This window comes from Oncorhynchus mykiss, chromosome 12 (genome assembly GCF_013265735.2).
Source record: "Oncorhynchus mykiss isolate Arlee chromosome 12, USDA_OmykA_1.1, whole genome shotgun sequence".
Taxonomy (NCBI): Eukaryota; Metazoa; Chordata; class Actinopteri; order Salmoniformes; family Salmonidae; genus Oncorhynchus; species Oncorhynchus mykiss.
In genome coordinates, this window is record NC_048576.1 from 29,384,834 (window position 1) to 29,456,922 (window position 72,089).

A 72,089-nucleotide genomic window follows, 5' to 3' on the forward strand; every position below is an offset into this window, starting at 1 on the left:
ACCCCTCCAAAGTCAATACTTTGTAGAGCCACCTTTTGCAGCAATTACAGCTGCAAGTCTCTTAGGGTATGTCTCTATAAGCTTGGCACATCTAGCCACTGGGATTTTTGCCCATTCTTCAAGGCAAAACTGCTCCAGCTCCTTCAAGTTGGATGGGTACCGCTGGTGTAGAGCAATCTTTAAGTCATACCACAGATTCTCAATTGGATTGAAGTCTGGGCTTTGACTAGGCCATTCCAAGATATTTAAATGTTTCCCCTTAAACCACTCAAGTGTTGCTCTAGCAGTATGCTTAGGGTCATTGTCCTGCTGGAAGGTGAACCTCTGTCCCAGTCTCAAATCTCTGGAGGACTGAAACAGTTTTCCCTCAAGAATTTCCCTGTATTTAGCACCATTCATCATTCCTTCAATTGTGACCTGTTTTCCAGTCCCTGCCGATGGAAAAACATACCCACAACATGATTCTGCCACCACCATGCTTCACTGTGGGGATGGTGTTCTCATGGTGATGAGGTGTTGGGTTTGTGCCAGATATAGCATTTTCCTTGATGACCAAAAAGCTCAATTTTAGTCTCATCTAACCAGAGTACCTTCTTCCATATGTTTGGGGAGTCTTCCACATGCCTTTTGGCGAACACCAAACGTGTTTGCTTATTTTTTTCTTTAAGCAATGGCTTTTTTTTTCTGGCCACTCTTCCATGAAGCTCAACTCTGTGGAGTGTATGGATTAAAGTGGTCCTATGGACAGATACTCCAATCTCTGCTGTGGAGTTTTGCAGCTCCTTCAGGGTTAACTTTGGTCTCTTTGTTGCCTCTCTGATTAATGCCCTCCTTGCCTGGTCTGTGAGTTTTGGTGGGCGGCCGGCTCTTGGCAGGTTTGTTGTGGTGGCACATTCTTTCCATTTTTTATTATTGGATTTAATGGTGCTCCGTGGGATGTTCAAAGTTTCTATATTTTTTTATAACCCAACCTTGATTTGTACTTCTTCACAACTTTGTCCCTGACCTGTTTGGAGAGCGCCTTGGTCTTCATGGTACCGCTTGCTTTGTGGTGCCCCTTGCTTAGTGGTGTTGCAGACTCTGGGGCCTTTCAGAACAGGTGTATATATATACTGAGATCATGTGACACTTAGATTGCAAACAGGTGGACTTTATTTAAGTAATTATGTAACTTCTGAAGGTAATTGGTTGCACCAGATCTTATTTAGGGGCTTCATAGCAAAGAGGATGAATACAAATGCACGCACCACTTTTCCGTTAAATGTTTTTTGAAACAAGTAATTATTTTCATTTCACTTCACCAATTTGGACTATTTTGTATGTCCATTACATGAAATCCAAATAAAATAAATTTAAATGACAAAATAGTAAAATGCCAAGGGGGGTGAATACTTTTGCAAGGCACTGTACCTCATAGGTCAATCAGTATGTGTGGTTGTTACCGTACACCCAGTAGTCATACACTTACATTGTTGAATTAGACATTAACAACAGACATAGTGTTTTCCCAAAACAAGGGATCAGATTCAACCGAGACAGAGGCCCCATTAGAACAGCTTAAAATATTTCACCAATGGAAGACTGCTCTTATATACAGTCATTTATTTGTTGTGACCAGCACCAAGACATGACGTCATTACTGGTAATTGTCAGTGCACCTAAAGAGCCACTTCGGTTTCTACCAAGTGCTATAATTACCTAATAAATTATCTTAATCAGAGAGAAAAACATAGCTTCCAGTTGCCATAGACACATAGAAACTACAGTATTCACCACAATCCTTCCTATTGCTCCAAGAGATCACTGAATGTATGGGCCATTCATCCAGTCACAGGCAGATGAACAGTAGCTGGCTATGCGATTCTCAGGAGTCAGGCACTACAGAGCTCTTCCCTGCTGGATAGTGTTCGGCACCGCTCCAAGACGTCCATCTACATTAGATGCCTTGGATTGGCTGTTTGCCTATGAGACAAATACCCAAGCAAACAGACAAACTGTTCCATAAAACCACACCCAAACCCCTGCATGTTGTGATAAGATAAGAATATGTACAAAATGTATTTCATGCTTAAAATGATCTTAGATTCAACTAAATTAATGATAATATCACATGTTACGCTGCAGTTTGATGTAGCTATAAAGGCATTTGTACTTACCCAATGTGGATCTGTTTTTGGCCACCAGCCAGTAGTGGTACCCAGGAACAACAGTCACAAAGAACATCAAAGCCATCAGCATGAGGAAGAGCACATGTAATTTAGCAGGCCTGTGAGAGAATAAATTAATGAATGACTTCCTCTACAGTAGATCAACATTTGGCAGTTTGAGTATATAATGGAATTTTCAAGATCCTGAGGCCCATTGTCATGCCATTCATCCACTGCCATCACCTCATGTTTCATCATGCACGGTCCCATGCAAGTATTTGTACACAATTCCTGGAAGCTGAAAATGTCCCAGTTCTTCCATGGCCTGCATACTCACCAGACATGTCACCCACTGAGCATGTTTGGGATGTTCTGGATCGACGTGTACGACAGCGTGTTCCAGTTCCCGCCAATATTCAGCAAATTCGCTCAGCCATTGAAGAGGAGTGGGATAACATTCCACAGGCCACAATCAACAGCATGGTCATCTCTATGCAAAGGAGGTGTCGTGCTGCATGAGGCCGTCACACCAGATACTGACTGGTTTTCTGATCCACACCCTTGCCTTCTCTGTATTCCCAGTCATGGGAAATCCATAGATTTGAGCCTAATGAATAGATTTGAGCCTGATTTCCTTATATGAACGATAACTCAGTAAAATCTTTGAAATTGTTGCATTCATATTTTAATTCAGTATAATTTCTGAGAAATATACATAAAATGTATAGATTTTTTGCTCTAATATACTATACTAAATATATTTAAGTCACAGCACAGTTGAAAAATATATGGCAAATAGAAATCAAAACTGGATGGTGTTCAGATATAGATGGAAGGGGTTGAGTGGTGCTGAAGGGTGGGACTAAAAACAACAAGATAACTAATGTAAAACATACTGTGTCCGTAAAATGTATAAAGGTTCAGATCTTTTGTGTAACAGCACAGTTAAAAACATATGGCAAATAGAAATCAAAACTGGATGCTCTTCAGAGACACAGTAGATGGGAGGGGTTGAGGGTAGCTGAAGGATGGGATTAAAAACATACAAAATATAATTATTGTAAAATATACAGTCTGTAAAATGTATACAGTTTTTCAATTTATAATGTCACATGCACAAGTACATATAATATGTATAAACTGGAAGTAGAAGCCTAAGTGTTTTTGTCCATTAGTTTACTCCAATTAGGGAGGGGTGGTAGGGTTAATGGAAAATAAAGGAAAATATATTTACAAAAATAAAAATGATGCATATATACAGACACAAAACATATATAGGAGGGATTGGAAATGATGCATATATACAGACACAAAACATATATAGGAGGGATTGGAAATGATGCAGCAATATTAAGGCTGATCTAACCCCTCCCCTCAAAAATAATATACTTAAGTATAAAAGTGTCCCAATTTAGATCATTGTAAGTTTATTTAATATACTTAAATGCTATACAAATAAAATTGACATTCCGCTTGGGATTAAAAGGCAGCCAGAGGGGGCTATAAGATCCCACACCCTACACTCCCTTCCACCCCCATGATACAAATGTTGCAAGCCTGATCCCTGAGCACAGCTAGATTCCTCTGTGCTAGAGAGCGGCCATGCTATCCTGCCCTCTGATGTCACACAGCACTTCATCTTTAAATCATAGAGCCCTTAGGGCCAGGGTGGGAGGAAAGAGGGAGGCATGCTCAGATTTCTCAGTTAGGATATTCATTTGCCCAATTGAGTGTTTTGAGCGCTGAAATGAAAGAGGAAGCTGTGGACTGAAGTGGTTCAGCTACACCTGAGGGGAAGAAGTGTTGGGACACAGACTAACATTAATTACTATGGGGATTAGAGATATTATTGCCACATTGTAACGCACCCTCCACTCAAGAGGTGTCTATCCCATTAATTGCACCCGTTTACTGTAGGTGAAGTATACCTGAACCTCTAGGGAAAACATACATTGAGGAGAGTATCCATTCAGGGCTATAGTGCTAGGTTAGGAGGGATGTGAGACTCTTTCAACAGATCATGCACCTTCGAGCATGATTTTAGTCCAAGGCTTAATCTGTGTCCAGGTAACCATACTCAAATGGCTGGACTGAGGTACTCTGCTTTGTATTTCTATTGTATCATTATCAGCCTGCTTACTGTACCTCCGGACACAGAGCGGGAGAAAACGAGAAGTCTCAGATCTCCAGGAGGATCTGCTGTTAGCTCTCTAGTCTTTCCTCGAAGTGGTAATTCTTCAATATGGTAATTCAAATTGAGGACATTTTCAGCTTTCGGTGAGTGAATATATATATATATATATATATATATATATATATATATATATATATATATATACACTTTTGGTGAAAAAGCTGAAAAAGTCCTCAGTTTGAATTACCATATCATACTGGTTATTACAATTGTTAATTATTATCAATCTCGTTTGATATGTATGGCCCCAGTTCCATCTCTCTTATTCAGACAGACCGAGGTATGAGATCGAGGAGAGACTAGAGAGCCAACAGCAGATCCTCCTGGAGATCTCACAGAGACTTCTCGTTTCCTCCCTGTAATTCAAACTGAGGACTTTTTTCAGTGAATATATACACTGCTCAAAAAAATAAAGGGAACACTTAAACAACACAATGTAACTCCAAGTCAATCACACTTCTGTGAAATCAAACTGTCCACTTAGGAAGCAACACTGATTGACAATACATTTCACATGCTGTTGTGCAAATGGAATAGATAACAGGTGGAAATTATAGGCAATTAGCAAGACACCCCCAATAAAGGAGTGGTTCTGCAGGTGGGGACTACAGACCACTTCTCAGTTCCTATGCTTCCTGGCTGATGTTTTTGTCACTTTTGAATGCTGGCGGTGCTTTCACTCTAGTGGTAGCATGAGACGGAGTCTACACTGGCTCAGGTAGTGCATCCAGGATGGCACATCAATACGAGTTGTGGCAAGAAGGTTTGCTGTGTCTGTCAGCGTAGTGTCCAGATCATGGAGGCGCTACCAGGAGACAGGCCAGTACATCAGGAGACGTGGAGGAGGCCGTAGGAGGGCAACAACCCAGCAGCAGGACCGCTACCTCCGCCTTTGTGCAAGGAGGAGCAGGAGGAGCACTGCCAGAGCCCTGCAAAATTACCTCCAGCAGGCCACAAATGTGCATGTGTCTGCTCAAACGGTCCAGAGGGTCCATGAGGGTGGTATGAGGGCCCGACGTCCACAGGTGCTTACAGCCCAACACCGTGCAGGACGTTTGGCATTTGCCAGAGAACACCAAGATTGGCAAATTCACCACTGGCGCCCTGTGCTCTTCACAGATGAAAGCAGGTTCACACTGAGCACGTGACAGACGTGACAGAGTCTGGAGACGCGGTGGAGAACGTTCTGCTGCCTGCAACATCCTCCAGCATGACCGGTTTGGCGGTGGGTCAGTCATGGTGTGGGGTGGCATTTCTTTGGGGGGCCGCACAGCCCTCCATGTGCTCGCCAGAGGTAGCTTGACTGCCATTAGGTGCCGAGATGAGATCCTCAGACCCCTTGTGAGACCATATGCTGGTCTCCTCCTAATGTAAGACAATGCTAGACCTCATGTGACTGGAGTGTGTCAGCAGTTCCTGCAAGAGGAAGGTATTGATGCTATGGACTGGCCCGCTCGTTCCCCAGACCTGGATCCAATTGAGCACATCTGGGACATCATGTCTCGCTCCATCCACCAACGCCACGTTGCACCACAGACTGTCCAGGAGTTGGCGGATGCTTTAGTCCAGGTCTGGGAGGAGATCCCTCAGGAGACCATCCACCAACTCATCAGGAGCATGCCCAGGCGTTGTAGGGAGGTCATACAGGCATGTGGAGGCCACACACACTACTGAGCCTCATTTTGACTTGTTTTAAGGACATTACATCAAAGTTGGATCAGCCTGTAGTGTGGTTTTCCACTTTAATTTTGAGTGTCACTCCAAATCCAGACCTCCATGGGTTGATACATTTGATTTCCATTGATAATTTTTGTGTGATTTTGTTGTCAGCACATTCAACTATGTAAAGAAAAAAGTATTTAATAAGAATATTTCATTCATTCAGATCTAGGATGTGTTATTTTAGTGTTCCCTTAATTTTTTTGAGCAGTGTACATCATGTATGAGTCTTTCAAGAACCCACAGGGCACCAGTGTTTTTCCTTCTATAAAATGATTGATGTTGAACAAAATAAAATGGATGTAAAAAGTTTTGGGGAATTCAAGGGATTACACCACCTCAGCAGTATTTCTGAAAGGGGAACAACTATTACATCTGCGGCAGGTAGTCTAGTGGTTATAGCATTGTCTGCTCAAACGGTCCAGAGGGTCCATGAGGGTGGTATGAGGGCCCGACGTCCACAGGTGCTTACAGCCCAATACCGTGCAGGACGTTTGGCATTTGCCAGAGAACACCAAGATTGGCAAATTCACCACTGGCTGTGCTCTTCACAGATGAAAGCAGGTTCACACTGAGCACGTGACAGACGTGACAGAGTCTGGAGACGCGGTGGAGAACGTGAGCTAACAAGGTAAAAATCTGTTCTGCCCCTGAACAAGGCAGTTAACCCACTGTTCCCCGGTAGGCTGTCATTGTAAATAAGAATTTGTAATTAACTGACTTGCCTAGTTAAATAAAATGTAAAAAATGTACACCTCATCCTAGTTAGATAAAATGAATCAATTTTACATAACTTTCTTTTGAGTTTTGTAGACTCTTGTAATGGGATGTTGTGACGACTGCATATGTGGCAAAATATATTGAAAGCCCCTTTTTCTTGTCCTCTTGCCAGTTGTTTTACCTTCCTTGATATTGACAGATTTAAGCAGATATTATGACAATAACCAAAATGTTTCAAATATTGTATATTGTGCGGTGAAAAAAACAATGTAGATCCAGTAGGCTAGGCTACCAAAGTCTAAATATAATATTGAACTACTCACAACATTCACTCTCAGCCTTGACTCTTACATGAGAATTAAAGCAACATTCGGAATACTGAAAGCACATGTTAGAAGTACTTATAGCAACAAAGTTGAACCAGGTGGGCAGAATATGACCTGAACACCACAGAGGTGATGATGATGACAGGAATCCAGGAGAAGATCCTCACACACCTGAACATCCCTGATAGAGGGAAAACATGATTCTATCTGACCAGGCCATTACATTCAACCCACTGTAGTTTGCTTAGGCAAAGAATGGTTCACATTTCAGGACTATGTCAGACTGAGACAATATGACATGTATGTAGTGCCCCCTGGCAGTGTAGAAAGTTGGAATCATGACATACTCGTGGGTAGATGCAAAGTGGGATCCTTGGGACAACACTACCCTAAAACCTAACCATAACCAAAGGTTGTTTATTATATTGAGAAGATATTGGAGTGACCACTCCAACATGTCCTCAAAGATGGAAAGCAGGTGGAAGGCAAGATCAGGTGGGACCATTCTAGCCAATGAGAGGGCATACACGCGTTTGAACAGGCCATTGTGATAGAGGACGTATCTTTGCCATTTTTCAGTAGCGTCAGCAGCACCATTGAGGCTCTCCATTTTAAGGAAGTCAATTTGTGTCATTGACTGATCGCTCCTAATTTATAGGAATCCCCACCCAGTAGACTACTTTAAAATGGTGGAAATCCTCAATGGCAATGTCCATGCTAAAACGAGTTATATCCGTGAATGAGTCCTCTCTCTATGACAACATGCACAACTCTGATAGTTTTTTTTTTTTCAAAGTTGCCGAAATGCCACATGCGTCCACTTATACAGAGAACACGGAACATTAGCAACACCTTCCTAATATTGAGTTGCACATTTACCCAAAGTATTATTTCTAAGTCTTTTCTGTACTGTAAAAAAAAGTGCTACCGAGTCCCTTTTGAACTGTAAAGAATGTCCTTAATACATAAAACCAAACATTCCTATGTAGCCATTCCAAAGTCAATGTGGAGAGGAGATTTTAATACACGTTTATGGATTTGATATATTGAAAAGCTAACTAATGTTACTATAGCAAGGCTGCATTCTTTAATGCTTTAGAAAGCAAATTGAGTTACAGGTTGTAACATGATTTATAAAACATGTCAGGATGTCCATGAACTTAAGATGCGTATAGTTTGTCAAAAACATATGCAGGTGTGCCTGTTCAGAATTATGAGGTTACTTCAAGTCACCTTAAAGATGCACTCCAGGATCCTAAGCCCTACAAATTCATATCATATTGCACAAATTGGATTCATAACATGTCACACGAATTGTAAAAATTGTATGTCATTCAAATTGCAAAATTTGTAACGTCACACAAAATGGATGACGTAGTACTCAAGAAAAAAAGGTGGGGGGAGGATCCGTTTTGGCTCCTGAACACCACTTTCAAAACTAGTGGCTGAAACTATACAAATTATACACCCTGACTTTAAGAAACAAGGATTTTGTATACAGTAGCGACCAAATATATTGGCACACTTGCACTTTTCTTAAGAAATCCCAATTTCTTTTCAAAGACCTGGTTATTGGATTTGTCTATTTAAATGTTCATATTTATTTTAGAAAATAAAGATAAATGGCATGGACAAAATGATTGGCTCCCCGGAGTTGCACAGCCTTTGGCCAAGATAACTCCCGACAAATGCTTATTGTAGTCATCAATGAGCTTGCTGCTCCTTTCAACTGGCAATGAGGCCCCTTCTTCAGCAGAAAACTGCTATAATTCTTCAACGGTTGAGGGGTGACTCCACCAACTGCTGTTTTCAGCTCTTGCCAGAGGTATTGGATGTAGTTCAGATCTGGACTCCAGAATAGTCCAGTGCTTCTTCTTGAACCAGACCCTTAAAACTAGTGTCTCTATAAAACATGGTGAAACTCACAGGATTTCCCATAACAATTTATTTCAATAACAAGGATAAAAATATATTAAAAGGACTCATCTAAAGCATCCACACTAAACAAATAACTTTTTTGAATTCACAAAATTACTCTCAAAGTATTCATTTTTGTTAAAGAGAGGATGGGGGGGGGGGGGGGGGGGGGTGTATGGGGTAGAAAGTAGTATCTGGCATCTATACTCTCAAACAATGCTGGACAGTAAGTCCTTCAGTTAAGTTCAAGGCTTGTCCTTCTCGGACTCTGCATCCTCCTTCATATTTTGTTCCTGCATGCGGGTCCAAGTGGAGCCTGGAAACAAACAGAGACATTGAGTTTCATTAGTTAAGAGACTCCAGCACTTGAGGATGAAAATAAAATGCTTACTCACTCTGAAATCTCCATCAGGTTTCCTGTGATGAGAAGAGAGCAAGAAGTAGCACAAAATATTGTGGACAGATGAAACAAAAGTGGAGCACTGTGTGGTGAAAATAGGCACAGCACAGCCACATCAAAACCTCACCCCAACTGTAAAGTGTGGTGAAGGGAGCATCATGGTTTGGGGCTGCTTTGCTACCTCAGGGCCAGGACAGCTTGCTATCATCGACGGAAAACTGAATTTACAAGTTTATCAAGACAGTTTGCAGGAGAATGTACGACTATTTGTCCACCAATTGAAGCTCAACAGAAGTTGGGTGATGCAACAGGACAACGACCCAAAACAGAAGAATATCAATCAATTCTATTACACAGTGAACAGTGTGAAGTTAAATTCAATATGTGTTGTATTGAGTACAAGTGTGAATATCAGTGACAGGTGTTGTGTAGCACATGCACATAACTTTAAAAAACAAGAACAAGTGTTCTCCCTGTGGTATTGCGATACTACATAGCATCGTGACACTTGGCCTGGTATCATTAATACAATTTCGGTATCATGACAACACTAATGTGTGTTTTGATTGCATGTCTGAATTGCATTCGAGTATGTGTGTGTGTGCACAATACCTGGTCCAGGTGGCGGTCTCTCATCAGTTCATACTCATGTTGTAGTGTGTGCTGAAGCAAAGTCCACATGATTGGCTCCAGCTCAGGGTGAGAGGTCAGCAGGTATGTGTAGAGCATCTTCAGCCTCATGTAGGCCAGATGGTACACTACAGAACACAGACAACAAGTTAGAAACCCGTTACAAAGACAGACAGACAGTCATACACAAACACCTCACAGAGGACTACTGTAGACCCAACTATTATCTAGTGAAATGTTTACATTTTCTGTAGAAGAGGCTGAGAGAGTTTGACTTGGGGTGCCAAGGGGTCTGATGGTTTGCCGTGGCAGGGGGCTGAGAGGAGGGAGGGCCTGGAGATTCAGGTGCCGGCTGGGGTCGGTTTCTGGGGCGCACAGGGGAAAGATACCTGAGAGAGAAAAACTATATTAGAAAAACAATATCACAAGCATTAAGTCATAACATTGAGATGGATCAGTGATGCACATCGACTTCTTAAACCACAAGGTAAAAGGTTAAATGGTCAATATCATAGAGAACTTTAAAAGGTTTTCAACCTGACTTCTGACCAGTCTTTCTTAAAGCTCAGGGCTTTGATATGTGTTAGTCGGTCAGTGTTCATGTGGCCAGACAAGCCTATTTCCCCCCCACCCTGTTCAATTCACCCACTCACATACTTGACATTCCACAACTACTCACTTTCTGCTTTGTCAGTGCAACTTTAATAAAATGCAATGTTGTTCCTAAATGCAGTTACAAACGGACAAGGCTGAAGAATGTGTAGGGTGCCTTTTTGTGAGAATTCAAGTGCAAATCAATGCATCTTTTTAACCTCAAATTGGTGATTATCAATCAGTTGGGCAGAATTACAACACTTGCCTGCCATCCCCAGCCTGGAAGGTATGACACTTGAAAACAAACATTCACTACTCAGATCTCTGGCACCTATCCCTGCTACACAGCTTGACCCCATCTTACCCCAGCTTTGTTTACATGCTAACATTCATTGACTGCATGTAAACAAAGTTTGTGAGTGTTTGAGCCAATAGCTTATGAGCCAGCATCAATTACAACTAAAGGGCGATTCAGAGCATGTCTAAACCAGATAAGAACGCACAGGCCCAAAACTGCTAACAGAGTGAAGGGCAGCCAGTAGGAAGTATGGGTTATGAGTTTTACTAGTCTACTTAAGTTGGGTTGACATAAGATTAGGGTTGGGCGATGTCAATTTTTGTCCTATCATGATCGACTGGTAGACAATTATCGCTCCCTAGTGGCCATCCATTTAAAAAATGTAAAAAAATAAGAGTCAGCTAGCACGAGCTCGCATGCTATGAGAGGCACAAGAGGAACCATGACATTGACAAAAACTTGGGAGTATAGTGTAGCCAAATATCTTCTAGTAGCCTATTCCACTCTGGTGTAACCGTGGCACGAAAGAGATAAGTAGGCCTGAGTGCCGAAGCGCACGGATGGCGCGAGGGATATACAGTCAACGAAACTCGCTGGTGCTGCCTGTGAGTCGTGTGATGGGTTGTAAATCATGGGCTACAGTCTGCAGAGCAAGCAACTCTGCTGTCCATAGAACTGGATAATTAAACTGATTCACATCCTCCTCTCTTATTAGGTCTAGGCTACTATGCGATGGAGGTAGGTTGCACAGTACTAAAATAATATGGGGGGGGGGGGGGGCCCCAGTGTTGAGGATCAGAGTGGCAGACGTGTTGTTGCCTACCCTTACCACTTGGTGGCGGCCGATCAGGAATTCCAGGATCCAGTAGCAGAGGGAGGTGTTTAGTCCCAAGGTCCTTAGCTTAGTGGGCACTATGGTGTTGAACGCTGAGCTGTAGTCAATGGACAGCATTCTGACATAAGTGTGCCTTTTGTCCAGGTGGGAAAAGGGCAGTGTGGAGTGCGATTGCGTCATCGGTGGCTCCGTTGGTGTGGTATGCGAATTGGAGTGGGTCTAGGGTATCCGGGAGGATGCTGTTGATGTGAGCCATGACCAGCCTTTCAAAGCACTTCATGGCTACCGATGTGAGTGCTACAGGGCGGTAATCATTTAGGGAGGTTACCTTCGATTCCTTGGGCACAGGGACTATAGTGGCCTGCTTGAAACATGTAAATACAGTTGAAGTCGGAAGTTTACATACACCTTAGCCAAATACATTTAAACTCAGTTTTTCACAATTCCTGACATTTAATCCTAGTAAAGATTCCCTGTTTTAGGTCAGTTAGGATCACCACTTTATTTTAAGAATGTGAAATGTCAGAATAATAGTAGAGAATTATTTATTTCAGCTTATATTTATTTAAAATCACATTCCCAGTGGGTCGGAAGTTTACATACACTCAATTAATATTTGATAGCATTGCATCAATTAGTATTTGGTAGCATTTAAAATTGTTTAACTTGGGTCAAACATTTTGGGTAGCCTTCTACAAGCTTCCCACAATAAGTTGGGTGAATTTTGGCCCATTCCTCCTGACAGAGCTGGTGTAACTGAGTCAGGTTTGTAGGCCTCCTTGCCCGCACATGCTTTTTCAGTTCTGTCCACACATTTTCTATAGGATTTGAGGTCAGGGCTTTGTGATAGACACTCCAATACCTTGATTTTGGAAGTATGCTTGGGGTCATTGTCCATTTGTAAGACCCATTTGCGACCAAGCTTTAACTTACTGATGTCTTGAGATGTTGCTTCAATATATCCACATCATTTTCTTTCCTCGTGATTCCATCTATTTTGTGATGTGCACCAGTCCCCCCTACAGCAATGCACCCCCACAACACGATGCTGCCACCCCCGTGCGTCACGGTTGAGATGGTGTTCTTCGGCTTGCAAGCCTCCCCCTTTTTCCTCAAACATAACGATGGTCATTATGGCCAAACAGTTCTATTTTTGTTTCATTAGTCCTGAGAAAGTATGATCTTTGACCCCATTTGCAGTTGCAAACCATAGTCTGGGTTTTTTATGGCAGTTTTGGAGCAGTGGATTCTTCCTTGCTGAGCGGCCTTTCAGCTTTTGTCGATATAGGACTCGTTTTACTGTGGATATAGATACATTTGTACCTGTTTCCTCTAGCATCTTCACAAGGTCCTTTGCTGTTGTTCTGGGATTGATTTACACTTCGCACCAAAGTACATTCATCTCTAGGAGACAGACCGCGTCTCCTTACTAAGCAGTATGACGGCTGCGTGGTCCCATGGTGTTTATACTTGTGTACAGATGAACGTGGTACCTTCAGGCATTTGGGAATTGCTCCCAAGGATGAAAGAGACATGTGGAGATCCACAATGTTTTTGGCTGATTTCTTTTGATTTCCCATGATGTCAAGCAAAGAGGCACTGAGTTTGAAGGTAGGCCTTGAAATACATCCACAGGTACACCTCCAATTGACTCAAATTATGTCAATTAGCCTATCAAAAGCTTCTAAAGCCATGACATCATTTTCTGGAATTTTCCAAGCTGTTTAAAAGGCACAGCCAACTTAGTGTATGTAAACTTCTGACCCACTGGAATTGTGATACAGTGAATTATAAGTGAAGCAATCTCTGTAGACAATTGTTGGAAAAATTACTTGTGTCATGCACAAGGTAGATGTCCTAACCGACTTGCCAAAACTATAGTTTGTTAACAAGAAATTTGTGGAGTGGTCGAAAAACGAGTTTTAATGAATCCAACCTAAGTGTATGTAAACTTCCGACTTCAAGTGTATTACAGACTCGGTCAGGGAGAGGTAAAAAATGTCAGTGAAGACACTTGCCAGTTGGTCCATGTATGATTTGAGTACATGTCCTGGTAATTCGTCTGGCCCGCGGCTTTGTGAATGTTGACCTGTTTAAAGGTCTTACATCGGCTACCGAGAGCGTTATCACACAGTCATCCAGAACAGCTGGAGCTACATTGTTCTCTTGCATTCTGTAAATATAACATTTATTTGAATAGGCTATAGCAAATAGCAATATAGGCAATTTACTGTGAATGTCACCCTTGCTCTTTACTGCATGGTGCCAGTCAAGTTGAAATAGGTATCTTCTGTCGTCGCATCACAATGTCGTCACCATTGACGATGGCTGTCAATCATCCTTGATAGACTATGCCACCGTAATATCTCCCAATCCCACATAAAAAAAATAGCTAGCATAACAGACAATACTCAAACAATGTTCCCTCAAATGTTTTTTGGCACGGAGAAAATTTCAGAGTGCAAACTTGAACATTGTGAAAATTTGACTGTGAACACGGAGGCTGTACCCGCTTTACGTTACAGACGGTGGTCAAGTAGGCCACTATGGATATTTGATCATAATCTAAGCCTACCATCAGCCAATGTGTGGTGTTCAATGTAGGCCAACAATGTATGAGACTTTAAAAAAATAAAACATGCAGAGCTTGACATTAACCTGTTTATCCACTTGTCCTTCAGACAAAAGGAGGTGACTGAAAATGTTGTTTGATGCAAGAAACCACTTTACAAAATAAAAATGCATTATTATTCCCATACCATTATTACAGAGAATCAGACAAATGATGTTACCCTCTGCCTATTTGCTCATTCTCAAAATTACAACACTGCCCCTTTAAGACAAAAAAAGCTCTTTACCGACTCACTTTTCAACATGTACTAGAAATGTACAGTGCCTTGCGAAAGTATTCGGCCCCCTTGAACTTTGCGACCTTTTGCCACATTTCAGGCTTCAAACATAAAGATATAAAACTGTATTTTTTTTGTGAAGAATCAACAACAAGTGGGACACAATCATGAAGTGGAACGACATTTATTGGATATTTCAAACTTTTTTAACAAATCAAAAACTGAAAAATTGGCCGTGTAAAATTATTCAGCCCCTTTACTTTCAGTGCAGCAAACTCTCTCCAGAAGTTCAGTGAGGATCTCTGAATGATCCAATGTTGACCTAAATGACTAATGATGATAAATACAATCCACCTGTGTGTAATCAAGTCTCCGTATAAATGCACCTGCACTGTGATAGTCTCAGAGGTCCGTTAAAAGCGCAGAGAGCATCATGAAGTACAAGGAACACACCAGGCAGGTCCGAGATACCGAGATACTGAAGAAGTTTAAAGCCGGATTTGGATACAAAAATATTTCCCAAGCTTTAAACATCCCAAGGAGCACTGTGCAAGCGATAATATTGAAATGGAAGGAGTATCAGACCACTGCAAATCTACCAAGACCTGGCCGTCCCTCTAAACTTTCAGCTCAAACAAGGAGAAGACTGATCAAAGATGTAGCCAAGAGGCCCATGATCACTCTGGATGAACTGCAGAGATCTACAGCTGAGGTGGGAGACTCTGTCCATAGGACAACAATCAGTCGTATATTGCACAAATCTGGCCTTTATGGAAGAGTGGCAAGAAGAAAGCCATTTCTTAAAGATATCCATAAAAAGTGTTGTTTAAAGTATGCCACAAGCCACCTGGGAGACACACCAAACATGTGGAAGAAGGTGCTCTGGTCAGATGAAACCAAAATTGAACTTTTTGGCAACAATGCAAAACGTTATGTTTGGCGTAAAAGCAATACAGCTGAACACACCATCCCCACTGTCAAACATGGTGGTGGCAGCATCATGGTTTGGGCCTGCTTTTATTCAGCAGGGACAGGGAAGATGGTTAAAATTGATGGGAAGATGGATGGAGCCAAATACAGGACCATTCTGGAAGAAAACCTGATGGAGTCTGCAAAAGACCTGAGACTGAGACGGAGATTTGTCTTCCAACAAGACAATGATCCAAAACATAAAGCAAAATCTACAATGGAATGGTTCAAAAATAAACATATCCAGGTGTTAGAATGGCCAAGTCAAAGTCCAGACCTGAATCCAATCGAGAATCTGCGGAAAGAACTGAAAACTGCTGTTCACAAATGCTCTCCATCCAACCTCACTGAGCTCGAGCTGTTTTGCAAGGAGGAATGGGAAAAAATGTCAGTCTCTCGATGTGCAAAACTGATAGACATACCCCAAGCGACTTACAGCTGTAATCCCAGCAAAAGGTGGCGCTACAAAGTATTAACTTAAGGGGGCTGAATAATTTTGCACGCCCAATTTTTCAGTTTTTGATTTGTTACAAAAGTTTGAAATATCCAATAAATGTCGTTCCACTTCATGATTGTGTCCCACTTGTTGTTGATTCTTCACAAATAAATACAGTTTTATATCTTTATGTTTGAAGCCTAAAATGTGGCAAAAGGTCGCAAAGTTCAAGGGGGCCGAATACTTTCGCAAGGCACTGTACATGTTTTGTGCTAGTGTAGGAAGCTATCACTCCCCTATTGCTGACTACAAATAATATATAAAGAGGCCTAAATACTCAAACTAGCAAAGGATATGAACAAATGTGCACGTGGCTACATGCAGCTCTCGCTTTGATCTCAAAACAAGTGCATCTACTCACGACTGCTCATGCTATAAACACAGTCCAATTCAAAGAGAATGGCACAGATCCATATATGGCAATGGTCTATTTGCATATAGGCCTACTGCAGTTCTGATTGGTTATGCGGCACCGGTGTGTGTAGAGTACGGGCTGAGTCATGCGTGTCAATGCAACATAATCGTACTCCAATGTGCTCTGCCTACAACTGTTAGGTTTTGCATACTAAGTCTAGTTTGTTTTGTTTCGGTATGTTGCATTGAAAGTGGCTAATATTGCATTGATTCGATCCCAATTCCCACAGTAAAGAGAAATGTTGATAATGTGAACTAAAAACACCACAAATTTGAGTGAGGTTCAATCTCGTGCTTCTCTGTGTGGGATGATATTTCTTCTGTGTAGCAGTCTGCACATGGGTGCAGTTTAGGGGGGAACATTGCCCATAAAATACCAAGGAGATTTCAGAGTAGGACTGGAGGCTACTTTCCTCTCAATACTTTCCTATATGAAGTCCCAGGCCCCCTTTCCCTTCATCCTACCTACAAATAATCAGAGAAAGAGGTGGACTACAACGTTTTCTGACCAGGTAAACCTCAATGCCCTACAAATAGGTGTACCACAGTCACACCATTAGACTTGAGGAAAATCGATGGTCTTGGCATAAGACGTCTTGGCACTTCCAGTGAAAAGGTTAAGATGATTACTGTACAGTACCAGGCTTTTCTCCAACACCAGAGAATTGTGTACACAACTTTTCCAGTCTTCTCCGACCTCATCCGCCCTGTATTTTGTAAAGCTTTGCATCCCATGCTTTTCTCATACAAATAAAACCTCAAAGCCAAGATGCTCCTCGTAGAGGCAGAGTTCTAATTCACTGGCCTATTTAAAAGTTTAATTCACACAAACCAAATGACAGCGGGGAAGATGAATGGAACCATAAGTCTGGTTTAAATCACATCACTGGTTGAGGGTGGCAGGTGGCTCAGCCTGCTCCACTGGACCCTCCTCACGAGTTTGTCTCAGCAGCTCAAACAGTGGAGTCCTAGGGAGAAACACACATGGAAGAGCATTCATAAGACAGGCACTACAGCATTTCACACAGGCATGAAAGCATTACAAAAACATCAACACTATGTAATCCCAAGGTCATGGAACTTGTTCCTAAAGCACAGGGGCCATGTTAATGCAGAATTGTTATTTTTCCACCCTGGAAAAAAACCAACCAGGGAGGGTGTATGTGCCGGAAGTCTGTCAGTGGCATTGGCAACGTGTTTCCAGCACACGCTCAGCTTGCGGCCCTTGCTGTGGTCCTCCCTTTGTCCAGTGTTCCCGCTGAAAGGGGATTCAGCTGCCAGAGTGAGATGAGGAAGTAAGATGGGTTAACATGCTGACCACAATGCAAGCGTTGCAAAAGTAAATGTACACCTACATGTTATTCAATTATTTTATCCAAACTGCTCGCACGTGTCTGTGAAACAAGTTGGTTCCATTTTTTACGCTCGATGCGCTGCAAGTCCCGCCTCTCCCATCTCTTCATTGGTTTTAGGAGCATATACCCACATGGGTGATTGAAAGCTGAACTGAGGTCCACACTCCAGCCCAGTTGGTGGAGGAAATGCACCTTAAAGTTGGTTGCCAACCGCCATACTGAAGGAGGGATTACTAGAAACTAACTAGGATTAATTGTCGGAGTAGGAGGACCTTCTACATTTCAGGTAAAATAACCTAATGTTTATATCCCAGGACAAATTAGCTAGCAACAGCAAGCGAGCTAGCTGTCTAAATGGACATGAATGTTTCATGCGTTTTGACCTGTTCCCAAATTAATATAGGTGGTGGAGTTTGTTTTTATATTTCAACCTGCACGTCCTGAACGCATCTGTTGTGGATGGACAAAAATCAACACGAACGCACGCACGAACGCACGTGCGTGCTCGCTCTAGTCAGCATGTAAGTGTGCATATTTAATGTTGACAATGTTGTAGCAATTCACACTAGTTTGTTTGAACCAGAGTTAGATTATTTGTTACATTGTGGTTACAATGAAGAATGTAAAAGAATGAAATCCAACCCCTTTCGATGCGTGGAACGGATGTGGGTGGGGCTAGGTCTACATAAGGGTGCTATTTATTTAAAAAAACACACAAAAGCTCTGACGAAGGCCGTGAGGCCGATACGTAAGCTTATTAAAGATCAGTGATACAGTGAGCGGTTTCCCTTTTCCTTCATCTTGTCCAACTGTTACCATGCACCTGCAAAAAAGGTTGCTCAGATGTGCGAGTGCCTTTTGAATAATGCATATGGCGAGCTTGTAATTTTTCCAATGCACCTACAGCGTTCGTATTTCATCAACACTGTTGAGTACAAGAATGGAGGTTATTATATCATTCCGATGAATGAATGTTGACTACTTTTTTTTTTTACCGGGTAAGTTGACTGAGAACACGTTCTCATTTACAGCAACAACCTGGGGAATAGTTACAGGGGAGAGGGGATGAATGAGCCAATTGTAAGCTGGGAATGATTAGGTGACCATGACAGTATGAGGGACAGCGTGGAAATTTAGCCAGGACACCGGGATTAACACCCCTAGTCTTACAATAAGTGCCATGAGATCTTTAATGACCTCAGAGAGTCAGGCCCCCTGTTTAACGTCCAATCTGAAAGACGGCACCCTACACAGGGCAGTGTCCCCAATCACTACCCTGGGGAATTGGAATATTTTTTAGACCAGAGGAAAGAGTGCCTCCTACCGGCCCTCCAACACCACATCCAGCAGCATCTAGTCTCCCATCCAAGGCCTGACCAGGACCAACCCTGCTTAGCTTCAGAAGCAAGCCAGCAGTGGGATGCAGAGTGGTATGCTGCTGGTTTTACAATGACATTGTTTTCTTTAACCTAAGTTGTTTCCACATAGCACCCTCTTCAACTGACCCATATTTTCCTGAGTGGACCCATGTATTCATTGTCAGTGTGTTTAATTAGAACGCAGGTGAAATCTATTAACACAGATTTCCGGGAAAAAACTAACCCCTGAAGCGAAGTGACCATAATTGCATTTGGATGTGTGTGCTAATGTATGGGAGCAGGGTGAGTGACAGTTGTTTGGAATTAACCTGTGTTTTCACTGTTATGTGGTCCACAAAACAGGACTGGAAGTTAGACACGGAACCGCCTTCTTTAATGGTTATTCTACAGCCCAGCTGTGTCCTCAGAAAACACAATGACTCTGGTTTCAGCTATTCCCTCAATCTCAAGTATGCTGTCCTGGCAAAGGGTTCAACTGCAAGAGAGGAAAGAATGTGTCTGTTTTGACCTTACTATCCTGAACATTATGTGTGTTCGTATGGAAGCAGTTTATATTGCCCTACCCCATCCAGAACAAGTTGACTATTGCCAGAGCCACTGTCAACAACGTTGTTTAGCCTTCAACGGACTGTCAAGAATAGATGAATTCATCATCGACACATTTGAAAAATTGTTACCGACTGTGTTCCTTCCTATAATAACAAGAGAATTTCACACCCCTATTCAATGAGGCTAGCTTAACCCAAAGGGTTAACAACCCCTGTTCCTTGTTGCCACTGGTCATGTTGGGTTTGACCTTTGGAACACAGTTGTCAGATCTTATCAGAAACATTATTCACTTTAATTACCTTACCGGTCAAAAGTTTTAGAACACCTACTCATTCAAGGGTTTTACTATTTTCTACATTGTAGAATAATAGTGAAGACTCCAATACTATGACATCACACATGAAACCATGTAGTAACCAACAACAAAAAAAGTGTTAAACAAATCAAAATATATTTTATATTTGAGCTTCTTCTTTGCCTTGATGACAGCTTTGCACACTCGGCATTCTCTCAACCAGCTTCACCTGGAATGCTTTTCCAACAGTATTGAAGGAGTTCCCACATATGCTGAGCACTTGTTGGCTGCTTTTCCTTCACTCTGCTGTCCGACTCATCCCAAACCATCTCAATTTAGTTGAGGTCAGGTCATCTGATGCAGCACTCCATCACTCTCCTTCTGGGTAAAATTGCCCTTACACAGCCTGGAGGTATGTTGGGTCATTGCCCTGTTGAAAAACAAATGATAGTCCCACTAAGCCCAAACCAGATGGGATGGCATATCGCTGTGGTAGCCATGCTGGTTAAGTGTGCCTTGAATTCTAAATAAATCAGACAGTAACACCAGCAACGCACCCCCACAACATAACACCTCTTCCATGCTTTACGGTGGGAAATACACATGCAGAGATCATCCATTCACCCACACCGCAAATAGGGATATCTTCTGTATACCCCCCCCCTCCCTCCCTCCCTTGTCACAACATAACTGATTGGCTCAAACACATCAATGAAAGTAATTCCACAAATGACCTTAAGGCAGACCTATTCATTGAAATTCATTCCAGGTAACTACCTCATGAAGCTGGTTGAGAGAATGCCAAAAGTGTGCAAAGTTGTCATCAAGACAAAGGGTGGCTATTTAAAGAATATCAAATATAAAATATATTTTGATTTGTTTAACACTTCTTTGGTTACTACATGATTCCATATGTTATTTTATAGTGATGTCTTCACTATTATTCTACAATGTAGAAAATAGTACAAATAAAAGTAAAACCCTTGAATGAGTAGGCGTTCTAAAACTTTTGACCGGTAGTGTAGCTGTATGGAAGAGTGTGTGTTTATGAAAGTTAGATAAAAAAAAAAATACAAAAATGTAACCTTTATATAACTAGGCAAGTCAGTTAAGAACAAATTCTTATTTACAATGACAGTCTACCAAAAGGCCTCCTGTGGGGACAACACACACATCACGACGAGAGACACTACAACACTGCATAAAGGAGAGACCTAAGACAACATAGCATGGTAGCAACACAACATGGAAGCAGCACAAACATGGTACAAACATTGGGTACAGACAACAGCACAAAGGGCAAGAAGGTAGAGACAACAATACATCACGCAAAGCAACCTCAACTGTCATTAAGTGTCAATGATTGAGTCTTTGAATGAAGAGATTGAGTTAAAACGATCCAGTTTGAGTGTTTGTTGCAGCTCGTTCCAGTCGCTAGCTGCAGCAAACTGAAAAGAGGAGCGACCCAGGGATGTGTGTGCTTTGGGGACCTTTAACAGAATGTGACTGGCAGAACGGGTGTTGTATGTGTAGGACGAGGGCTGCAGTAGATATCTCAGATAGGGGGGAGTGAGGTCTAAGGTCTAAGAGGTTTTTTATAAATAAGCATCAACTAGTGGGTCTTGCGACAGGTATACCAAGATGACCAGTTTACAGAGGAGTATAGTCCTATAAAAAAGGAACATTGGTGGCAAATCTGATGACCAAATGATAAAGAACATCTAGCCGCTCGAGCACCCTTACCTGCCGATCTATAAATTACATCTCCGTAATCTAGCATGGGTAGGATGGTCATCTGACTCAGGGTTAGTTTGGCAGCTGTGGTGAAAGAGGAGCGATTACGATAGAGGAAAACTAGTCTAGATTTAACCTTAGCCTGCAGCTTTGATATGTAATGAGAGAAGGATAGTGTACCATCCAGCCATACTTCCAAGTACTTGTACGGGTAGGCCTACATGGTTTACAGTAAGACTTCACCAGCAACTATATCCAGCCACAGACACAATGAGGCTGTTTTTCAAGCAGCATTTTGAATGAAAATCAAAAGGTGTGATATTTTATTTAATACATGCATTTCCACATGCACATAAATACAAGCATACAGCACATCTGTATCTGCGTCAGAGAAAACCGCACCTAGTCCCCTGCCTCATCTCATTAGTCTGCACGCTCAGGCTTGCCATCACTGGAACCTTCCCCTTCCTGTCGTTCTGAGGCCGCTGCCCACTGACACCATTGACTAATAGAAAGTACACTGTGCTCTGGGGCTGACAGGAGAGTATGACTTAATTGACTCCTTTCGCCAAATAGAGCAATCAACTGAAAAATGTCCACTGTTCGGGAGTAGGCTAGCTCTTAGATGAAAATCCAATATATAAAGGAATTTGAAAGTTTGAACAAAACACCCTACATACATTTCATTGATATTTTCATGAGATCCTGAAAGAATGCTAAGGGCACCAAAACAAGCTAACAAATCCTTTCACCTCACACCTGACTTACTCAACAAAAAGGCAAAACAATAGGTAGTCCAGGTAAGTCTTGACACAAGTGTGGAGGTGGGCCTTTCCCCTTTTGTTCTCTATTGCTCCACTGTTCCCTCAAGCAAGGGGAGGCCAATGACATCACAACTTCATCAAACCAACTCCTTGAAGTATCGTTTTCTAAAAAATGATTTCTCAAAACATATCGTTTTACCCTTTAGGGTGTGTACATTAGTGATATCTGAAGTACAAATAAACTAACAGGAAAAGTTAATTAAATCAATAATTACTGGAGGACGTCTTTAAACATTCAGAACCCCACCCGTCTCCTGCCAAGCCCAGCCAGAGACAAATCTCTTAGGTGATTACATAGCTAAAGCAGTCAGATGTGGGAGGGCCTTGGATGGGTGGTAGCCTACTCCCCCCAGTGTGTAAGCAAGTAGTCAGTTAAGCTTCAGTCTGTGGTAGAGCCTCAGAACAGAAGACTGACTCCACTGACTGTTAGGCCTGGAAAGGCTGTATTTTCTGGTGGACAGAACAGACAGTCTACAGCAGAGCCCGTCTGTCTACAAGTGTAGGGTCAGTAGGAGCACCATGCCCCCAGGGGCTGCAGCGGGATCAGACAGGAAGAGGGCTGCCAGAGGCCTGGAGGGACCCAGAGAGGCAGCACAGAGCCTCTCAGACGCTCAGCTCACAGACCCAAGGAGAGGCACATGACTCCCCCTCTCTCACTGAAGCAAGAAACACTGCTGACTGGGGTGAGAGGAGAAATTATCCAGACTCCGAGAAGCCAACATCAAGGCTGTTCACAGAGGACATAAAAACAGGCTTGGGATCTTAGAATTACGTGATACATCATGCATGTACCAATGGATTAACAGGGGACTGGTCTTGTCTTTTTGGATACAAGCACAGGTATTGATGGAATTACTTGCTTTTATTTTTAAAAACACTGGACATGGTGGTGTTCACATGAGGACATTGTGCTTATGAACATTGGATACGAGTGAAGGTGTGGTTAATTTTTTGAGCTAGTATTCCCTTATGCTGGGGGAAGATTGGAAATGACATAACTGATGAAATTAAGAACTGAAATTAAGGACACTTCAGTGCTCCATTCTTTGGAATTAACTTGTACAAGTGATCGATGCTTTCCACAAAAACATTCCCATTGTTGTATTGACATTCATCAACACTCCCATCCTCTACTCCTCTCTAAAGATGCATAACACCACTCTAGAGACTGATGGCATCAGTGCTCTTGGTTTGACCCAAACCAACATGAGCTGTATTAAGAGTGATGGCTTTAAGTACACCCTGTACACAGCGGTTTTCAGCCTGGTCTTCATAGTCGGGCTGCTCTTCAACATGGCTGCCATGTACATCTTTGCCTGCACGCTGAAGTTGCGCAACGAGACCACCACCTACATGATGAACCTGGTGGTGTCTGACCTGCTCTTCGTCCTCACCCTGCCCTTCAGAATCTTCTATTTTATCAACCAGGATTGGCCGTTTGGCAGGGGGCTCTGCCAGCTTTCTGTCTCCCTATTCTACACCAACATGTACGGTAGCATTCTCTTCCTCACTTGCATCAGCGTGGACCGCTTCCTGGCCATCGTCCACCCATTCCGATCGCAGGCGCTGCGGACGAAGCGGAACGCCAAGCTGGCCTGCTGCGCTGTTTGGGTGTTGGTGCTGTCTGGCAGCCTTCCGACAGGCTTCCTCCTCGACACCACCTCGCTCAGGTACAAAAACTCCTCCGTCAACTACTGCTTTGAAAACTTCTCCAACAAGCAGTGGAAGTCCAGTCTGTCCAAAGTGGTGGTGTTTATTGAGACAGTGGGATTCCTGATTCCATTGTTACTAAACATCTTTTGCTCCGTTTCGGTCCTCCAGACACTGCGCCAGCCCCAGGCTATCAGCCGTGGGGGCCAGCTCAACAAGACCAACATCCTGAGGATGATCGTGGTCCATCTTCTCATCTTCTGCTTCTGCTTCATCCCCTACAACGTCAACCTGGTGTTCTATGCCCTGGTCCGCACCAAGCTGCTGAAGGGCTGCGCTGTGGAGTCGGTGGTGAGGACCATCTACCCCATTGCCCTCTGCATTGCGGTCAGCAACTGCTGTTTTGACCCAGTCATCTACTACTTCACCTCCGAGACCATCCAGAACTCCATCAAACGTAAATCTATGGCGGTTCGCAACAAGAATAAGCTGGAGAAGGGTCTTCAGACAAACATGCTGCAGAGCCAGAGCATCATTCAGAACAACGCAAGGACTCAATTTTACCTAGAGTCCACCGTGTGACATCACCCACATGAGCCAAATTAATGAGGCATCAGTGCGATATTTGACATCAATATTTCAGTGAGTCAATATTTGGTGCAATACGCCCAGATGATCAGCCGTAACAGATGGGAGATGAGTGGTCTTGAGTGGATTCTATAGGAACCATGGCATCACAGGAACAAAGTGAGAAAACCCTAAAGAGCGGTTGCATTAAGGGTACCATCCTTGCACTAAGTACAGTGACTCAGCTCTGAGTGTTCTCGTGTTAAAGGGGTACTTTGGAATTTTGGCTAGCATGCTAGCATATACCCGTAGACCTCCAGACATTGAGCAAATCCTAGTTAGTATTGGCTTGCAAAACTACCCCGTACTTCATTCATACTGGACACAGAACGATACAAATGTTATCCACAAGTTCAGCTGACAATGGGGAAGTAGATAAAGGGCCTCATTAACAAAATCCAGAAGTATCCCTTTAAGTATTGCATCAACAGCAGTGTTGAGTGTGAGGATTAGCCTACATGATGCAGGTCTGGGGGAGGAAACCCTGGAGCATGGTGCTACAGATTTACAAAACAAAACAGTGAAAATGTACCCACAACACACTGACTTGTCAAACAGTGGCCGGGGTCTCTACGTCTATGTTGCTCTATTGAAAGACTTGATACCAGGCAGTTGTCAGTGTTTTACCTGTGACTAAATACAGTAGATTAACAACCAAAATTATGAAATAGCACTATAGTGCAAGATATTTGACTTGCAAACTATGTATCCCAATAGTGATGGTGCCTTGAATGAATAAAAAGAAAGCAAACAAGTTCTCATCTGTTTTCTTAAGTCACTATGAACAAATGGTGGTAAATGTATGACATTACCCAGGTTTACCTTTGCATGCCATATATTGATTTGTGGGTAATAAATAGCTTGAGATATTTAGAGCATTTTACAAAAGGTAGGTGGTTATCAGTCTTTCAGTTTTCTGACATTGCCTCACTAGCGTAGCAATAATACATCCTCCCCTGCTCACATGAATCATACAACTAACAACAAATAGCTAGTGCACACAGAAACCACCTCAAACCATTACCAAGCATGATAACGGACGTCTGGCTAGCCAATGATAACTGGTTGAATCATTATTTTAAGGAGTGGCACACCATAACCAATGTTGCCATAGAGACCATAACAATGACTAAGAGTGTGAGACAAAAACAAAGAAAGAAAGTGGATTTAAGCCTGATCCAAGATCACTGGTTAGCTATTTTACATAGAAAACCCCCAACGTTAAACCAAAGAGAAAAGGCTATGAACACATTCTGGCCCTGTTAAGATACATAGAAAACCAGACAACCACATCCGAGGGCTATAACCAGAAAACTGATCAACAGCATCAGCCATGTGGGAAATGTGAGAAACATCTGGCCTGTTATATTTATTCATAGATTGGGTTTCAACTCAGTATTTCATATCTGGGTTTCTTTGTTAACACCATGTAAGGTGATACATATGAGCAATCCATGGCTTTACTATGAGAATATCTATGTTGGTAAACTTCCCATTCTCTCAGCTGAAAGATCACCATGCAGCTTGGGCCCTGGGGGTTAAACTACATGACAGACACACTGCTCTTCACTACTCACTCACCTGATGAGATGGATTGTGAAACCAAAGCAGTCAAGTGAGCACACGCTTTTGTGGGGAAAGTGTGCTGACTGTTGGGATTTGGCACCAATCCTCAAACATACAAGAGGTGATAAACAAAACATGTCAAACAGTCCTACACATCTATAAAACACTGGAAGAGTGATCGGTTGTTCCTGTCTGTTACAGTACTCATCCTAATTAACAACACTGAAACTAGATCAAGTGTAAATGTATAGAAGACAACAGGCACCAGAGAAATTGTCTTACTAGCAGCTCCGGGATATTGCCTTGCTTTAATTATGCCATACTAGTTAACTGGTCAATGAGACGCATTGGGAGGGTGAAGTTAAACACCACTATTGCAGTGTAACCAAAAGGACAGAATGTGTGTGTGTTGGAGAGAGACTGCATGTACTGTATGGGGGTACCAAGGTGTCCGAACATGGGCGTAAACTGAAATGGTTACCGTAGACCATTTCAAATGGACCAAGAACACAGTCAAATCAAACCAAGCACCATTTCAATAGAGGACTGAGGTTGGACACCAAAACACAATATTTCCTTTGAAAACTACTTAATGTGGAATAAGAGAATTTTGGATTATCACAACCTTTCCAAAACACAAGTGAATGTCTTCATGTACTCAACACCCTGCTTGCGCTCAAAAGATGACACTTTACACACATTTCTTATAGCCTCAAAAGACGGGAAAATCTGAAGTGTCATTTAAGACAGTTTTGTGCATGGGATTTAAAGAAATATCCTTGTTTGAATCTCAAATCCCTGAAGAAAATATTAAGATATTAGGCTATAGAAGTTCTAGTCTACAGAGAATGTAAGAGTTCCTTTTCCAAGGAACTAGGAAGAAGAGACACTAAGGAAAATGCTTGTTCTCCAGGGTAATGCTAAGTGCATCAAGTCTGGGCATTTCTAAATATTTTCTCTGCCTGGAGCATGTGTTGAGTTTTTCTGAAAGACACACACAACAATCTTGGAGGAATTTGACTAGTCTTCTTTCCTAGTAAATCACCGACAAACTCCAGATAGTCGTAACAAAAGGTATGGCAAATAAGTCTGGCAGCCCAACTGATTGGCAAGCGTACTGCAAATTAAGAAATCATGTGAATAAGCTAAATTAAAATAACAAACTATACTATGAGAAATACATTATATAAAAGAATGTTAGTAAAAAGCTTTGGAACACAAATTCAATTTTGGGGAAAAAAAAGCCAACTCGTGTCCATCATTCACTGAATCAGATGGCTCATTCATCACAAAACCCACTGATATTGCCAACTACTTTAATTACTTTTTCATTGGCAAGATAAGCAAACTTAGGGATGACATGTCAGCAACAAACGCTGACACTACACTTCCAAGTATGTCGGACCAAATTGTGAAAGACAAGAATTGTACTTTTGAATTCCATAAAGTCAGTGTGGAAGAGGTGAAACAATGATTATCGTCTATCAACAATGATAAGCCACCGGAGTCTGACAATCTGGGTGGAAAATGACTGAGGATCTGTCTCTGTCCCAGCTTTGATGCACCTGTACTGACCTCGCCTTCTGGATGTAAGCAGGGTGAACAGGCAGTGGCTCGGGTGGTTATTGTCCTTGATCTTTTTTGCCTTCTTGTGACATTGGGTGCTTTAGGTGTCCTGGCGGGCAAGTAGTTTGCCCCCAGTGATGGTGGTGCGGTCTGCACGACACCTCTGGAGAGCCTTGCGGTTGTGGGCGGTGCAGTTGCCGTGACAGTTGCCGTGTCGCCTTCTTTACCACACTGTCTGTGTGCGTGGACAATTTCAGTTTGTCAGTGATATGAACACAGAGGAACTTAAAACTTTCCACCTTCTCCAATGCTGTTTTCTTTGCTGTTTCCTAAAGTCCACGATCATCTCTTTTGTTTTGCTGACATTGAGTGAGATGTTATTTTCCTGACACCACACTCCAAAGACCCTCACCTCCTCCGTCTCGTCATTGTTGGTTGATTCGTTGTCGATCATAGTCTGCTGATGGAAAAACTTGTTTTATGGCTTTATACCCCCTGCTATAATGTGGATAAAGAGTTAAGAGTTACTTATCTAACAGAACAGTGTGTCCATGTATGCGGATGACCCAACACCATACACGTCAGCTACTACAGCGACTGAAATGACTGCAACACTTAAAGACCTGCAGTTAGTTTCGGAATGGTCAGCAAGGAATAGGTTAGTCCTAAATATTTCTAAAATTAAAAGCATTGTATTTGGGACAAATCATTCACTACACCCTAAACCTCAACTACGTCTCGTAATGAATAATGTGGAAATTGAGAAAGTTGAGGTGACTAAACTGCTTGGAGTAACCCTCAATTGTAAACTGTCATGGTCAAAACATAGATACAGGGGGATGGTAGGGGACGCCATGTGTGACTGACGTGTTCTCCGTTTGCTCCCGTGGTATTCTTAAAGTTTATGTGAATTCTGCAGCAGAACCGTATTTATTTTCAAATATTAATTTGGTGATCCCTTTCCGTAAAAACCAAGACTACTTTGCTTCCGAATGTCAGCATGTCGACCAAACATAAGGCCAAGAGCATGACTTTGAGAATACCCGGCCTACAAGACCCGCTCTCATCACCTCCTGAGACCCGCTCTCATCCATCTCCTGAGTCTGAGGGCCCGGGGACGCACACTTTACCCGGGGGCGCGGCTTGGCCTGGCGGCGCTGAAATTAACATTCGAGGCCATCAGGCTACTACGCTCTGAGATAGTTGAAATGAAAACACAGGTGGTTGCTACAATTGAGGCCAGAATACAGGAGGTTTCTGATACTTTAAAAGCAGATTTAACCATCCTGCGGAACGAGACTGTGCCGGCAATTACATTACTCAAAACAACAACTGCGTCACACACTACAACGATTGCAGCACTGGAGGCCTCCGCTACTAATGTCTCCGATTTAACTACATCCCTGGAGACTGAAGTTACACGCCTAGCTGCGGATTTGAAAAAGGTGAGGGAGTGCTGTGTGAGTTTAGAGGGATTCTCTCGCCGCAATAATCTGAGACTTGTATCAGTCCCAGAGTCCGCGGAAATGCATCGCGCCACGGATTTCGTTTCAGGGCTGCTGAAGGATGTTCTTGCCTTAGATGAAAAGCCCCTGATTGATCGAGCCCACCGGTCGCTGCGCCCAAAGCCCCGGGATGGGGAGAGGCCCCGTGACATAATTCTTCGAGTGCACTTTTTTCATGAGAAGATGGAGATCCTCCGACGAGCCCACAATACCACTCTGAGCTTTCAAGGACAGAGCTTTTTCATTTACCAGGACTACTCCCCCACTGTTTCCAGGCAGCGCGCAGCTTTCGGACAGGCCAAACGAGTGCTTCGGGACCATCCAAGTGTGAAGTATGGACTGCGATTCCCGGCCCGTTTATGGATATCTCATGAGGGTAAAGACCACACATTTGAATCTCCGGATGAGGCTATGGCTCACATTCAACGTCACATCAAGAAATCTTGAATATGCTCACAGTGTGGATTGTAAGTACCCCACTTGTGGTACAATTATGTTTAGATATAACAGGCTAGTCTTCTATAGTTGGTGAGACTATTCAGGCTTATTTGATGTGATCTAATGTTTTGATTATCTAGTGTGCGTGCCTTATCTCGCTCACCTATTTAGTTTGTTTACACATCGTCTCAGTGACTCAAAATAGTTTTGGTTATTTGTTTACTGCATCCGTTTGCATTGACCCAGTAAACAGTAAATGTCTCGAGGCTACACGGTTTCTGGGGCCTCACTTAAATTTTAAAAGTTTTGAGCGTCATTTATGCCCAGCAAACGTTCAACGTTGCGCACACATAGTTTTTTGGTATTGGTTGTAAGCTGTCTCAGCTTCAACTAGACTACTATTATAATTACTATTATTTTTGATTGTCTAACTACGATTTCCTTACTTCAAATTAGATTTTTGGCTGAGAGCCTTTATACATTTTATTTATTTTCTCTCTCAATGCCTGTTATAAGACGGGTGAATACAATTATATACATCTACAAGTGGTGCTTTTGTCATTCATTTTGCACAAGAGATTCGCCTTTTTTTTTTTTTTTTTGGAAAAATACATACAAATCTTTTTTGCTGCTTGATCCACTAACAAAACGCAACTTTAAAGAGCGGGACTGTAGGTTTAGGTTTAAGACCGCACTCTCACAGACATACTGTGCGAAGAGAACATGTTCTATTTAGGCTTGTACCTCATTTGGGGAGCTATTGTCTGGGATGGGGGGAGGGGGTGGGGGGGCAGGTTGAATTGTTCAGTTCTAATGTTGTCATTCTGTCTTTTTAGTTTTTTTTTCTGTTTTTTTTTCCTGTACTTTTTCCAAACATTTACCACCGTACATTATTACTCTGAGACAAGTTATTCTGGGGGTTTTGGGCGCTCATTGCTTTTCCATTTTATGCTCTAATGACAGGGTTGAATAACGGGAATGCCCAGAGGGGCCGAAATAATACGATCAAGTACATTTCTTGGAATACCAAAGGGGTTAACAACCCGGTAAAGCGTAAGAGGGTGTTGACGCACTTAAAGGGTTTGAATGCAAATATTGCATTTCTACAAGAGACTCACTTGAGGACTGGTGAGCATTTTAGGATGCGTAAGGACTGGGTTGGTCAAGTGTTCCACTCAAACTTTCATAGTAAATCAAGAGGTGCTGCTATTCTGGTTGATAAAGCTACTCCCTTTGTAGCTTCTGAGGTTATTGCTGATCCTAAGGGACGATACGTCATAGTAACTGGTGAACTGTTTTCTACCCCTCTTGTTTTGGCTAGTGTTTATGCTCCCAATTGGGATGACAAGTTTCATTTCTTCCTTTCTGTCTGCTATTCCCAATTTAGATTCTCATTTGTTGATTTTAGGGGGGGATTTCAACTGTAAAATGTCCCCAGTTCTGGACAAGTCCTCACAAATAAATGCAGGCCCATCTAAATGTGCCCTACTTATTCAATCCTTTCTTCAGAAATATGCTATGTTTGAGGCCTGGCGTTTCCTACATCCTACAGATAGACAGTATTCCTTTTATTCTCATGTTCATAAAACATACTCCCGGATTGATTACTTCTTTTTGGACAAAAAACTTCTGCCTAACCTTCGGCAGTGTACTTACGAGAGTATTGTTATCTCTGACCATTCACCATTAGTGCTTGAACTAGAGTTTCCCCAGCGACCTCCTAGGTGTTATCAATGGCGTCTCAACCCCATTTTACTCTCAGATAAGGAGTTTGTCAATTTAATTTCTTCTGAAATTACCTTATTCCTAGAAACTAATTCAACACCAGGTATGTCCTGCTCTACCATATGGGAGTCTCTCAAAGCATACCTACGTGGCCAAATTATTTCTTATACAGCCAACCAAAACAGAGTTCGCTCCCAGCGACTTCGGGACCTGAGCGAGTCCATAGCCACATTGGATGAGAAGTATGCTACGGATCCTTCCTCTGATCTGCATAAAGAGCGCCAACTACTCCAATCTGAATTTGATGAGCTTTCTACCAGGCAAGCTGAACAGTTACTCTTGCGAGCTCGATACAAAGTCTATGAACAAGGCGACAAGGCCAGTAAACTCCTTGCACATCAGATCCGTAAATCTGAGTCCTCACGGCTAATCCCACAAATAAGGACCCCGTCTGGTGCCACCACAGTTATACATAAAGAGATCAATGATCAATTTAAACAATTTTACTCTGCGCTATACACCTCTGAATCCCCTCAAGACCCTTTGCTGATTGACTCCTTCTTTAATGGCTTGAATATGCCTTCAATTGATACGGACTCCCATGACTGTCTAGAAGAAGACTTTACGCTTGAGGAGATTGCAACAGCAGTGTCCGCAATGAAAAGTGGTAAATCACCAGGTCCGGACGGTTTTCCAACCGAATTTTACAGGACGTTTTCTGGTCTGCTTTGCCCATTCTTGTCCCGACTATTTGCAGAGTGCCTCAATACTTCAACGCTGCCGCCTAGTCTTTATCAGGCTTCAATTTCATTACTACTAAAGAAAAACAAAGATCCCCTGGAATGTGGATCCTATCGCCCAATCTCGCTTTTAAACTGTGATTACAAAATCCTAGCTAAGCTTTTAGCCATCCGTATGGAAGGCTTGTAATACACTCTGACCAGACTGGCTTTGTGAGAAATAGGCATTTATTTTTCAATATTAGGCGCCTTATAAATATACTGTACTCCCCAGCGTCGGAGGACCCGGAGGTGGTGGTCTCACTTGATGCCGAAAAAGCGTTTGACCGCGTTGAGTGGGATTACCTAACAGCTGCCCTTTATAGATTTGGCTTTGGCCCCAAATTCATTGCGTGGATAAAGATTATTTATTTTTCCCCCATGGCTTCGGTACGGACTAATAACTTGTCCTCTGACTATTTTCCCTTGCACCGCGGATCCAGACAGGGTTGCCCACTCTCCCCCTTGTTTGCTTTGGCAATCGAGCCTCGCCATTGCACTACGCTCTAATGATGCCATTCAAGGCATAATCAGGGCGGGCTGGGAGCAGAAAGTCTCGCTATATGCTGACGACCTCCTTTTGTTTATCTCCAATCCCGATACCTCATTGCCACGTGCCCTATCTGTTCTTAAAAAGTTTGGATCAATCTCAGGGTACAAGCTGAATCTAGGCAAGAGTGAGCTTTTTCCGGTAAACAAGGCTGCTTTAAAGTGCTCTTTCACAAGTTCTCAGTTTAGGATTGTTCGGGATCAATTCACTTACTTGGGAGTAAAAGTGACAAGGAAATATTCAAATTTGTTTCAGGAAAACTTTGTTGCTCTAGCAGACAGATTGAAACAATCTTTTACTTTTTGGAATTCGCTACCCCTTTCTCTTATCGGAAGGGTTAATGTCATTAAAATGAATGTGTTGCCCAAATTTCTATATTTATTTCAATGTTTACCCATTTTTATTCCAAAATCTTTTTTTATTTCACTGGATCAAACATTCATGCATTTTATTTGGGATGGCAAGGTACCACGGATTGGTAGAAAACATTTACAGAAGCCTAGGTCATTGGGGGGTTTAGCTCTACCAAATTTTCAGACATACTACTGGGCTGCAAATTTTAGAGCCGTTCTGTACTGGCTGCAGACTGATCCTACTGGCCCTAGACCACTCTGGGTCCAGATGGAGTCTGAATCGTGTAAACCTGCAGCACTTTCCTCTGTGCTGTGCTCGTCTCTCCCAGTGTCCCTAGGCAAAAGGTGTGCCAAACCAATTGTAAAGCAGTCTCTTAAAATTTGGAATCAGTTCCGTTTAGCCTTTAGCCTCCGAGGCTTTTCTCTATCAGGCCCAATCAATCAGAACATTTTATTTCCTCCATCTTCGAATGATGGGGCTTTTGGCATTTGGCACTCACTAGGCCTTTCCTCGCTAGCCCAATTATTCTTTGATGGTACATTTGCCTCTTTTTCTCAGCTGCAGGAAAAGTTCAATCTCCCCCAATCCCACTTTTTCCGCTATCTCCAGACTAGAAACTTTGTCAGGGCTAACACACCTGGATTTCCCAATAGGCCTGCGAATACAGCTATAGAGAGCATCTTGGAGCTGAACAAGCTTCCTAGGGGCGCAATTTCAGATGTATATGCAATCATTCATGACTTAAAGAACCCTTCTTTGGTGCCTTTAAAAGACTCGATGGGAAAAGGATTTGGGGGAGGAACTTGGGGAAGACGCCTGGGAATCTGTGCTGCACAGGGTGCACTCGTCCTCTTTTAGCACTAGACACAGCCTCATTCAATTCAAGGTGGTTCACCGTATCCACTGGTCGGGGGCCAAACTTGGAAGAATATTCTCTGATTTTGATCCTACCTGTGTCAGATGTAAGGTGGAACCAGCCACACTGTTGCATATGTTTTGGGGCTGTCATAAACTGTCAGGTTTCTGGGAATTAATATTTAAATGTTTCTCTGATATATATGACACTGTTATAGAGCCGTCTCCCCTTACAGCCCTTTTTGGAGTACTGCCCCTATCGAGAATCCAGTCGGACACTGTTGCTTATACAACTCTTTTAGCTAGACGGCTAATACTACAGAACTGGAAGATGGCAGCTCCCCCATCTTATAAATATTGGGTGAGGGATGTGTTGTGCTCTCTGAAACTAGAAAAAATTAAATTAAATTCACGTGGGAACCCCAAACTGTTTGATGAGGCTGATGGCATTCCAATTAATACTAAAATAAGTCTGTGACTTAAGGGTTGGAGGAGTTTCTCTGTGTTTTTGCTGGGGGGGGGGGGGCATTAAGATCCATGTGCTTATTGATTGTGGTCCGCAGATGCCTTGTTCATCTTGCCCAGGCAGAGACTGAAGTGTGAGCTTGTTTTTCCCAGTTATTTTTACATTTTGTTCACGCCTACATGAATAATCATTTTTTTTTAAATGTATTTTAAAGCATTGTAAACTTTTTTTTTGTCCAGTGGATGGTCGGTCTGTGGCCATGACTCTCTGTGAGTGGTTGCATTTCTCCACCCTTATCCCTTGACTGTTTACAGGAACAATGGTGAGGTGTTTGCTCTGTCCCTGTACTATAGATTGCCCTTTAACCTCTGTAGCCTTCTGCCCGGTGTGTTTAACTTGTCTAAAGTATGGTATCTTTAAAGCTATTTTTTTATTTGTATTTTTATTTGTATTTTTTTTCTAGTTGAGTATATTATTTATATTGCTTTGTCTTGTCTGTGTGTGTGTGTGTGTGTGTGTGTGTTCAAAACTTAATAAACAGTTAAAAAAAAAAAAAAAAACAGATACAACAGTAGCTAAGACGGGGGCAAAGTCAGTCCATAATAAAGCATTGCTCTGCCTTAACACTATCAACAAGGCAGGTCCTACAGGCCCTGGTTTTGTTCAGTAGTGTGGTCAGGTGCCACAAAGAGGGACTTGGGAAAATTGCAGTGGGCTCAGAACAGGGCACCACGGCTGACCCTTAAAAGTACACAGAGAACTAACATTAACAACATGCATGTCAATCTCTCATGGCTCAAAGTGGAGGAGATCGACTTCCTCATTACTTGATTTTGTAAGGTGAATGTACCGAGCGGTCTGTTTAAAATAATAGCACACAGCTCAGACACCCATGCATACCCCACAAGACATGCCACTGGCCTTGAGTGCTGTAATTATATGCCATAATTTAACTTTATGTGACGTGTACTATGTAGAGCTGGGCGATATGGCCATAATATCATCATGGTATATTCCCAATTTTTGACGGTATTTGATGTTTCTAAGTAATACACCTCTAAACACGCTTTATGGATAGTACATGACAACAAATTAATTGTAAGTGTTCAATGGGCTTTCTCCATTATGATTGCTTTATACTGTTCAACCAAACTTCAACCAAAAATAATAGAACAAAACTGACAGTGAAGTAGGCCAATTTGTAGAACATTACATAGGAATCTAAATCCTCAATCTTGTACTCAACCAATGGTTTCCATTTGCATAGTTATTTGTTGAATTACAGCATTCACTTTTATAACTTACACGCGGTGTCACGTTTCTTTTGTCTTAGTATTCCCCCCCCCCAAAAAAAAAAACTATTCTCCTGACTGTTTTCAATTATTTGGCAAGCTTACCCTCCCGAAGTTGTTGACTTGTTGTGCTGGCTAGCAGTTCTCAGCTGTTAGCAGTTTCTTACTGGCCCTAAAAACACATGATTGCCATCATTTTTCCCCAGAGTCATTACTGAATTATTTAATGTAACAAATCAAACATTAAAAATACCATTATAGAAGGTAAAGTAAAAATCCAAACTGGTCCGTGAATGAATACCGGTATATATTTTTTACGATTTACCGACCAGCCCTAGTACCATGTGGTGATGAGACTGGCTGTGAGTGACGTAACGTACCCTTCTCCAGGAAAGTCTCCATGATGAGTTGTTCGCAGAGCTCCAAGTACTTGACGATGTCTTTACTCCGGCTGGGCTCAGCCTTGATGAAGCTCTCAATCACCTTGTAGAAGTCAAACGCTGTCAGCTGGAACACATCCAGGATCCACGGGAAAAACAGGTCCGTCTTCACGGGGACACTACCACCATTGTTGTAGCCACTATTCTTGGAGGAGCACCCTGACTGGACAATTGATAGCTCATCTGTGTAGAATTGATTATGATCCAGTATATACATGTTATTAAAAGGGAATTATATACTGTACATTGTAACATGCATGTTTTTTGCTAATATTTGTTGCAATATTATTAGAAATGTTCAATGAGAAGTTAGTACATGGCTATTAAAGGCTGGTAGAATGATCAATACTAGGTTCATCCAGATGACTATCTGTTAGCAGTGAGTGAATGTGGTACTGGAGAGACTTACCGCCATAGGTTGCCATTATGACCTCCAAAGCACAAGCCAGGAGTGAGGTGTGGAATGTGCATTCATTCAGGAGTTTACTGTCATTGAAATCACATGACTAAGGTAAGAGAAAATGGGCAATAGCACACTCCATAGATTAACAGTACACTGTGTATACACTGCAACTATTTTTTTTTTAAATGTATTTGTTTAAGTCTAATTTAAGAACTAATCCTTTTAATTCTTGTGAGATTAGCATATTTTGTTATGTTGCATACCTGAAATTCTGCCCTGACAGCCTCTTCTCTTCCTATAGGGGAAAAAATAGATTTGTCAGACATTTAAGAAAATATGGAGGTAAAACCGAAATAAGACCATGTCATTTACCGATTTCAGCATGGACACCATGACTCTAATACAACCGGACACCAAGGGTGAACCTCTGATGAAGAGAAGGAAAATACATTAATGAGTTATATGGACTACATCAGTATGTCATATAGTAGTCTGCCCACACTGGGGTGTATCAACCAAATATCATAGGTCAGTTTCACAAAGTGCAATGGTTATTATCTCTGTCAAGTCTGTGCAAGCACACAGTATAGTGTGCTTACATACAGCACACTATACTGAGGAATTACACTACTTGAGACAAGGGGGTGGTATAAACTGTTGATACAGAGTTAGAGATACATACACACACACAAAGATTTTCTATGGGGTTCAGATCTGGAGACTGGCTAGGCCACTCCAGGACCTTGAAATGCTTCTTACGAAGCCACTCCTTTGTTGCCCGGGCGGTGTGTTTGGGATCATTGTGATGCTGAAAGACCCAGCCATGTTTCATCTTCAATGCCCTTGCTGATGGAAGGAGGTTTTCACTCAAAATCTCACGATATATGGCCCCATTCATTCTTTCCTTTACACAGATCAGTCGTCCTGGTCCCTTTGCAGAAAAACAGCCCCAAAGCATGTTGTTTCCACCCCCATGCTTCACAGTAGGTATGGTGTTCTTTGGATGCAACTCAGCATTCTTTGTCCTCCAAACACGACGAGTTGAGTTTTTACCAAAAAGTTATATTTTGGTTTCATCTGACCATATGACATTCTCCAAATCTTCTTCTGGATCATCGAAATGCTCTCTAGCAAACTTCAGACGGGCCTGGACATGTACTGGCTTAAGCAGGGGGACACGTCTGGCACTGCAGGATTGAGTCCCTGGTGACGTAGTGTGTTACTGATGGTAGGCTTTGTTACTTTGGTCCCAGCTCTCTGCAGGTCATTCGCTAGCTGTGGTTCTGGGATTTTTGCTCACCGTTCTTGTGATCATTTTGACCCCACGGGGTGAGATATTGTGTGGAGCCCCAGATCGAGGGAGATTATTAGTGGTCTTGTATGTCTTCCATTTCCTAATAATTGCTCCCACAGTTGATTTCTTCAAACCAAGCTGCTTACCTATTGCAGATTCAGTCTTCCCAGCCTGGTGCAGGTCTACAATTTTGTTTCTGGTGTCCTTGACAGCTCTTTGGTATTGGCCATAGTGGAGTTTGGTGTGACTGTTTGAGGTTGTGGACAGGTGTCTTTTATACTGAGAGCCAGAAATCTTGCTTGTTTGTAGGTGACCAAATACTTATTTTCCACCATAATTTACAAATAAATTAATAAAAAAATCCGACAATGTGATTTTCTGGATTTTTTTCCCTCATTTTGTCTGTCATAGTTGAAGTGTACTTATAATGAAAATTACAGGCCTCTCATCTTTTTAAGTGGGAGAACTTGCACAATTGGTGGCTGACTAAATACTTTTTTGCCCCACTGTGTGTGTGTGTGAGATATACATCTATCTATATCATGCCCAGGCGTTGTAGGGAGGTCATACAGGCACGTGGAGGCCACACACTACTGAGCCTCATTATGACTTGTTTTAAGGACATTTCGTCAAAGTTGGATCAGCCTGTAGTGTGGTTTTCCACTTTATTTTTGAGTGTGACTCCAAATCCAGACCTCCATGGGTTGATAAATTTGATTTCCATTGATAAAATCACACAAAAATGATCAATGAAAATCAAATTTATCAACCCATGGAGGTCTGGATTTGGAGTCGCACTCAAAATTAAAGTGGAAAACCACACTACAGGCTGATCCAACTTTGACGTAATGTCCTTAAAACAAGTCAAAATGAGGCTCAGTAGTGTGTGTGGCCTCCACGTGCCTGTATGACCTCCCTACAACGCCTGGGCATGCTCCTGATGAGGTGGCGGATGGTCTCCTGAGGGATCTCCTCCCAGACCTGGACTAAAGCATCCGCCAACTCCTGGACAGTCTGTGGTGCAACGTGGCGTTGGTGGATGGAGCGAGACATGATGTCCCAGATGTGCTCAATTGGATTCAGGTCTGGGGAACGGCGGGTCAGTCCATAGTATCAACGCCTTCCTCTTGCAGGAACTGCTGACACACTCCAGCCACATGAGGTCTAGCATCATCTTGCATTAGGAGGAACCCAGGGCCAACGGCACCAGCATATGGTCTCACAAGGGGTCTAAGGATCTCATTTCGGTACTTAATGGCAGTCAGGCTACCTCTGGCGAGCACATGGAGGGCTGTGCGGCCCCCCAAAGAAATGCCACCCCACACCATGACTGACCCACCGCCAAACCGGTCATGCTGGAGGATGTTGCAGGCAGCAGAACGTTCTCCACGGCATCTCCAGACTGTCACATGTGCTCAGTGTGAACCTGCTTTCATCTGTGAAGAGCACAGTGCGCCAGTGGCGAATTTGCCAATCTTGATGTTCTCTGGCAAATGCCAAACGTCCTGCACGGTGTTGGGCTGTAAGCATAACCCCCACCTGTAGACGTCGGGCCCTCATACCACCCTCATGGACTCCGTTTCTGACCGTTTGAGCAGACACATGCACATTTGTGGCCTGCTGGAGGTCATTTTGCAGGGCTCTGGCAGTGCTCCTCCTTGCACAAAGGAGTTAAAGGCGGAGGTAGCGGTCCTGCTGCTGGGTTGTTGCCCTCCTACGGCCTCCTCCACGTCTCCTGATGTACTGGCCTGTCTCCTGGTAGCGCCTCCATGCTCTGGACACTACGCTGACAGACACAGCAAACCCTTCTTGCCACAGCTCGCATTGATGTGCCATCCTGGATGAGCTGCACTACCTGAGTCACTTGTGTGGGTTGTAGACTCCATCTCATGCTACCACTAGAGTGAAAGCACCGCCAGGATTCAAAAGTGACCAAAACATCAGCCAGGAAGCACAGGAACTGAGAAGTGGTCTGTAGTCACCACCTGCAGAACCACTCCTTTATTGGGGGTGTCTTGGTAATTGCCTATAATTTCCACCTGTCTATTCCATTTGCACAACAGCATGTGAAATTTATTGTCAATCAGTGTTGCTTCCTAAGTGGACAGTTTGATTTCACAGAAGTGTGATTGACTTGGAGTTACATTGTGTTGTTTAAGTGTTCCCTTTATTTTTTTGAGCAGTGTATATATAAAAAATAAAACTCTGCATCAACAGTTTAGACCACCCCCTTGTCTCAAGTAATGTAATTCCTCAGTATAGTGTGCTTTATGTAAGCCAGGTGGTACCCATTTGCCCAGCCCCACACAAGGTGGTCCCACAGCATGACCAAACATCTAGCTGAACAGCTGACCCAGACGCTCCATACGCTGCAACACCTCCTCTGTTGGGTCCACTTTGCAGTTCCGGCAGGACGAGGAGAGGGTTAAAATAGAAGGAACATACCCTCAATATGACTTGAAGTATATGAGTCAATGGTATGGCAGGTGAAGTTAAACCTTAAACTAAGTTGTACCTTGAAATACACAGCCAGGAAGGCAGAGGGCTGGTCACCAGAGGTGGTAAGATCAAACCTCAACTGCACAATCGAGTTCATGTCAGATCAGTGTAGATTTGGGTGAAAATGAATGATAAATACAATATTAGAACAACGAGAAAACAGAGACGTAAATAAACCAATTGGATATACCCGTTCAGGGTCATGTACGATTTAACACTTAAATCTTATTCCAGAAAACCAAATATACACAGAGTACATGACTGTATGTGTGTCATTCAGAGGGTGAATGGGCAAGACTAAATATTTAAGTACCTTTGAGCGGGGTATCGTAGTAGGTGCCAACGCTGCTGGGTTTTTCAAAGCTTAACAGTTTCCTGTGTATTTAAACTGGTCTACCACCAAAAGGACAACCATCCAACTTGACACAAAAGCGGAAAGCGTTGGGAGTCAACATGGGCCAGCATCCCTGTGGAACGCTTTCGACATCTTGTAGAGTCTATGCCCTGACAAATTGCAGCTGTTATGAGTGCAAAAGGGGGTGTGGGGGGGGTGCAACTCAATATTAGGAAGGTGTTCGTAATGTTTGGTATACTCAGTGTATACACACAAGACTAATGTTCAAATCCATTAACTTATTGTGTGAAAGTCATTTGTGTGCGACTTTCAACCCCTGAACATTACTTGTAATAAATAGGAGTCATTGAGAGACGTGTTGGGCCTTGACATGCTTTCCCCCTTCGTTTCTTAACTCCTCTCACGTGAGCCACATGAAAACATAAAAGCACATCTCTCCTTGTGGTATTCAGGGTCATGCAACCTGATCCCATTCATAAAGAGCATGGGTGGAAGTGATTAATTAAGAACCAATTTCATATCTCCAGGGTTTTTCTATGTATAGCTCTATATTCTGTAGTATGAAGTAGCTTGTTGTACAAGTATACCGCCTGGACTGGATTTTCCAATATCAGGAGTAAACATCTGTCTGTCCAGGGGAATGTGCTGTTCTAGGCCAGTTAAGGACGGACAGTCAGCTGGTGGTAAGGGCTAAGGAGAGGAGGTCAGAGGGGGCTCACCTGACAGGAGTCTGTGGGGGGATGAGAACAACATCCTCTTCCGGCCTTTTCTTCCTCTGTGTCCTTTCCACCTGCACTCTGAAAGGAGGCGGCATTATACTGTACTGTTGGTTAAGGGCTTGTAAGTAAGCATTTCACAGTAAGGTCTACACTTGTTGTATTCGGCGCATGTGACAAAGTTTGATTTGAGACTATTTCTTTGTCAAAGGAAAGACTTAAAAAAGTTAAGTAAATGTCATTGTTTGAGGTTCTACTTACAGTTCTACTTTGGGAGTGAGAAGTGTCATCATTATCCAAGAATAGCCTGCTGTTAAAAGTATCTGCTCTTGAGATAAAGCTCCTCATACTGCTTGCTGAGGTAAGTCACCTAAAAGGAGAACAGGAGGTTGCAACAGGCTCTGACAGGAATGAAACAACATCATGGATAGTCCAGGTAAATTTCACAATCCTACAGAAACGTCAGCACTTTAGTATGAATCATCAAGGACTCACATGCCCCAGCCATGAGCTGTTCTCTCCCTTAACGTCAGGTAGACGGTATCGGAGCATGAGGTCTGTTACCAACAGTCTCCGAGAGTTTCTATCTACAAGCCGTCAGACTGCTGAACACATGAAATGGACTGACCACCTGCTCAAATTCTCCACACCGACATCAGAAGTGCTGCTACCAGATTTATTATACTGCTCAATTTATACACTTAGTTTATTTCCTCTCCATAGCTGCTCCTGTAATATACTGTCCTGAGATACCACATCTAATGAAGATTTAACTGCTCATGTACCTGTTTCCATGACACTGTCCTTTCAAAAGATAAAAGTTGCAGTATAACACATCCTGACAGAAAAGCTTTCCGTCACACAGCTGTCAGAAAAAAAACATTGAATAGCCCACTGTCTTCTGAAGGCTGTCATAGAGTGAAGACATATGGTGGCGCTGTTAGAGATATTACTACTAACAACTGATTATTGAATCAAATTGCCGAATACAACAAGTGAAGACTATACCATGAAATGCTTACTTACGAGCCTTTTCCCATCAATGTAGTTAAAAAAAATATATATATACACAGTTGAAGTCAGAAGTTTACATAAACGGGTTTTAATGACTCTAACCTAAGCGTTTCAACCACTCCACAAATTTCTTGTTAACAAACTATAGTTTTGGCAAGTTGGTTAGGACATCTACTTTGTGCATGACAAGTAATTTTTCCAACAATTGTTTAGACAGATTATTTCTCTTATAATTCACTATATCACAATTCCAGTGGGTCAGAAGTTAACATACACTAAGTTGACTGTGCCTTTAAACAGCTTGGAAAATTCCAGAAAAGGATGTCATGGCTTTAGAAGCTTCTGATAGGCTAATTGACATCATTTGAGTCAATTGGAGGTGCACCTGTGGATGTATTTCAAGGCATACCTTCAAACTCAGTGCCTCTTTGCTTGACATCATGGGAAATCAAAAGAAAATCAGCCAAGACCTCAGAAAAAAATTGTAGACTTCCACAAGTCTGGTTCATCCTTGGGAGCAATTTCCAAATGCCTGAATGTACCACGCTCATCAGTACAAACAAGAGTACACACGTATAAACACCATGGGACCACGCAGCCGTCATACAGCTCAGGAAGGAGACGCGAAGGACCTTGTGAAGATGCTGGAGGAAACAGGTACAAAACTATCTATATCCACAGTAAAACAAGTCCTATATCGACGTAACCTGAAAAGCCACTCGGCAAGGAAGAAGCCACTGCTCCAAAACCAGCAGAAAAATGCCAGAATACGGTTTGCAACTGCACATGGGGACAAAGATCGTACTTTTTGGAGAAATGTCCTCTGGTCTGATGAAACAAAAATAGAACTGTTTGGCCATAATGACCATCATTATTTTTGGAGGAAAAAGGGGGATGCTTGCAAGCCGAAGAACACCATCCAAACAGTGAAGCACGGGGGTGGCAGCATCGTGTTGGAGGTGCTTTGCTGCAGGAGGGACTGGTGCACATCAAAATAGATGGCATCACTGACAAACCATGTGCGAGCAAGGAGGCCTACAAACCCGATTCAGTTACACCAGCTCGGTCAGGAGCAATGGGTGAAAATTCACCCAACTTATTGTGGGAAGCTTGTGGAAGGCTATCAAAAATGTTTGACCCAAGTTAAACAATTTAAAGGCAATGCTACCAAATACTAATTGAGCGTATGTAAACTTCTGACCCACTGGGAATGTTATGAAAGAAATAAAAGCTGAAATAAATCCTCTCTACTATTAATCTGACATTTCACATTCTTAAAATAAAGTGGTGATCCTAACTGACCTAAGACAGGGAATTTTTACTTGGATTAAATGTCAGGAATTGTGAAAAACTGAGTTTAAATCCATTTGGCTAAGGTGTATGTAAACTTCCGACTTCAACTGTATGTTCCAAAGAGATATCTATCTATAGGAGCGTATCGCTGAAGAATACTGTGGTAGCCATGCTGGTTAAGTGTGCCTTGAATTCTAAATAAATCACAGACCGTGTCACCAGCAAAGCAACCCCACACCATCACACCACCTCCATGCTTCACCGTGGGAGTCATACGTGGAGATAATCCGTTCACCTACTCCGCGTCACAAAGACACGGCGGTTGGAACTAAAAATCTCAAATTTGGACAGACCAAAGGACAGATTTCCACCGGTCTAATGTCCATTGCTCGTGTTTCTTGGCCCAAACGAGTCTTCTTCTACTTTGTGTCCTTTAGTAGTGGTTTCGTTGCAGCAATTCGACCATGAAGGCCTGATTCCCACCACTTTTTTGGTTACTACATGATTCCATATGTGTTTTCAACAAGACATTGACCCAACACACCTACAGGCTGTGTAAGGGCTATTTGACCAAGAAGGAGTGCTGCATCAGATGACCTAGGCCTCCAATCACCCAACCTCAACCCAATTGAGATGGTTTGGGATGAGTTAGACAACAGAGTGAAGGAAAAGCAGCCAACAAGTGCTCAGCATACATGGGAACTCCTTCAAGACTGTTGGAAAAGCATTCCAGGTGAAGCTGGTTGAGAGAATGCCAAGCGTGTGCAAAGCTGTCATCAAGGCAAAGGGTGGCTACTTGGAAGAATCTAAAATATATTTGGATTTTTGTTACACTTTTTTTTGGTTACTACATGATTCCTTGTGTTATTTCATAGTTGTGATGTCTTCACTATTATTCTACAATGTAGAAAAAATATAAATAAAGAAAAACCCTGGAATGAGTAGGTGTTCAAACTTGACTGGTACTCTGTATGTGTGTATGTATATACATTACCGTTCAAAAGTTTGGCGTCACTTAGAAATGTCCTTGTTTTCCATGACAACATATATGAAATTAGTTGCAAAATGAATAGGAAATATAGTCAAGACGTTGACAAGGTTATAAATAATGATTTTTAATTTAAATAGTGTCCTTCAAACGTTCCTTTTGTCAAAGAATCCTCCATTTACAGCAATTACAGCCTTGCAGACCTTTGGCATTCTAGCTGTCAATTTGTTGAGGTAATCTGAAGAGATTTCACCCCATGCTTCCTGAGGCACCACCCACAAGTTGGATTGGCTTGATGGGCACTTCTTACGTACCATACGGACAAGCTGCTGAATAGGGTTGAGATCCGGGGACTGTGCTGGCCACTCCATTATAGACAGAATACCAGCTGTCTGCTTCTTCCCTAAATAGTTATTGCATAGTTTGGAGCTGTGCTTTGGGTCATTGTCCTGTTGTAGGAGGAAATTGGCTCCAATTATGCAACGTCCACAGGGTATGGCATTGCAAAATGGAGTGATAGCCTTCTTTCTTCAAGATCCCTTTACAAATCTCCCACTCTACCACCAAAGCACCCCCAGACCATCACATTGCCTCCACCATGCTTGACAAATGGCGTCAGGCACTCATTCCAGCATATTTCAAAATTTCCTCTGTCTCACGAATGTTCTTCTTTGTGATCCGAACACCTTAAGCACAGAACACCTCAAATTCGTCTGTCCATAATACTTTTTTCCCAATCTTCCTCTGTCCAGTGTCTGTTCTTTCGCCCAGCTTAATCTTTTCTTTTTATTAGCCAGCCTGAGATATGGCTTTTTCTTTGCAACTCTACCTAGAAGGCCAGCATCCCGGAGTCACCTCTTCCCTGCTGATGTTGAGACTGGGGTTTTGCGGGTACTATTTAATGAAGCTACCAGTTGAGGACATGTGAGGCATCTGTTTCTCAAACTAGACACTGATGTACTTGTCCTCTTGCTCAGAAGTGCACCGGGCCTCCCACTCTTTCTATTCTGGTTAGAGCCAGTTTGCACTGCTCTGTGAAGGGAGTAGTATACAGCATTGTACAAGTTCTTCAGTTTCTTGGCAGTTTCTCGCATGGAATAGCAGTCATTTCTCAGAACAAGAATAGACTGACAAGTTTCAGAAGAAAGTTCTTTGCTTCTGGCCATTTTAAGCCTGTAATGAACCCACCAATGCTGATGCACCAGATACTCAACTGGTCTAAAGGCAGCAAGTTTTATTGTGTCTTTAAAATCAGCACAGTTTGCAGCTGTTCAAACATAATTGCAAAGGGTTTTCTAATAATCAATCAGCCTTTTAAAATGATAAACTTGGATTAGCCAACACAATGTGCCATTGGAACACAGGAGTGATGGTTGCTGATAAATGGGCCTCTGTACGCCTATGTAGATATTCCATTAAAAATCGTTTCCAGCTACAATAGTCGTTTACGACATTAACAATGTCTACATTGTATTTCTGATCAATTTGATGTTACTTTAATTAACCAAAAATGTGCTTTTCTTTCAAAAACAGGTACATTTCTAAGTGAACCCAAACTTTTGAACGGTAGTGTATATTCTAAAATAGTAACAAAGAGGCTATATACAGTGCCTTGCGAAAGTATTCGGCCCCCTTGAACTTTGCGACCTTTTGCCACATTTCAGAGTTCAAACAAAGATATAAAACAATTTTTTTGTGAAGAATCAACAACAAGTGGGACACAATCATGAAGTGGAACGACATTTATTGGATATTTCAAACTTTAACAAATCAAAAACTGAAAAATTGGGCGTGCAAAATTATTCAGCCCCTTTACTTTCAGTGCAGCAAACTCTCTCCAGAAGTTCAGTGAGGATCTCTGAATGATCCAATGTTGACCTAAATGACTAATGATGATAAATACAATCCACCTGTGTGTAATCAAGTCTCCGTATAAATGCACCTGCACTGTGATAGTCTCAGAGGTCCGTTAAAAGCGCAGAGAGCATCATGAAGAACAAGGAACACACCAGGCAGGTCCGAGATACTGTTGTGAAGAAGTTTAAAGCCGGATTTGGATACAAAAGATTTCCCAAGCTTTAAACATCCCAAGGAGCACTGTGCAAGCGATAATATTGAAATGGAAGGAGTATCAGACCACTGCAAATCTACCAAGACCTGGCCGTCCCTCTAAACTTTCAGCTCATACAAGGAGAAGACTGATCAGAGATGCAGCCAAGAGGCCCATGATCACTCTGGATGAACTGCAGAGATCTGTCTGTAGGACAACAATCAGTCGTATATTGCACAAATCTGGCCTTTATGGAAGAGTGGCAAGAAGAAAGCCATTTCTTAAAGATATCCATAAAAAGTGTTGTTTAAAGTATGCCACAAGCCACCTGGGAGACACACCAAACATGTGAAAGAAGGTGCTCTGGTCAGATGAAACCAAAATTGAACTTTTTGGCAACAATGCAAAACGTTATGTTTGGCGTAAAAGCAACACAGCTGAACACACCATCCCCACTGTCAAACATGGTGGTGGCAGCATCATGGTTTGGGCCTGCTTTTCTTCAGCAGGGACAGGGAAGATGGTTAAAATTGATGGGAAGATGGATGGAGCCAAATACAGGACCATTCTGGAAGAAAACCTGATGGAGTCTGCAAAAGACCTGAGACTGGGACGGAGATTTGTCTTCCAACAAGACAATGATCCAAAACATAAAGCAAAATCTACAATGGAATGGTTCAAAAATAAACATATCCAGGTGTTAGAATGGCCAAGTCAAAGCCCAGACCTGAATCCAATCGAGAATCTGTGGAAAGAACTGAAAACTGCTGTTCACAAATGCTCTCCATCCAACCTCACTGAGCTTGAGCTGTTTTGCAAGGAGGAATGGGAAAAAATGTCAGTCTCTCGATGTGCAAAACTGATAGAGACATACCCCAAGCGACTTACAGCTGTAATCGCAGCAAAAGGTGGCGCTACAAAGTATTAACTTAAGGGGGCTGAATAATTTTGCACGCCCAATTTTTCAGTTTTTGATTTGTTAAAAAAGTTTGAAATATCCAATAAATGTCGTTCCACTTCATGATTGTGTCCCACTTGTTGTTGATTCTTCACAAAAAAAATACAGTTTTATATCTTTATGTTTGAAGCCTGAAATGTGGCAAAAGGTCGCAAAGTTCAAGGGGGCCGAATACTTTCGCAAGGCACTGTACACAAGGAGTACCGGAACGAGGTAGTTGAGGGGATTGATTGAGGTAATATGTACATGTAGGTTTGGTTAGGTGATTGATTGAAGTACTATGTAGGTAGTGGGTGAAAATCAGAAAGTCCGGGTAGCTGTTAAATGAACTGTTCAGCAGTCTTATGGTTTTGGCGTAGAAGCTGTTCAGGAGCCCTTTGGTCCCAGACTTGGCACTCTGGTACCGCTTGCCAAGCAGTAGCAGAGAACAGACTGACTTGGGTGGCCGATGTCTGACAATTTTTAGGGAATTCCTCTGACACGGCCAGGTGTAGAGGTCCTGGATGGCAGGGAGCTCGGCCCCAGCAATTTACTGATCCATACACACTACCCTCTGTAGCGCCTTGCGATCAGATCCTGAGCAGTTGCCAAATCAAGCAGTGATTGTGCAGCTGTAAAACTTTGAGGATCTGAGGGCCTATGTCAAACCTGCATAGCCTCATGACGGGAAAGAGGCATTGTCGTGCCTCTTCACAACTGTGTCGGTGTGATTGGACCATAAGTCATCAGTGATGTGGAAACCGAGGAACATGAAGCTCTCAACCATCTCCACTACAGCCCCGTCGATGTGAATAGGGGTGTGCTCGGTCCTCCGTCTGTGTGTCTCCGTCCCATAGAGGCCATTGTTGACATATTTCTATATAACTTGGGGCATAGCAATAAGCTCCAGCATTTAATGCAGTTTTTGCATCCTACCTGGGGAAGGTCCTGAGTCCCAGAGAGGCCTATGGAGTCCAGAAAAGCAGAGAAACTGGTCTGGTACACATTCTTCACCTGGAACACAAGTACAACAGATGACCAATGAGATGACAGACACAGAAACCCAAACACAGAATTCTCAGCCATGTAAATGTACTGTCTGAACCTCACCTATTCTGTGTGACAAATGACAACGTCTCAACCTTATAAGTGGATGGATTGGGTGTTTGTCTTAAGTAAATTAAAGAGAATGTCAATGTGAGGGCATGAGGCTTGCAGTGGGAAGGGGAAGTCTGAGACTGAAGGTCAAAAAGTCTTATTGTAAAGTGGCTGCAGCAGGCTAGGAGGGCAGCGCCTGATGAAGAACTCCAAAACACACGTCATATCCTTCCATCTGATGGCCAGGTCATCCCCCATCTACGGAACCCTTCCTGCAGACAGCACAGACAATGCACATCAGCAGCAGTATCATAACACAGGCCTGTCTTAACAGCGTCATGGGGGAAAACAGACCCATGGATAGAAACGTGCTGCTCACCTCGCCAGAACTCTGACTAAGCATGAAGAGGGAAAGGTCTTTGTTGCTCTTCGCCTTGCAAAAAAACAAAATTTGCAACATTAGTGATCAATAACCACTGACCCACCTTTTGCCAAAAGGAACATTATCCAGCAGCCCTGCAGGATTTCTTTCCACCTGGAACAAAGAACTGATCTGGGCACTGGCGCTGACAAAGGCTCCACTGGTACTCCTGGATCTACTACTTACTTCAGATCCACTGCCTTCTGGACTTGAGTGAAAGGTAAAACTTGCAACTTCCAAGTCAGTCACAACCACAAACAAGCAAGCACCACAAAGCCTTTGAGTGTCCTGTGTTGACAGAGAGAGAAGAAAAATGTAATGTATCGTCAATCTCTCTGTGAATAACCTTGAATAAAATGTATATCAGAGACAAATAGTTTGTGTTCAGTTGTTTATTCACTTGTTATATTCTATCCCTCAGAGCATACAGAAATGGTATTAGTAGATTTTTAAAAAAAAGTTTATTTTCTACTAGTAACTTGAGGACAATGAGTGGATACGTACAGGGACTTTGTCCACTGAGGCCTGAACTGCCTTCCATATTGCCCAGGCACGATCACACACTGCATCTGTCAGTCACAAAGTCAGCATCCTTCTCTTTGTGCCTGATGGTTCAAAAAAAGTTAAAATAAAGAAAGTTACACATTTAGATAAACCATACACTGTTTTGACAGTCATGATTTGTGAGGGGAGCAATGAGTACAGGTAGTTAGTTGTTGTGGCATTCGTGTGTTTTTTAGTCATTGTCTGTAAACCTTAGTTGCTACATGCCTTTTGGACATAATGATAAAAACCCATTGATTTTAGTTCAACTGTCATACCACACCAGAACACAAAATAGAAGCTTGTTTTACTCCAATGTTTAAACAATGTAAGCGTAAAATGCCTTAAAAAGCTATACTTTTGATATCATTGATAGCCAGTCCTTGCATCCATAGCTGTTTCTGAATTTGAGAGTGGTTACATTTGGCCTTTGCATTTCTCCAGGCCAACCCCTCAGCTTTTTGACCAAAAACAGAGGCAGGGTAACTGCTTTGTTATTGTTTCAACTAAGGATTATAGATAGTTTTAACGCCATAATTCTAACACATAATGGTAAGAAGCGTAATCCAGTCCCAAATGTTGTGCCCATGCTTACTTACTAATGTTGAAGAAGATTACTGAAGTGGGAAATAATATCTATGAACCGAGATCAAATCGACTGGAGTCATTTTAGTGGGGGCATATGAAAGCCCCATCATATTAGCTAATTTATTTGGCTTGACAACAGTACCCAAGAACCTTAGAGTACAGTAGCTAACAAAATGAGTGGCATGCCACATATTCCCAAATGCTTTAACTACAACAGTAACATGTTTTCCCAGCTGTTCGACTCGACCTGTTTTCGTATGGGATGTTGCTGGTAGCTAGCTCGCATACAATTACCAATTATAATTTTACGTACAGAAAATAACGTTATATTTTAGACAGTAACATAACAGGGTAGCTAGTGTTTTACACAATTAATTTGACTCGGTATCTTGTTAAATACGATAGATAGATGGGAAGTTTACCTTTCTATGGATAATTCAGGCTTGTCCGAGGAGGCATTTTCTATTCTGTGTTTAATTTCCTTGTCCTGTGCTGCTCCAGAGTTGCGTTTTCTGGGTGGCATCTTGGTGTGTTATCAGATTATTAAAACTAAATACAAATCAGTAACTGTCGTTCTTCTATTTTATCTCAATCCGATATCGTAGAACCCCCGGTTTTCAATTGTCCGCTGACTCGCGGCAGAAAGAAACCGCAGAAAAAGGTTGCAGACGCACATCCACCAGACGTCCTTCCCCCCCCCAGAAAAACAGAGGGTTGACGTACGAGGCCTCCTGGCGGCCATGTTGGAAGACCACCGCATCAATTATTTCGACAACTGCATAGTAACAGTACCTAAAATTATTATTTGTGCTGGATTTGGCTGCTCTAACAAGACAACAGGAATAACATATTCTTTACAGATTAGCCGTATATTATTACATCAGAAAAGCAAATCAACTTTTTTGCAAATCAAGACCTGAACCCAGACAGCTGCAAGTCATGTGTTGCAGCCTTGCTATAATGTTTTAGGGCTCTCTTCATGTAGTGTTGTCATGAAGTGTGTTGTCCTATTTTTTAAATCCCAGCTCCCATCCCCACAGGAGGCCTTTCATTACAGTAAATTACAAAAAAGTATCCTTCTGGCTGGCAGGGCAAGATTCCTGGACAGTGAAATCCATTATCAGTCTCTTCATACACACAGCTCTGTAGGTGATAATACACTCTCCACCTCCACCAGTGAAGGGTCATGCCTGTCCCATTTTCCCAGGTCATAGCTGCGAAATCCACCTCAAGGTTGAACGTGTCTGTCAGGTTTACCGTGAACAGAGCCTTCACAGTCTACTCCTTCCTCTCCCACTCCATTGTTGTTCAAGTTGTTCACCCTCCAGGAATTTGAGGTCAAATAGATTTCTTAAAATAACGGAGAAAGAAAGAGATTAATAAATAGATTTTTTATAATGAATGGGATTTGACTGTATATTTCCTTACTGATGTAAACCCAGGGTTTCACAATAGGCGGTCGACGGGTGATTTTTCTGTGCAAAAACGCATACAGTACCAGTCAAAAGGTTGGACACCTACTCATTCAAGAGTTTATTTTCACTATTTTCTACAATTGTAGAATAATAGTGAAGATATCAAAACTATGAAATAACACAATCATGTAGTAACCAAAAAGTGTTAAATCAAAAAATATTTTATATTTGAGGTTCTTCAAAGTAGATACCCTTTGGTTTGATGACAGTTCAGCTGGAATGCTTTTCTAACAGTCTTGAAGGAGTTCCCACATATTCTGAGCACTGGTTGGCTGCTTTTCCTTCACTCTGCGGTCCAACTCATCCCGAACAATCTGTTTGTCAAATACTTTGTTTGGTATTACTGCAGTCAATTTGCAGTGTACAAATTATTTAACTATGTTCTGGCCTCCAACCATCTGCTCGAGGAAATATCGGCCCACGGCTGAATGTAATTTGTGACTCCTGTCCTACATTATTTGCACACTGGCAGCCTTTAAACTATCAAGGGTTTCATGTGTTCTTAGTGTGGCTCCAGTATTCAAGCCATTTCAATACAGCTTTATTTGTCCCCTTAGGGCAAGGGTGGGGGATGTCCGGCCTCCGGGCCTTATACGGCCTTCAGGACCGTTTGATCAGGCCACTGAGCCAATTCATAAATACATTTATATAAAAAAGCTCTAGACATCGTTTTTACACAAAAATGATTTTTTACAAATCCAGCCACCTCCCCCAAAGCCTTGGCGCTACCAGACAGCTCATCATCGAGCACCTGTACATCAGAAAAATGGCTACAGTAAAGACAAGTCAATGCAGAGTAACGTTTTCCAAGACAAATTAATATAGAAAGGCAAACATGTATGCCTAGTTTGTGGGGATGCACTTGCAGTAATGAAAAAGGCAAATTTGGAGCATCATTACAGCTCGAAACATGCTAAACTGAATGAGTTGCAAGGACAACTTTTTGTGGATAAAGTCATTGCTCTTCAGCGGGGTTTTGGTGCCCAACTTTACAAAACATTTTCCCATCCAAATGAGGTTATGCAAGCAAGTTGTGGTGCGTGAGCTTATCGCAAAGAAACTGAAGCCTCATTCGGAAGGAGAATTTGTAAGAGTGTCTCCTTGTCACTGCAGAGTTCCTAGCACCAGACAAAGTTAAATTGTTCCAAAGTGTCAGTTTATCTCGAAGAATCGTCACGGAGCGGATAACTGACATGGCACAAAACATTGGAGGACTTCACAAGAAATTGAGTTTCTCTTTGGCATGTGATGAAACGACTGACAACAAATAATGCCCAATTTGTGCGTGGTATTAGAGGAGTTTGACACAAGGGAGGAATTGCTGTCTTTGGAAGCCATGCATCGCACCACCAGAGGTGAGGACTTGTCTCGGCTATGAACAAATTTGAGCTACAGTTTGAAAAATGAAGTGGCCTTAATACAGATGGAGCGACAGCCATGGTTGGCTCGAAAAAGCGGTTAACCGCATTAGTGAAACAAATTAATTTGTTCTCAGTCTTGATCAAAGTGATTTAATTGTATGCAACTACATCATACAACAAGAAAGTATGTGTGCACTGTCGCTGAAGCCGAACAATGTAATGGCAACTGTAGTGTCGTCCATCAATGTATCTTTTGATAAAGGGCTGAACAACCGCCAGTTTAAGGAGCTACTGAGTGATCTTGAATCGGAGTATGGTGATCTGGTTTACCACTGAGGTGCGATGATTGATTGAGCCGTGGAAACATGCTTGCACGGTTTTATGACTGACGGATGACGTAAAACAATTAATGAAGGGGGAAAGCTGTTGTGGAACTGAGTGATGACAAGCGGATGTGTGATTTCGCCTTCATGGTGGACATAACCAAGTAGCTGTCTGACTTGAACATCAAGCTCCAAAGGCCGAACCAGTTTCTCAGCGATCTGCTGTCAAACATGAAATCATTCGAAGCTAAATTAAAGCTGTGGCAAGTCCAACTAGAAAGGGGTAACAGTACATGTTCCTACTCTGCAAGGACAAGAGCCTGAGATTACGTCAGAATATGCTGGTGAGTGTGGAAAGCTGGCAAAAGTAATTTTGTGAGCGGTTTAAGGATGAGAAAAGTAAACTGGAGTTGAACATATTTGCAACCCCGTTTAACGTCAAACCAGCAGATGTGCCGGATGGCCTACAACAAAGTCATTGAGCTGCAAAGCAATGACAAGCTCAACCCCAGGTACAACAACCCCCTCTCCTTGAGTTCTACAAAATGTACGTTAGCGCTGAGCATTTTACTGTTCTGAGGAGACATGCGCTTAAATTCGCATCCGTGTTCGGGAGGACCTAAACTGACTCTTGCAAAAACTTGATTCCGCTCAAGACCATCTTCACTGCCAGCTGACAAACGCCTCGTCAAAGTTAAGCAGTTTCAGCCATCGCAGTAGAGGTGAGTTTCAACAAGTAATCATAACATTAATTTACAATACTAATGTTTATTTAAATAGGACTTGCACTTTTCTAAATAATCAAGGACACAAGTCATATTTAAACAATAAAACCAATGTCTGATTAAAGTCAGATTAAAACATGAATAAAGCAGAAAATAGCACACGTTAATAATATGGCCCCAGAATAAATAACACAGCTGGGGTGAAAGGGGATAGATGGCAGTTTCTTTCAATTACTCACCACTGAGGGTGGATTTCAGACAGAGAGGGATGCTTTCCCAGAGATATAATGTAAAGGTCAAGGGTCTGCCTGACTCAATTGGAGAAATGGGGTGCAGAATACCCAGCATGCTTGAAGTAGAGCAGCACTTTGCGGCCCCATGAAGGGCAGAGACAGATCATTGCAATGATGTCCTGGCAAAACTGGTTCACGCATGTGAATATTAAGGAATGCAGACACTTAGTGAAAGTATCTGAATACACCAATGACATACAGTAAGTGTGGGGCATGTCTGAATAGTGGTTAGTATGTAAAATGTAGTATGCAGGGTATGGAATTGAGGTGCATGTTGCTGTGTACCATAGAAGGAGATGCCAATGAAGAGGGTAATGAGGCAAAAGCTAGTGGCGAATGAGTCGATGAGGGTGAACCAGTAAATCCCTCCCTATGGAGAGACGGACACCAGCACTAACAAACACCCCTTCCTCACTAATACACACGAGATCAACAGCAGTCCCATTAGACAGAAGCCGAAACAAAGAACTCCCAGGAACAGAGACTTCTCCTTCATGTTAGCTCTAAGCTGTAGGAACTCATCCAGCATGGCCATGGTGATACCCTCCATGTCACCAAACTACAGGGATGAGGGCCAGAGAAACAGGGAGCGGGGTGTTAGATGTCTGTGTTTGGTGGGTTTAAAGCACTGTGGTTTACCAGAGTGTCGACCCCCAGCATGAAAAAGGAGAGGATCGATCAAAACAGAGCCTGGCAGTTGAGCAAGAGGTTCTGAATATGCCACAAATGCCAAACCGGGACCTGGCGGAAGAATAATGAGCTTATATTTGCCATGATAATAACTGGATGTATTGTAATTACCATGTCATAAACATAAAATAAAATGTATTGTTAATTCAAGAGTGATTTGCTCATTGCGAGCTACCAGTGTCTTCCACCTCTCTAACAGGCACTCCCTTCCGCCAAGCCATGTGACCCAGGATTGAAAATATGGCGAAGCCCACAAAGAGGCTGGTGCTGCAGTTCCCTATGGTGATGACCAGACAGTCCCTGAAAGCAGAACAATGTTAGAATTGACTCCATTTCCCAGCATGCCTGTAGCCTCAGAGTGCATAGAATAGTACTACTGACCTGATGACATTGTTATCAAACTTATTGTAGGAGGCCGTGGAGAGCAGCCCCCCCAACACCAATCCCCAATGAGTAGAAGATCTGGGAGGAGCATCGTTACCTACATGGTAACGATGATTTGATTTGACTTAAGTACATAGCGGTTTTCAACGCTCCCTACCGCACCTGCTATTTCGACCTCTGAATGCCCGGCTATGAAAAGCCAAGTGACATTTACTCCTGATGTACCGACCTGTCGCACCCTCTACAACCACTGATTATTATTTGACCCTGTCGGTCATCTATGAACGTTTGAACATCTTGGAGAATAATCTGGCCTTAATGGCCATGTACTCTTATAATCTCCACCCGGTGTAACAGGGTTATATTGGTGATTCCCCTTGCCACTTTATTGTTAAGCCAATGGGTTTTTGGTTTGAGTTTGTCTTGCCTTCACCTACTCAACATGGCATCTTATTGGCTGGTTTGCGTAGCTTGCTTACGAGGGGGGATGTTCCAGTTAGAATCGTCCCAGTGAACAAGCACCAAACCAGCGGTAAGTTGTTGGTTGCAAAGCACTGTACATCAAAAGTGATTTTTATACTCTCAAGTGATGATTTAAATGTACAATTTATATCAAATATATCAAATTGTTTGTAAATGTTATTCGAACATCACACATAAGATGCAGCGGTTTTTGGAGAATATTTGTTGTGCATTTTGTTGTAGAGAATTCCCGCCAGTACTAGCTAGCAACTTACTGTGTCTGGTGGGGGGGGGGGGTTCATATATTTTGTACAGTGCGTGAGTGCAGAGTTGGATGGTGAGACGTGCATTGCATGACGTGCAATTTTGTGCCGTTCCTAACAGAATAAATCTACATGACTGGTGCTACATGTTGGAGTTCTGTGTCGATGACTGATTGTACACAACGTAAGAAGAGTACTGTTACACCAGCACAGCCATAAGGGGACTGGCCACCCCCCAGAGCCTGGTTCCTCTAGGTTTCTTCCTAGGTTCCACTTTCTAGGGAGTTTTTCCTAGCAACCGTGCTTTTACATCTGCATTGCTTGCTGTTTGGGGTTTTAGGCTGGGGAAACTGGATAATTCAAGCGGAGACATTCCTCATTCGTTTGTTTATACACTGAGCTGATGCACGTATACACTGCATGTAAGGACAGTTCCTACAAACAGCACTATGGCTTTATAATCACTTACTACATCTGGAATGCTGCCAGCCAACACAAGAGGATTCATCATTCAAATTTTGAAGCATCAGCATGTACTAGCTTCACAGGGAGAGCTGAAGGAGACCAACAGTAGACTGACTAGGATGTGTTTGCGGTAGCAGAGGAAGGGAAACTGCCACACGTTTCCCAGTCCCACACAGTAGCCGATACAGAAGAGCATAAACTCATACTTCCCACCCCACTGCTCTCGACTGAGAATATTTGGGTCTGGTGCGGGTGCAGGGGGCGGGACTCAAACTGTGGCTGGGATGAGGGATTGGTGACATCATGAGCTAAATTAAACCCAGTCAGCTGTGCTGGACTCTAGAACAGATAACACATTTAAAACTGTCAGACAGATCCTATAACGGTGTCATGCCTTGATTTCGAAAAGTATAATTCCATGTCACAAGTTTAGTACTCCCGCGCCATTTTAACTTGTATGAGACACTGGGACTGCACATTGTTTAGGGTTAATACAGTCAGCGACAATGGTAGGAATTGCTATGTAGTCCAGATCAACAGATAGGGGTGTGGTTCACACATCAGGAAATGTGAGTGTGTGAGTTGTCAGTGGACCAGTAAAAAGACTGCAAAGAGATTAACTAAGGACAAGAACTGGAAGTAGGTCAGGTTAAAATGGTAGTTCAGTTGTTGTAACAGCAAATAATTTGATTTAGGCCACTACCATCTGCCTCCCTTCAACATCATGACACATTGTAAGTCATACAAGGGGAATAAAGAGTACCTACAGGTAGTTGATATAAAATGTGTTTTTTTTAACTAGAGCTGCACAATCTAGGAGCTCAGATGCAAAAATATGTCCAACATTGACAGACAAGCTGTCTTCGTCATGGTATAATGACAAACACTGTGGGATGACTCATTTATATAGTGTCAAAAGACACAGGTGTCTGTAATCATGGCCGGGTGTGGCCTGATATTGGCTAATTCTCATTAATAGCATACACAAAACATAACTGGATAGCGTACAATCACAGATCCAATTTAGCTACATAAGCCTACAAACATTTACAATAGCAAAATCACAATAATGGCTTCATATCAAAGTCTACATGAAGAACGAAGGGAGCAAGGGTTTTTAAATTAAAACTCCAAGCAGCCTCTCGTTTTAAAAATAGTCGAGGTCACCCCCTCTTCTAGGGAGGGTGACATGTTCGATGCCAATATAATGAAGAGACGAAATCGAGTGGTTTTCTTCCAAAGAGTGGGCCACAACTGGGTAAGTTGTTGCGCCTAATTGTGCTACGATGCTCCAAGATACGTAATTTTAATTCGCGCTTTGTTTTACTCACAATTTACACCACAAGGACAAGTTATAAGATAAATAACTGTCTTAGTGGAGCACATGATAACACCTTTGATTGTGATCTGTTTCCGTGTTTGGAGGATCATTATTGAAAGTGCCATTGCATTGAGCCAGTAGGGTCGCAAATACGTTGTGCAGGGATATCGTGGGGTGGTAAATCAGAATTTAAGTTTGAGATTTCTGCCCCGCGACAATACAACCAAGGGAAGGTCCGAAAACACATTAACAATACTATCATCGGATCTTAGAATATGCCAAAGTTTGAACGATACCCTTCATTTGTTTAGAGAACTTTGAACAGCGGGTAGTTAGAACGCAATAATGCTTATTTTTGCGAGACCGACCTTAAGGTCATGTTTCGTTCTGAATTTTCCCATCGGCAGTATTAAGCTGACCATTTTTATTCCCCCTTTCCATGAATTTTATTTGCGTCTCAGCCATATTTGTTGACATCTGCTTTTTACAAATTATTTTGATTCGACAGAATTGGCTGTAGGGCAAACTGTTTTTCAAGGGAAGTTGGTGACAACTATCATCCCTCTTACTGTTACGATCAGTAGGTTTCCTGTAAAGATCATTGTATAGAACATTATCGTCACACAAGATCAAGAAATCTGATACACGTCAAATCAGTTTGCATAGTAAATCTCAGATGCTCAGAACAGGAGTTAATAAAAGCATGGAACGCCTGGAGCTGTTTTGCGTCACCCCTCCACAGAACAAAAATATCAATATACCGTTTCCAAATAATGATGTTAGGCAAGAAAACATTTGAGAGGGTTGAAAATAGACTAACCCACATACAAATTAGCATAGTTAGGAGCCATGGGGGATCCCATAGCAGTACCCGTTGTCAGAATAAAGGAATAATTTAGAAACATGAAGTAGTTGTGTGTGAGTACTATTTCAGCCAATGTTATAATGCATGCGCAGTTCATTAGGGTCACGTTGCAGAAGAAAATGTTCCATAGCTTCAATACCGGCCTCGTGTGGAATTTGTGTATGATAACTCAAAAGTAACTAACAAAGTGTTCTCTGGGAGAGGATCAAGAGATTCAATAAGAGATCATACTGCTGGTGTCAGTAGGCACAAAATATAGCCCTTTATTAAGCAAGGAGATATGGGCAGGGCTCAATATCTTGCTTGATAAATTAAAGACACCCAGTCCCATAGGTTCGGGGACCTTGTGAACGGGCCCCTCTACCTCTGGTAGTAGTTTCTTCTTACCCGGTCGGGTGCGGCATCTTGTCGGTGCGCGTGTCCGCGGCCACCTCCGCCCTTCCGTCGGCCCAGTCTCTCGTTGGATGAAAAACTGCCATTGGAAACAGGTGAGGCGCAGGTTGTAGAGCGTTGGTCAGACGGGGGTGGATAGAAGTAAGCGGCATCCCTCCTGCGTCTGTCATGGAGAGGAGGAGCAGGACCTCGTTTGTCAAGAGTTTCTACAGAAGTAGACTTTGTCCTCTGCCTTGCCTTTTCTGTCTTGATTTTAAGTTCCTTAATTTCTGAGACAGCTTGTCCTGGAGCGCTTGGTTAGTTTATCAGTTCATTGAATATGCCATCATCATTAACAGCTCCTTGCAGAGCTGTGCGTTTCTCTTCAATCGTGTTATACATTTCAATAATCATTTTTCAACTGGTCAACAATGTCATTAAATCAATAGAACATTTGTTCAGGATGGCACACCAGCGCTCACAAATCTGTGCGCTGTCCCAATGATGGTTATTTTTCACCTGAGTCCCCGTGGAATAATGCCTTGACGCACGTAATCACTAAGAGTGACTATATGTTGATGCATTCTCGTCTGGCCCTTAGATAAATGTAACAGTTCTTTCGAGAGGTCATAATTACCCCTGGCCTGTCAAAGGGACTCCGATACAATTATCTTATCACGTTCCCTTTGGCTATATTCAAAGTAATCTTGTTTAGGTCTTTGACCAGTGTCAGGAAAATAATTATAAGAGCTTTTTGTTGGTAGGGTGCTGTTTACTGGGTAATAGACTAATCTAGAGGCGAAAGAAACGCACACCTATATAGCGAGGTGCTGGCTAGCGGAGTGGAACGCTTAAAAAAAATAAAGGAGAGCCGCAAACACTTGGAGCTCCGATGCAAAAATATTTATGTCCAACGTTTCGACAGACAAGCTGTCTTCATCAGGGTATAATGACAAACATTGCGGGATGATTCATTTATATAGTGTCAAAAGACACACAGGTGTCTGTAATCATGGCCGGGTGTGGCCTGATATCATTGGTTAATTTTCATATTAAAATTGCATACAAAAAACTACTAGGCCACTACCATCTGCCCCCCTTCATTATCAACATGACACATTGTAAGTCATACAAGGGGAATAAGAGTACCCTACAGGTAGTTGATATAAAATGGGCTATAATATGTTATGCAAAACTAACAAACGAGAGCATAAACCGTTAAATATGTCTTTGAAATAAAAATATATTTGGATTTTCGATATATTGCTCAGAGGAAAAGTTCCATAGAAATCTATGTAGTTTGGATATTTTCGTCAATGATGATTGAAATGGGCACTTTTGGTAATGACCGGGAAATTACAGTTGAGCGCAGAGCACAGGACGTCTTGCTAACGTCAGCCAAGCTAGAGCGCAGGTGCAGTCATTGAACAATTTTTAAATATATATATATATATATATATATATATATATATATATATATATATATATAAATAAACACGCCCTCTTTGTGCAGACTCAACTTTACCGTTGGTGCACCCGATATCTGTGACTTCGGGACAAGTCTCTGATTGTCCTTGAGTGGCCCAGCCAGAGCAAAGACTTGAACCAGTTCGAACATCTCTGGAGAGACCTGAAAATAGCTGTGTAGCGACGCTCCCCATTCAACCTGACAAAGCTTAAGATGATCTGCAGAGAAGAATGGGAGAAACTCCCCAAATACAGGTGTGCCAAGCATGTAGCTTCGTACTCTGCTGTAATCGCTGCCAAAGATGCATCAACAAAGTACCGAGTAAAGGGTCTGAATACTTATGTATATGTGATATTTCAGCAAAAATGTCTAAACTGTTTTGTAATTATGGGGTATAGTGTGTAGTTTGAGGGAAAAAAACAAATACATTTTAGAATAAGGCTGTTACGAAACAAAATGTGGAAAAAGTCAAGGGGTCTGAAAACTTTCCGAATGCACTGTATTTGGGATTCTTGCGGTCATATGATTTGTAATTATGTTCTGCCCTCCGACCATCTCCTGAAGAAAAAATTGGCCTTGTTGCTGATCCCCATCTTAACCCATCAGTTACGAGTCTGTAACCTCTGTTGGGGACAGCCAGCAGATGAAGATGAAAAGCCCAAGAATGACCTAGCAGCAAACTTTTGAGCCTGAGCTCATGACCAGATAAGACTCACCTAATTCAAATAGCCCAGGACAGGAAGAGATGGGGAGCCATTGTGGAAGATATGCTTATGAAGGTTATAATATATTTATATTAGTACTTTAAAATATAAAGTTGTATTGTACCTTCATTATAAAATTACACAGTTCCCAATTTATAGTGTGGATATAATGTTTTGTTTCAAAGGGTCTCTGACAAGCCAGGCTTCTATACAAACAGTATTGAAACATACAGCAGAGGGTGCTATAGCCTAACTTGTGCACATGGACTGACTGCCATTTTTAATAAACTGTTCATTTTGTCAAAACAAGGAGGAGCAATGCAGTCACTTTGTAAGTTTTAAAAAAAAATAACCATAACCACATTGTCTATTGTAATATACCCATTTTTAGATAGAATAACAAAGAATCTAACAATTCGTGTATTTGCTGGGAAACATTTTAAAGCAGACTTGTGCAAAGGTGAATACCGGTATGTTGTTCAAGAATGTAACTTATTAAAATAGTTTTATGGTCCTCTTACTGTAAGATGTCTTCTAAGAAATGCCTCTGAGCATTCATCATCCTTATTTGATCAGTCAGTATTGTAAAGAGTAGGTTGATGATGTCGTCTAATTCAGTGTTTGCCAAACAAAGCTAACCATCCCACAAAGCAAATTACCTAGCCTACGTTTCAAAATATCCCGCCAGATTTTGTTTATGGTGACAGCTGACTGAAACACGGAAACTAACGAGAACTAGCGGGTAATTGGTTTAACCAAAGATTATGGATAAACTGACAAGATACGAATGGGAGTCGTTGTCCACAAAACGGCACGGTGGGGTGTCTAGCGCCCGTGTATAATTTCTTTGGATTGGTGGATACATCTCATTATTGTAAACTGTCTGTATTCCATGGAGAGATCCTATCCCACTAGCCTCATGCCATGAATATGCTGCAGACTGTCACGTGTTCTATTTATATCAGTACACTCGTAACAATGTAAAGCATACCAAACTTATTTTTGATCAAATAAACATCACGCAGAAAATAAGCCATTCATTTTTTGTTGTTGAACAAATTCGAAACTCTCATTGACCTCCATACAACAGCTCCTTGCTTGGTGGACGAAAAAAATATCACTTGCTGGAGGGAGACAGATTTTCCGCGGAGTTGGGCCTCTCCAAAGATGTTTATAACCAACCATTGTTCTGTGGCTTCGTTCTTCCTCCTTCCTCTGATTGGCTACAAATGTTGTGCCAAAGGAGTTTGTGGCGGGTTATTTCAGTTATTCGCGCTTTATCCTCCTCATTTGAAGTCAGCAGCGGTTGCTAGCGTAAAATATTGTACCGCTACATTCTAAGCTATATATAGTATTCGTGTTATTCTTATATTTCGCACTTTCTCTGGCAAGAAAACAACCCTTGTCAACATGCATGTGATAAAGCGAGGTAGGTCCTTTATGGTAGGAATGATAGCAAGTTATTGTACTTGTCATTTGTCTGTGTCTTGATCTCATGCTTCTTCGTACAAGCAAGCTTGAGTATTTTACTGTAGTTAGTATATACTTTCAAATTAACCACGTTGAATGACTTCGCCTAGTTTGGTTGCTAGCTACTGTCAGCTGGTTGGCTAATCTAGCTTTCTGCGTAGCTATAATGCTAACCTAGTAATCTAGTCAGCTAAGGTTAGTTAGCTATAATATAACACATGTAATGTTGTTGGCAAACAGTAGTTATCGCATGTCAGTATTAATTGAACATATTTTTTGAAGACCACGTAGCTAATTTAGTTACTTAAATAACTTCACCCACCAATTCAGAAATCGAACTGAACGCGTTAACTAGATCAAGACAGGAATGCTCAGTCTTTGTCAAACTTGGCGCCTAATTGTTAAAAATGTTGGTTAGCTAACCTCTACATAGGTAATTTGATTGGAAGTGATTTATTATCCCATCAATTAAGTAGTCAGTAGCTACAGTAGCTAACTAACGTTTTCAAATATTTCAATTTTGTTACTTTTCCCCAAAACAGCTTTCTGGTTTACAAAACAGGACGTTAGCAGGCTGAACAAACATAAACGCAACATGTATTATGTGTTATAATATAAGGTTCCAGAAAATGTACATGTGCACAAAAAAATGTGTTTCTCTTAAATTTTTGTGCACAAATTTGTTACCATCCCTGTTAATTTTGCAGAAGTGTGCAATTGGCATGCTGACTGCAGGAATGTCCACCAGAGTTGTTGCCAGAGAATTGAATGTTCACTTCTCTACCATAAGCCACCTTCAACGTCGTTTTAAAGGATTTGGCAGTACGTCCAACTGGCCTCACAACCGCAGACAATGTGTATGGCGTGTGGGTGAGCGGTTTGCTGGTGTCAACGTTGGTAACAAGGTGCCCCATGATGGGGTTATGGTATGGGCAGGCATAAGCTACTGACGACAAACACAATTGCATTTTATCAATGGCAATTTGAATGCACAGAGGTACCGTGACGAGATCCTGAGGCCCATTGTCATGCCATTCATCGGCACCATCACCATGTTTCAGCATGATAATGCACTGTGCCATGTCGCAAGGATCTGCACATAATTACAGGAAGCTGAAAATGGCCCAGTTCTTCCATGGCCTGCATACTCACCAGACATGTCACCTATTGAGCACGTTTGGATGCTCTGGATCGACGCGTACGGCAGCGTGTTCCAGTTCCCGCCAATGTCCAGCAACTTCGCACAGCCATTGAAGAGAAGTGGGACAACATTCCACAGATCACAATCAACAGCCCGGTCCACACCAGAAACCGACTGGTTTTCTGATCCATGCCCCTACTTTATTTTTTATTTTTAGGTATTTAACCTACAAATACATATTTGTATTCCCAGTCATGTGAAAGCCATAGATTAAGGCCTAAAGAAGTTATTTCAATTGACTGATTTTCCTTATGAACAGTATCCCAGTAAAATCTTTGAAATTGTTGCATGTTGTGTTTTTATTTTCTTATTCTGCATAGATACTAGTCACGAGTTTTAAAGCTTTGGGGAAATATGACTGAAGTGAATGTCAATGTTCTTTTTCCATGGCACACATTCATGTTATTGAAGTGATTTCTGACTAACACTTCAGTCTTTACATAATTTTCAGATGGGCGCCAAGAGCGTGTCATGTTTGACAAGATCACCTCCCGCATCCAGAAGCTGTGCTATGGACTCAACTCTGACTTTGTCGATCCAGTAAGTTGACATTTTATGTTCAATGTATTTCTATTGTTTGTCAATTGTAGCATTTTCTGTGTGCACCATAACCCTATACTCTGCCTGTTAAACCTTTCAGACCCAGATCACCATGAAGGTCATCCAAGGTCTGTACAATGGGGTCACCACAGTGGAGCTGGACACGCTGGCTGCAGAGATCGCTGCCACACTCACCACCAAACACCCAGACTATGCCATCCTGGCTGCCCGCATCGCAGTCTCCAACCTGCACAAGGAGACCAAGAAGGTTTTCAGCGGTAAGTCTCTCTCGCACTTGCTCTCTCTCAAACTGTAATTCTTCTGACCTTTGTTCTAAAAGTTATGCGTACTGCTCAGTTATCAGGCTCGGTCAAAGTAGCATATTTTAAGCCACCACATTCACTGGCTCAGATATCCCACTTGTAGAGGGGAATATGGTATATAACAGACCCATGCTTGGAAAGTATGTTTAATAATATGCTCATTTAGATATTGACTCAAATTCCCTGCACCATATTGATCAACAATCCTGCCCACCGGCGCAATTGAAATGGAATTGTATTTAATTTCTGGCTTCTCACTGACTGTTTTTGTGAAACTCAATACAATTGAAACCAATGCTAGTGTATGTACAGTGCATTTGGAAAGTATTCAGACCCCTTTAAAAATATATATATATATGTTACAGCCTTGAATTAATAATTTTTCCCCCTTATCGATATACAAACAATACCCTATAATGACAAAGTGAAAGCAGGTTTTTGGAATTTTTTGCCAAATAAAATAAACTTAAATACCTTATGTAAATAAGTATTTATAGACACTTTGCTACAGTATGAGACTCGAAATTGAGCTCAGGTGCATCCTGTTTCCATTGATCACCCTTGATGTTTTTCCAACCTGTGGTAAATTCAATTGATTTGACATGATTTGGAAAGGCATACACTTGTAAGGTCCCGCAGTTGACAGTGCATGTCAGAGCAAAAACCAAGCCATGAGGGTGAAGGGATTGTCTGTAGAGCTCCAAGACATGATTGTGTTGAGGCACATATCTGGGGAAGGGTATCAAAATATTTCTGTCCCGTTGAAGGTTCCTAAAAACACATTGGCCACATTCTTAAATGGAAGAATTTTGGAACCACCAAGACTCTTGCTAGAGCTGGCCGCCTTCCCAAACTGATCAATCGGGGGAGAAGTACATTGGTCAGGGAGGTTGCCAAGAACCCGATGGTCACTCTGACAAAGTTCCTCTGTGGAGATGGATGAACCTTCCAGAAGGACAACCATCTCTGCAGCACTCCACCAATCAGGCCTTTATGGTAGTGGCCAGACTGAAGCAACTCTTCAGTCAAAGGCTCGTGACAGCCAGCTTGGAGTTTGCCAAAAGGCATGTAAATGACTATCAGACCATGAGAAACCAAGATTGAACTCTTTTTCATGAATGCTAAGTGTCACCTCTGGAGGAAACCTGCTACCATCCCTAAGGGAAGCGTGGTGGTGGCAGCATCATGCTGTGGGGATGTTTTTCAGCGACAGTGACTGGGAGACTAGTCAGGATCGAAGGAAAAATGAGCGGTACAAAGAGATCCTTGATGAAAACCTGTTCTCAGCACTCAGGACCTCAGACTGGGGCAAAGGTTCACCTTCCAATAGGATAACCACCCTAAGCACATAGCCAAGACAATGCAGCAGTGGCTTTGGGACAAGTCTCTGAATGTCCTTGAATGGCCCAGCAAGTTCCTGGACTTGAACCTGTTTGAATATCTCTGGAAAGATATGAAAATAACTGTGCAGCGACACTCCCCATCCAACCTGACAGAGCTTGAGAGGATCTGCAGAGAAGAATGGGAGAAACTCCCCAAATACAGGTGTGCCAAGCTTGTAGCGTCGTACTCGGCTGTAATCACTAAAAAAAGGTGCTTCAACAATGTACTGGATTAACGGTCTGAATACTTGTGTAAATGTGATATTTTATGTAATAAAAAATATATATTTTGAGTTTTTTTGTCATTGTGTGTAGATTGAAGGGGGGAAATTATTTCATACATTTTAGAATAAGGCTAATGTAACAACATTTGGAAAACGCAAGGGGTCTGAATACTTTCCGAATGCACTGTAAATACACCTGCGTTGCTAGAAGCACCTAAGAGTCCCAATGGCTGAAGTCAGGCCTAGTGCTCGAGTTCTGGTCCAGGTGCTCAAGTCTGAGTTTAACAAAGTATACCACATTAATATTTAACAACTTATGTTCTTTAGACATTTGGTGTTTTGGTTAGGCCCACTGCTGTTTTTATTTTTTGCTTGCTTGTTTGCTGGCTCGATGATCATCTGTTGCTAGATTTGCGCCTGTATTGTTTTGGCAGAAGTCTGTCAACAACTAGTGGCTAGTGGATTTTTCATGTGAGCATTTCCTTCTGTTGCACAATGGTCATATTTGCCTGAAATATGCAATAGCTTATGAAAAAATTAACGTTCTCACACATATTTAAATGATTATATATTTCTTTACCTTTTATTTAACTAGGCAGTTAAGAACAAATTCTTATTTTCAATGACGGCCTAGGAACAGTGGGTTAACTGCCTTGTTGAGGGGCAGAATGACAGATTTGTACCATGTCAGCTCGTAACCTTCCGGTTACTAGTCCAACGCTCTAACCACTAGGCTACCCTGCCGCCCCAATATAACGTTCAATAGGTATGTCAAATTTGTACAGGTGTTTTGACGGGATGAATGTTCTCTAGACTGAATTGGCTATTTCTCCTGTCAGATTGATCAGAGTATTATTTGCAATAATTTTAACAGGCGCTCGGCTACTTTTTTTTGTGATGGCCCACAAATATTTATATTTTTAATGTTTATTCCAGAGTGTGAACTAAAGGGAGACATGGGAAAGTGGGAGCGTAGAGAGACACTACACGTTCAAAGACAGCCTACTTTTCAATACTTATGGGAAGAGACTTCTACTTTTAAACTCAAGAAACAAACAGCTTCATGAAATGTAAAACAATAGTATTAACTAGGCAATGCTAAATAGTAGGCTGGTGGTTACAGGGACGTGAGTTGCTTGCGTAATGTCTAGCCTACGGTTGGTGGCGGAGTGGAGCCTGTCTGCCCACACTCATTGCTTGTGTCACCGAAGTTCACCTTCTGATATGGGCTGCGTGTGCCGGTGTGGCGCATCAGTCCTATTACTAGAGAACAACCCTCGCTGCTCTGCGTACCCAGTGCTGCTAATATTCTGCTTATCATAGTAGCCTTTCCAGTGCAAATGCAAGTCCGATTCACCAATGGTAGTCAAAAGTCATGAAAATCGGAACTCGAGTCAGTCCTGGGCTTGCGTACTACAGCACTGCAAACTAGTGTATCCGAAAAATCTTATTTTCTTCGTCAATGCTGTTGCAGATGTGGTGGAGGATCTATACAACTATGTCAACCCGCTAAACAAACGGCACTCTCCCATGGTCGCCAAGGAAACACTCGACATTGTCCTAGAAAACAAGGACCGCCTCAACTCGGCCATTATCTTTGACCGGGACTTCTCCTATAACTTCTTTGGATTCAAGGTAATTTTTACAGTACATGGTTTATGAGCAATAGCAATTTAAGTCAATTCTGCAATTGTAGGAGAGTAAACAAATTTGTATTTTTCTACATAGACACTTGAGCGGTCCTATTTGCTGAAAATTGATGGGAAAGGTGAGTTGGCTCATAGATACATAACCTCCCTGTCAGAATTGACTTCTTTTCATGACATGAACATATTGGATTAGGGCTCATCACCAGGGACACTTGGTCAAACAGACACATTATCGGAGCAACGTGGAAATATGTGGTTCAGATGAGCTCCAGCCGTCATGCTGATCTGTCCTGTTATTGTGTAGTTGCTGAGCGACCACAGCACATGCTCATGAGGGTGGCAGTTGGGATTCATAAGACTGACATTGATGCTGCCATCGAGACTTACAACCTGCTGTCAGAGAAGTGGTTCACCCACGCTTCCCCCACACTCTTCAATGCTGGCACCAACCGCCCACAGCTGTCTAGGTAAGCGCTTACTAACAGCCATCCTACTATAAGCCATTCCTCAATGTAATGGCTATGATTACTGAATTATAAACTCAGGAAAAAAAAGAACCTTCCCTTTTTCAGGACCCTGTCTTTCAAAGATAATGTGTAAAAATCCAAAACACTGTTTCCCATGCTTGTTCAATGAACCATAAACAATTAATGAACATGCACCAGTGGAACGTCGTTAAGACACTAACAGCTTACAGACAGTAGGCAATTAAGGTCACAGTTATGAAAAGTTAGGACACTAAAGAGGCCTTTCTACTGACTCTGACAAACACCAAAAGAAAGATACCCTAGGTCCCTGCTCATCTGCGTGAACATGCCTTAGGCATGCTGCAAGAAGGCATGAGGACTGCAGATGTGGCCAGGGCAATAAATTGCAATGTCCGTACTGTGAGACGCCTAAGACAGCGCTACAGGGAGACAGGACGGACAGCTCATCGTCCTCGCAGTGGCAGATCACGTGGAACAACATCTGAACATCACACCTGCGGGACAGGTACAGGATGGCAACAACTGCCCAAGTTACACCAGGAACTCACAATCCCTCCATCAGTGCTCAGACTGTCCGCAATAGGTTGAGAGCGGCTGGACTGAGTGCTTGTAGGCCTGTTGTCAGGCAGGTCCTCACCAGACATCACCGGCAACAACATCGCCTATGGGCACAAACCCACAGTTGCTGGACCAGACAGGATTGCCAAAAAGTGCTCTTCACTGACGAGTCGCGGTTTTGTCTCACCAGGGGTGATGGTCAGATTTGTGTTTATCGTCAAAGGAATTAGCGTAACACAGAGGCCTGTACTCTGGAGCGGGATCAATTTGGAAGTGGAGGGTCCGTCGTGGTCTGGGGCGGTGTTTCACAGCATCATCGGACTGAGCTTGTTGTCATTGCAGGCAATCTCAACGGTGTGCATTACAGGGAAGACCTCCCTGATGTGGTACCCTTCCTGCAGGCTCATCCTGACATGACCCTCCAGCATGACAATGCCACCAGCCATACTGCTCGTTCTGTGCATAATTTACTGCAAGACCGGAATGTCAGTGTTCTGCCATGGCCAGCAAAGAAAGAGCCCGGATCTCAATCCCATTGAGCATGTCTGGGACCTGTTGGATCAGGGGGTGAGGGCTAGGGCCATCCCCCCCCAGAAATGTCCGGGAACTTGCAAGTGTCTTGGTGGAAGAGTAGGGCAACATCTCACAACAAGAACGGGCAAATCCGGTGCAGTCAATGAGGAGGAGATGCACTGCAGTACTTAATGCAGCTGGTCGCTACACCAGATACTGACTGTTTGATTTTGACCCCCCCTCCCTTTGTTCAGGGAAACATGTATGTGACTAACAGAAATTGAATAATTTCTGTGGAACTTGTTCAGTTTGTCACAGTTGTTGAATCTTGTTATGTTCATTCAAATATTTACGCATATTAAGTTAGCTGAAAGTAAACGAAATTGACAGTGAGAAGGCGTTTCTTCTTTATTTTTTGCTGAGTTTAGAAACTATAGACATAGACCGTTCCAGGTGCAAACCAGAAAGGTGCTTGATGGGTTTTATATGGGTTGTCCTTGTTGATTTTCAGCTGTTTCCTGCTGGCCATGAAGGACGACAGCATCGAGGGCATCTACGACACCCTGAAGCAGTGTGCCCTAATCTCAAAATCAGCAGGGGGCATCGGAGTGGCAGTCAGCTGCATCAGAGCCACGGGCAGCTACATCGCTGGGGTGAGGATCACACGGTCGCGTTTTATAAATAAGACTGGCCCTTGAGGCGTTGCAGTCTGACTGTAAGTGTCGAGCCTGTGTCATGAGGGGCAGAGAGTGATGGCTATGTCTACTCCAGCGAACCAGAACAGTGGACGATTGATTGCTCCGACATGGTGGGGGAAGGCGTTTTATAAATAACCAGAAATGCCTTTTCATTGTAATGCTTGGCAAGTCTCTCATTAACTAAGGCTTTTTACATGTTTATTTTTCAGACAAATGGCAATTCCAATGGGCTTGTTCCCATGCTCCGAGTGTACAACAACACAGCACGCTACGTGGACCAGGGAGGCAACAAGGTGAGAAAGAAATTAGATTTGCTAGAGGTTGTGTTATTGACTCTGGCCACAGGATGACCTCACAGATGTGCATTAGCGTTCTGTGCAGAGATAACCCATCCTCTACACCCAAGGCTGATGGCTCTGAGAACATGCATACTGTCTTTCAGACTGTGGCCTGTGTTTGCTGTACATTCATCAGACAGTTAACGCCCTCTCTCATTCCCCTCTCCTCAGAGACCTGGTGCGTTTGCCATGTACCTGGAGCCGTGGCACTTTGATGTGTTTGACTTCTTGGACCTGAAGAAGAACACGGGGAAGGAAGAGCAGAGGGCCAGAGATCTGTTCTACGCCATGTGGATCCCTGACCTCTTTATGAAGAGAGTGGAGAGCAACCAGGTATGCAGCGGAATTTAGTGATAAAGAAAGGAATATGGAATTGTTTTATTTCTTTTTGATATCTTGAAGATATCAGTACTCATGGTGTATTGTACCAACAGGACTGGTCCCTGATGTGCCCCAGTGACTGCCCTGGACTGGACGAGTGCTGGGGGGAGGAGTTTGAGAATCTCTATACCAGGTAAGACTGGTATAGAGATACATACCAGATATATATACCAGTCTCAGCTTTGTGTGCAGTGTCTCACTGGTCCTGTCTTACCCCAGGTATGAGCAAGAGGGTCGTGTGAAGCGGGTGGTAAAGGCCCAACAGGTGTGGCACGCCATCATTGAGTCCCAGACTGAGACGGGCACCCCCTACATGCTCTACAAGGACGCCTGCAACAGGAAAAGTAACCATCAGAACCTGGGAACCATCAAGTCCAGTAACCTCTGTACCGAGATTGTAGAGTACACAAGCCATGATGAGGTGAGGGAAACAGATTACCTAAACTTTTGGAACTACTGAGGCTGTGTCTGAAATGGCACCATATTTATTTTCTCCC

General features: G+C 42.5%; 2 protein-coding genes and 3 pseudogenes across 2 annotated transcripts in view; 3 read left to right on the top strand and 2 right to left on the bottom strand.

Moving 5' to 3' along the window:
* Nucleotides 1–9,036: 9,036 nt before the first annotated feature.
* On the bottom strand, nucleotides 9,037–51,533 carry LOC110537376 (annotated as a pseudogene).
* On the top strand, nucleotides 22,991–26,165 carry LOC110537375 (lysophosphatidic acid receptor 6-like). Its single transcript, XM_021623376.2, has one exon. The coding sequence runs from the start codon at nucleotides 23,791–23,793 to the stop codon at nucleotides 24,874–24,876; it is 1,086 nt and encodes a 361-aa protein (XP_021479051.2). The 5' UTR covers nucleotides 22,991–23,790; the 3' UTR covers nucleotides 24,877–26,165.
* A 3,253-nt stretch (nucleotides 51,534–54,786) lies between the features above and the next one.
* LOC110536838 lies at nucleotides 54,787–55,997 on the bottom strand (annotated as a pseudogene).
* Nucleotides 55,998–63,110: 7,113 nt separating this feature from the next.
* The window catches only part of LOC110537378 (ribonucleoside-diphosphate reductase large subunit), a 12,410-nt gene continuing 3,431 nt past the window's right edge, over nucleotides 63,111–72,089 (top strand). The window contains exons 1-11 of the mRNA XM_036937354.1: nucleotides 63,111–63,256; nucleotides 64,950–65,038; nucleotides 65,139–65,316; nucleotides 68,442–68,602; nucleotides 68,696–68,735; nucleotides 68,921–69,083; nucleotides 70,687–70,828; nucleotides 71,083–71,166; nucleotides 71,383–71,544; nucleotides 71,646–71,725; nucleotides 71,812–72,013. Coding sequence (XP_036793249.1) covers nucleotides 63,238–63,256; nucleotides 64,950–65,038; nucleotides 65,139–65,316; nucleotides 68,442–68,602; nucleotides 68,696–68,735; nucleotides 68,921–69,083; nucleotides 70,687–70,828; nucleotides 71,083–71,166; nucleotides 71,383–71,544; nucleotides 71,646–71,725; nucleotides 71,812–72,013 — 1,320 coding nt within the window. The 5' untranslated portion in view covers nucleotides 63,111–63,237. The remainder of the gene's footprint in view (nucleotides 63,257–64,949; nucleotides 65,039–65,138; nucleotides 65,317–68,441; nucleotides 68,603–68,695; nucleotides 68,736–68,920; nucleotides 69,084–70,686; nucleotides 70,829–71,082; nucleotides 71,167–71,382; nucleotides 71,545–71,645; nucleotides 71,726–71,811; nucleotides 72,014–72,089) is intronic.
* On the top strand, nucleotides 70,862–70,983 carry LOC118937927 (annotated as a pseudogene).

Excerpts from the sequence above, each read along its gene's own strand:
- LOC110537375 (XM_021623376.2), top strand. The coding sequence starts at position 23,791 with ATGCATAACACCACTCTAGAGACTGATGGCATCAGTGCTCTTGGTTTG.